Below are 72,089 nucleotides of genomic sequence, written 5' to 3'. Positions count from 1 at the left end.
AGGTATTATTAGAACAATGGGGGAAGGGCAATGGTCAGATTATCAAGATGGTTGCATGCAGTGGCATAAGAACATGGGTGTTGAACTCAAATGACACTGCTGTTCAGTCCTGGTTCTGCCATGGAACCAACTATGGGAACCAGGACAAGTTGCTTAATGTCTCTGAGGCTCCATTTTTACTTCTATAACATGAGGGTGAGAATGGGGCCTATTTCATAGTGTTGTTAAGAGGACTGAATGAGCTAATGCCTGTAAAGTACTTAGCACATTGCCTGGCACAAATGTGCTCAATAAACATTATAAATAGCATTTTATTATTATAGAGGCTAAGTTATTATCATTATCTGTAAACTTTATTTATGGCTGTCTTATGATACTTATTACTGTCTATCTTATATCAGAGTTATTTACATAAAGGCTAAACTACTGAACTAAACCCTTGGGGGAAAATTGCTTGTCTGATTCATACACTGAACACTATACGGCCTAGCACGCTGAGGCAACACTAAATCACAGTAGCTGTCAAACATTTTTAACCATGACCCAAGGCAAGATATATATTTTACATCATAACCAAATACATACAGACATGATTGAATTTAGAAAGTTTTACAAGACACACCTTACTATGTGCAATGCACTCTGATATTTATTTTTCCATTCTGTTTCATTCCATTAAAAAATAGTCTCATCTTGACCCAGTAAATTCACTACTGGGTCTCATTCTATGGTTTGAAAATCCCTGGACTGGACCATGAAGCAGCCCTGGACCTTCCCACCAAAGGTGGTGATGTGGTTAGTGAGAAGCTAACAGAATTGCTGGGCAAGGGCCAAATGGCAGCTGCTTTCAGGACACTTAGGGACCAAATCTAACTAGCATAGATGAGGCAGATCAAGAACACTAGGGATGGGGAGGAGAGTGCTTTGACTTGGATGTGCAGAATTGTGAAGGTAAATCTTCCAGTACAGAGCTGGGTCATTCTAGCAGTTTTATTGAAAAACAAAGAAAGGTTTTAAATTTATTTATTTATGTTTGGCTGTGTTGGGTCTTCGTTTCTGTGCGAGGGATTTCTTCCGTTGCGGCGACCGGGGGCCACTTTTCATCGCGGTGCGCGGGCCTCACACTGTCGCGGCCTCTCCCGCTGCGGAGCACAGGCTCCAGACGCGCAGGCTCAGTAATTGTGGCTCACGGGCTTAGTTGCTCCGAGGCCTGTGGGATCTTCCCAGACCAGGGCTCGAACCCATGTCCCCTGCATTGGCAGGCAGATTCCCAACCACTGCACCACCAGGGAAGCCCCAAAGAAAGGTTTTTAAAAAAAAAAAAAAAAAAAAAAAGAAAGGGGGGCTTCCCTGGTGGCGCAGTGGTTGAGAGTCCGCCTGCCGATGCAGGAAACGTGGGTTCATGCCCCGGTTCGGGAAAATCCCACATGCCGCGGAAGCGGCTGGGCCCGTGAGGCATGGCCGCTGAGCCTGCGCGTCCGGAGCCTGTGCTCCGCAACGGGAGAGGCCACAACAGTGAGAGGCCCGCGTATAGCAAAAAAAAAAAAAAAAAAAGAAAGGGAAAATGTAGGAAGAGGCATCAAGTCCCTGGAAATGAGGCTGGCAGTACAGAAAGCCAGGTGGGCATTGCTCTCTCTCCTGCTCCAGGAACTCTCCTTTTTTTTAAACTTTTTATTTTATTTTGGAGCATAGTTGATTAACAATGTTGTGATAGATTCAGGTGTACAGCAAAGTGATTCAGTTTATATATATATATATATTCTTTTTCAGGTTCTTTTCATTATAGGTTATTACAAGATATTGGATATAGTTCCCTATACTGTACAGTAGGTCCTTGTTGGTTATCCATTTTAAATGTAGCAGTGTGTACATGTCAATCCCAAACTCAGGAACTCTCTTTTTTTCCCCAGATTTTTCTTTTCCTATCAAAAATAATTTGGGAGTGTTTTTTTAAAACCTGGAAAGTGAGAAGACTATAAAGTGTGCATGTGTACACACATAGCCTCCCAACTTTAAAAAGTCCTGTTTAATTGTCTTGATCCAGTGGATTCAACGTCCTCCCCCTTCCTTCCTGCTTTTTCCATTAGCCTAAACTCCATCTTTTTCTGTCTTATTTTCCTTTAAACATGATTTTGGTCTAAGAGCTTTTGCTTCCACAGCCTCATAACTGTTTCAAGGCCCAGACCATTTTACAATGTGATCTTCAATCTTATGGTTTCAACTTTCAATTTCTTTTTCCTTCCATTTGATCCTTCTACACAGTAAGTTAGGTTTAGTCATTCTTTCATTCATTGAGTCTAGCAATTTCTTGAGTACTTATTATGTGCCAGATACATACTACCTGCTGCTCAGGTAGCAGTGATCAAAAACAAGTTCCTTAATGTTACAGAGCTCATAGTCAGGTAGGGGATGCAGACACTAAGCCTATAATCACACAAAGAAATAAGAACAGAAACTGTGATATATGCAATACAGGAGGGGTATGTGACAATTTGAGAGCATTCATAAATCTTTGACCAGTCAGGAAAATGTTCTTTGGGGAAGTATGGTTTGAGCTGAGAACTGAAGGATGGGGAGCAGTTAGGAAAAAGGATTGGGGGGCTTCCCTGGTGGCGCAGTGGTTGAGAGTCTGCCTGCCAATGCAGGGGACATGGGTTCGAGCCCTGGTCCGGGAAGATCCCACATGCCGTGGAACAACTAGGCCCGTGAGCCATGGCCGCTGAGCCTGTGCGTCTGGAGCATGTGCTCCACAACAAGAGAGGCCGCGATAGTGAGAGGCCCGCACACGGCGATGAGGATTGGCCCCCGCTCGCCACAACTAGAGAAAGCCCTCGCACAGAAACGAAGACCCAACACAGCCAAAAATAAATAAATTAATTAATGAACTCCTACCCCCAACATCTCAAAAAAAAAAAAAAAAAAAAAAGGATTAGGAGCATCCAGGCAGGTAGAACATGGCCCTGGGGTGGGAGGGAGCAGGTTGAGTGAAAGGGACTAAGAGAAGGCCAGTGAGGTAGCAGGAAGTTTCTAGAGAGTATAGTGGGAAACAGTTCTGGCTTCATGCTGCAGAAATTCATGCACTACTTTTTCTAATCTATGTTAGGGAGTTTTGACATTATCCTAAGGGCAATGGCAATCCATTAGAAAGTTCTGTGGGTCCTTGTGTACGGTGGTGGTGGGGAGGATGTGACCATATTTATTTTGGAAAATGCCGCTTTGGCTACAGTGCGGAGAATGAATCAGTAGCTGGGTGAATGTGAATACAGATAAAATTTTAAAAGCTGTCATTTACGTTGCGCTTATTGTGTGTTAAGCACTTGTTGTAAAGGGTTTTTCTACATGCTGTCATTGAATCTTCACAACAACCCCATGTGAATGTGGTAGCTACTGTTATTATCCCCACTTAACCTGTGAAAAAAACTGAAGCTCAGAGAAGTGAAGATACTTGCCCAAGATGGCACAGCTGGAATGTGGCAGAGCTGAGATTCGATACCTTGAGGCTGTTCAACAGTACCTCTTAATCTCGCTCACCTATTTCTTTCCTCCTCCTGCACCCTCCCCTCTGGCAGTCACCTGTTTCTTCTCTGTATCTATAATTCTGTTTCTGTCTTGTTATGTTTGTTCACTTGTTTTGCTTTTTGGATTCCACATATAAGCAAGATCATATGGTATTTGTCTTTCTCTGTCTGACTTATTTCACTTAGCATATTACCCGCTAGGTCCATCCATGTTGTCGCAAATGGTAAGATTTCATTGTTTCATATGACTGAGTAATATTCCATTGCATATGTACCACATATTCTTTATCCATCCATCTATTGATGGGCACTTAGGTTGCTTCCATATCTTGGCAATTGTAAATAATGCTGCTATGAACATAGGGGTGCGTGTATCTTTTCTAATTAGTGTTTTTGTTTTCTTTGGATAGAGCTGCCTGATAGTTTTGAATGAAATCGCCATCAGGTGCTGCGTATTTGATAGCCTTGTTGCTTTTCTTCCTGCAAGTCAAGGGTTACTTGGCCTCCCACCTGCAGATTCAATCCCGCCTGAGTCCCTGGACCAATTCTGATTTTAGACAGGAGGAAGCCAGGCAGTTCCAGCCTAGCCATATAGTTTTCAGTATGAGGTTATCATTGTTGCCCTAACTTGTTTCCCATTTCTGAAATCTGGCTTTCTTCCATGTATCTGAGTCCTTGCCTTGGCCAGATGAAACAAGGACTATGAAAATGCTTTGGAAATGATAATGCTTAATATATGTATCTAGCATAGGGTGTGAGTACAGAGTAAATTTTCAGCAAATAGTAGTCATTGCTACCTGGATCATGGTTTGGTTACTGCAAGTCACAAAGTCACAAGGAGTAGAGTTAAATTGCAGTATCTTTTCAAGAAGTGACAATCCCTCTCCTCCAGAGATCCTTCTTGTTCTTCTCTTGACAGGGTGCTGCTCTCTCAGATTTTCCATTGACTAGTCTGTGCTCCTTCCCAACCTGGTTCATAAGGTGGAGGGCGGAATATTCAAAAAGAGCATGGATACTGGAATCAGATCTGCATTTGAATTCTGTCTGCATGACCTTAGGAAAGCTACTTAACCTTCCTCCAGATTCCTCATCTGTAAAATCGCGAATACCTCATTAGCCCTTGGGCAATTGAAGTAAGCAAAGTACACAAGGGCATTGGTATTCAATATGTACGAGCTTCTCTTTCTTTCCTTCTTCCATGTACCTCTTCAAATCTGGTCTTAGGCTGTCAGACTCTGAAGCAGTTCTTTTTACTGTCGTAAAAAAAAGTCCCATGGCTTACCAATGGTGTGCTTTAAACTTTGGTCTATTTTATTCTTGCGCATGCTAATATGCCACATTAACTTTCTGACCACCAGGATTGTGTGTACCTAATTATTGCTTGACTAGCTCAGTTAATATTAACTGAGAATTTACTTTGTGAAAGGTACCATAGGAAATATTAATCCACCTCATTCCTGACTCTTTACATTGGGCTGACTTACCTGCCCTTCTTTTCAACACACCTTTGTGGGCCTCTCTGAAGCCATCCCCAATAGCTAGAGGGCAATTCTAGTCAATTGATGTGGCTTCTCTTGCCCCTAATTATTCCTGATTTGATCTTGTCTCCCTGTTTCTCTCCTTTGGCTCTGTACTCTGATTTTGATCATTCCCATCTCTGACCCCTTCAGGATTTGATCTTTTCCCTAGGTTTTCCTTTGGCATTTGGTCTATGGCTGACTGACATCCTTTCTGGCTCAGCTCACCATTTTAGGCCTGGAGTTTCCTATTGCCTCTGGTGAGAGTATGTACTTCTTGATCCCATTTTCCTGCCCAGTGGGTTCTTAATGCTTGCTCAAATCTGAATTCTGTCTAGATAAGTCAATCATGGTAGCCCAGGGTGGGGGAGTGCTAACTAATAAAAATTATGTGACATGTCTTGCTGCCCTGAGGGAACACACACACACACACACATACACACACAGACACACAAAGCAAGGAATGACTGGTAGGTATCTAGTAACATAAATACAAGTTAATGTTAAAACTGTCTTCTAGTATTTTTAAAAATATACATCAGTGGAGAAAATAAGGTATCTTTCAGAGGTGTTTGATTTACAGGCGAGACGCGCTTAGACAACCTGGTTTAATATGCTTTACAGATATTTAAAAAATAATTTCATGATCAATTTTTCTTAAAACTTAAAAATATTTTTTAGCTCATTTTGCTATTAAGATCATAATTTTAGAATATGTGATTCTCATGCAAAGAAAGTCCCTTTGCAGTAGGGTCAAAATAACTGCGACTTATTAGCAGAAATATTATGATTGTATTCTTGTTTATAGTGCATACTTTTCATACTTTTGTTCTACAAGATGTAGCTGAATCCATACTCAAATCTGATATATACTCAGTTCTGTGAAAATATGATATTCAGGAATTTGATCTTGCAGAATAAATAGGATTCACTTTTACTTTTTTTCCTTTTCTTCTACTGCCATAAACTGTGCAAGCAGGCACAGGCTAGTGGGGAAGCGGTGGAACCTGAGGAAGGACAGGAGAATTTAACAGTCTGTATAATGGCTCCCAAGGATATGGAAATTGAAACGGAATGAGTTCTGGGGGAGAAAGCATTCCAAATAGTGTTGTGATACTGTGATTTCTAACAAGAAATATATATTTGGTCTTCATTCCAGTTTCTGGAACTGAGCTGCTAAAACCCTTGGAATTTTCTGGGAGGAGAGCAATAAAGGTGTCTTTTGTTATGTCAATGAAGTGACTTTTCGACCCTGTCTGAGAATGGGAGTAGGTTGCCAGGAGAGCCAACCATGTGATTAAAGGGTTGGAACTTTCAGCCCCACCCCTTGATGTCCAGCGGGGCGGGGGAGAGGTCCTGGAGGTTGAATCAGTGGTCATTGGCCAATGATTTAATCATTCATGCACGTGTAATGAAGCATCCAGAAAAACCTAGAAGGTCAGAGTTCAGAAAGCTTCTGGGTTGGTAAACATGGGAGATTTGGGGAGAGTGGCAGCCTGGAGAGGGCATGGAAGCTCCTTGCCCTTTCCCCATACCTTTCCCCGTGCATCTCTTCCATCTGGCTGTTCCTGAGTTATAGTCTTTTATCATAAACTGGTAATCCAGTAAAATCTAGTAACGTGTTTCTCCCAAGTTCTGTGAGCCGCTCTATTAAATTAACTGATCCCAAGGAGAAGGTTGTTGGAACCTACAATCTACAGCTGGTTAGTCAGAAGCACAGGTGATAACCTGAAGTTGGGGGAGGGGGCAGTTTTGTGGGACTGAGCCCTTAACTTACAGAATCTGATGCTATCTCTGGGTGGTTAGTGTCAGAATTGAGTTGAATTGTAGGACAGCCAGCTGGTGTCTGGAGAATTGCTTGCTGCTTTGAGGGATAACCTCCCCCCCCCACCACTGCCACACAAACACAGAAACACACATTGGAATTGGGTTCAGAACCCAAATTAAGTGTTCAAAGGGACACAGCAAACCCGAGCGCTGAAGAACATCCATGTGCTGCTGTTTGGAATCAGGCAGATAGTTGCTCTTGGTTTGCTGAAACAGCCCCAGTTCATGGGGTACTGAGAACATTTGGTCTCTGGTCAAGTAAGTTGAGGTCAGGGCAGGCATTGAGCCTCAAATTGAGGAACTGGAGTGCAAAGCAAGAATCCAAGGCAGGGGACTTCCCTGGTGGTCCAGTGGCTAAGACTCTGCACTCCCACTGCAGGGGGCCCAGGTTCCATCCCTGGTCAGGGAATGAGATCCCACATGCCACAACTAGGAGTTCACAAGACGCAACTAAAGATCCTGCATGCCGCAATGAAAGATCCCGCATGCCACAGCTAAGACCCGGTGCAGCCAAATAAATAAATAAAAATAAAAAACAAAAACCTTGACTTAACATTAAAAAAAAAAAAGAATCCAAGGCAAGAGGCCACTTTTCTAGACTGAGCAAACCCACTGGGGATTAGAAGGAGAACTAATGTGAACATGTGCAGGCTTCACTTCTGGTCTGCCGGTTTAAGAAGAGCAAGACTTCTCTCAACTACCAGTCCTCTAGGTCTTGAGCCTTTGCTGGCTGAGTGTGACTGTTTATTGGGTTATTGCCCTTTTGGAATGCCTCAGGGACTAGCAGGGCCGAGCTGCAGATTAAAAGTAGCGTTAGTTTGAGAAGTCTCATGGGGCTTCTATCTACAAAAATTCATTTTATGTACCGTTTTCCAGGAACATCTGTACTGCTTAAGAAATATTTGTTGAGGATTCATTGTTGTGATAGTCAATTTTATGTATCTTCTTGGCTAGGCCTAGATACCCAGATATTTGGTCAAGTATTATTCTAGATATTGCTCACGAGACATTTTGGAGATGAGATTAATATTTAAATGAGTAGACTTTGAGTAAAGCGTGTTACTCTCAGTAATGTGGGTGGGCCTCATCCAGTCATTTGAAGGCCTTAATAGGACAAATTTTGACCTCCTTCCAGGAAGGAGGAATTCTGCCAGGAGATTGACTTGAACTTCAACATCAACTCTTCCTTGGGTCTCTAGCCTGTGCACCTCCACAACTGTGTGAATCAATTCCTTAAATCAATCAATCAACCTCTCTCTCTCTCTCTCTTACATATATAATATATCTAATTTATATAGATAACATATAATCTTGTATATAATATGTATATATAAACGTATATGTTGTATGTGTGTGTGTGTGTGTATATATATATATATATATATATATATATATATATCTTATTGGTTCTGTCTCTCGGGAGAACCCTAGCACAGTTGTCCAATATGAAGTTGCATGAATTTCACTCCATTGAAGGGCATCATTTACTTATGTCATGTTTTCTTTCAAACTAATCCATTAATAGCATCTCTACCCTTTCCTCCCACCTAGTTCTTTTTTAAATATTTATTTATTTATTTATTTTTGGCTGCATTGGGTCTTTGTTGCTGCGCGTGGGCTTTCTCTAGTTGTGGCGAGCGGGGGCTACTCTTGATTGCGGCGCGTGGGCTTCTCATTGCGGTGGCTTCTCTTGTTGCGGAGCACGGGCTCTAGGCGCATGGGCTTCAGTAGTTGTGGCATGCGGGGTCAGTAGTTGTGGCTCAAGGGCTCTAGAGCGCAGACTCAGTAGTTGTGGCGCACGGGCTTAATTGCTCCGCGGCATGTGGGATTTTCCTGGACCAGGGCTTGAACCTGTGTCCCCTGCATTGGCAGGCAGATTCTTAACCACTGAGCCACCAGGGAAGTCCCCCAACTAGTTCTATTATAAGGATAATAGAAAAAAAGTTGCAGAGCTGAGAAACTTTATATATTAACTACATTTTGAAAACATCTGCTTTCAAGACCTGTTTGCTTTCAACATCAAAACTGACTGTAATCATAATGATGTGTGGAAAAGTATTCACTTGAGAATAAAATGTTAAACCCTGAAGGCTATTAAAGGACGTTGTGGACATATTTGTTTGAACTGATTTCAGTTGTGAAAGTTCTTTCAAATACTGGGAGAGGGATACATAAAAATGCAAGTGGTGATCTCATGGTTGACCAAGCCTGCCTTCTGGCTTTTTATGCAGCATTATGCTGTGTTGTAGCTTTGGGTTGTGACTTCTCATGGGACATACATTATTTAGTTTTTAGTTAGTTAGTTTGTTATCTCAGTACAAGTTAATATTAAAGTTCCGTGTGTGGTCTTTGTTTTAAAATGCTTTCGAGTCCATCACATCACCAATATATTTATAAGCTTGAGAAATAGATTACTATGAGGTAACTTAAAATATGAGTGGTTCTCCTGTGAATTTAGGTCAGGTACTTTCTTAGTAATGAAGCTGCTAAGTGTTGAAACTCCTTTTTCCCTGAAGGCATTTAAATCTTAGTTTTGGTTGGACATGTTCCTGGTGGTTGAAAACTAGTAACTATGGACATTCCTAAAGCTGTTTTCTCAAGTTTCTTGTATTTTTCTTTTCTTTGACTTCATGTTTGCTCTTTCCAGCTGTTTATGTTTTGATCAGTTGCTTTCTAAATATTCAATTTCCTTTAACATGTTCAGTAGAAAAATTTGGATTTCTTGGTTAGAGACTACTACATTTATAAAAATTATTGTTTTATTGAGAAATTAGAGCCATCCATTAAAACCTACTTTTGGTTTCACCATAGTATATTGATGATGTTCTTACCTGGGCTACATATAGAGCCAGCACCTAGAATTGTGCTTGAGAGGAGACTCAACAAATACTTCTTCAATTAACTTAGTTGATAAAACCCAAGCAAAAATTGATGGCAAAGAGAATGGCAACCAACCTGTGCAGAAAGAGTTCTCTTTTAACAAATACCATTATATCCTCCCCTTTTTTTTTGCCATTTATTACTTTAAAACACATACAAATATGGTTTTGCTGTTTTAGTTCTTGAATAAAAAAATCATGAACTCTGGAAGGATATATAAGAAATGAATAATAATGGTTATGTGGGAAGGGGGTACTAGGTGGATAGGACAGAAATGGGAAGAAGTTTTAACTGGATATCATTTTATGATTCTTTTGGTTTTGAACCAAATAAAAATTATTTGTTATTCAAAAATTAAATTAAAGAAAAAAGCTAATTGCATGAATGAGGTGGATTTACAAGTCCCTTCCCTAGAAATAGCCACTAAACTAATAAAGATGTATCCCTTTGGATTGATGTTTATGTATAGTAACTGCATTTGAATATCTGCACAGGAGTAACTATAATATTAATAAATCTGGAATGGTTTTTTAAATATTGTATCATTGATATTTTGTGAATTTATCATTTTAAACTGCCTTAAGCAGCTTGAAACTGATTGAATCATTTTACAAAGTGTAACTTAAAAGTAGTTTGGATATGGTAATGCACAAATTTTGGTTGCCTTTAAGCTTATTAAAATGGGATTCTATTTATATAGCTGCCTCAGTTACTCATTTCTGCACAATAAATTACCCCAAAATTTAGTGGCTTAAAATGTTTGACTTGCTCACTAGCCTGTGATGTGACAGTTTGGGCTGGCTGTAGCTGGGCTGGGTGCCAGCAGGGTCTGTGTTTGTGGTTGGGTTCATTCATTCGTCTGGTGGCAGTTGGCTGGCTGTCAGCAGGGGTGATGGAAGAATCTGGGCCAAGTGTCACTCACATTCCAGCAGGCTACCCTGAACTTCTTCACATGGTTGCTGGGTTCCACCAGCAACAAGGGAGAGCAAGTTCCAATGCCTAAGTGCTTTTCAAACCTCTGCTTGTGACGTCTTGCTCATGTCCCATTGGTCAAAGCAAGTCACAGAGTCAATGTGGGAGGCCAAGCTCAGAGTCAATGTGTTAAAGAAGTATAGGAAGGCAATGGGTCCAGGGAGGTGTAATTCAATGGGGGCCATTACTATAACTGTAGTTGCTATCATTTCTAAAAATTTCCATTATTTTCTCAAAGCATTGATATTAAACTCAACTCATGGTCAGGCAATTCTGTATACAACTGAGAGCTAATGATGAGTTATAGCTATTGGACTCTGATTTAAGGCTTTAGCACCACTTAATATTATAATGTAAAAAACTAAGACATCATATCACTGCCTTGTTCCAACATTTCCCATGGCTTCTTATTACATTTAGAATAATATTAAAATTCCTTGACACAGACCACAGGCCCTCAGCGATTTTGTTTTTATCCACGTTTTCACGATATCATACTTTACCGCTCAACCCCTAGTTTACTGTTTTTCACCTATAATGGCTATTTTTCTATTCCTTTAATCCATCAAATTCATTCCCACCTCAGGGCTTTTCACTTGCCATTTCCTCTTTGCAATGACTTTCCTTCAGATCTTTGCTTGGGTGGCTTCTTCTCTTCATTCAAGGCTCAGTGCAAATTTTACTTCTTAAGAGCAGTATTTCCTGACCATCCCTCAGAAATAGCTCTTCCCATCTCAGATCACTCACTATCCCATTTCTTCATTTTATTTTCTTCAAAACACTTCTTATTACCTGGAATTATCTTACTTATTCAATTGTTTGCTTGCTTATTATCTTATTCCCCCTACTAGTATATAAGCTCTTAAAGGGATAATTGTCTCTTCTGTACCATGTAGAATACATAGTAGGTACTCAATAAATATTTGCAGAATTAATGAATTAATGAACTAAAGGCCTGGCATATTCAGTCTTGACCGAGGGATCTTTGCCTTTAAGATGAGGAGGTTGGATCCTTTCTAAGATCTTTTCCAACTCAAAAATTGTATACCTCCCATTCATATAGCTCAATTTTTAGATGAAGCTTGAGCAGAGGAAAAAAAGCTGTCTGTAACAAGGATCATGGTAATAAATATCCTATAAACTGTTTCATGTTGGAAAAAAGTCTGTTGTAGTGATTTTCAAATACATAAAAAAGGTAGGTAGAATTTAGGAAGAGGAATGAGAGTACAACTTAAAATGAAAAAAACCTAATAGACATTCTTTTTACTATATCTATACCCAAAGTATCTTTAAAAAAATTTTTTAGCTTTATTGATATCTAATTGACATATAACATTATGTAAGTTTAAGGTGTATAACATGATGATTTGATATATACCCAAGTATCTTGAGTAAAAGTAATATAGTTTTTTTTATTTTCCAATGAGAAGGCCAGAGCAAGGCAGAGGGGAGCTCTCCCTTGGGTGGCACCAGAATACCAACATTTTCATCAAAATAATGTAGCCTAGATTCTGGAGCCAGCCTGCTCAGGATCAAAATCCAGCTCTGCCTCTTAATACCTGTGAATCCTTATGGGAGTTATTTAACCTTGTGTGCTTCAGATAGCACCTCTGTGAAATAAGAACACTGATGGCACTTACCTCATAGGATTGCTGTGAGCATTAAGTGAGATAATGTTTCTAAAGGGCTTACCACAGTACCTGGTCCACCATAGCACTCAACAAATATTAACTCTAGTCTTTAAGAGTAATAAGCAAAACAGTAGTGTATGTCAAACCAAAGAATGGCAAGCAAAAATGTCCTTGAGTAGGTTGGGGTGAGGAGAGAGATGGGAGACTTGGAAGAGTTCAGAAACTTTGTAACATTCCTGAGGCTACACTGCTAATTATTAGCATCGTGTGAGAGTTGGGCAAGACGGGTGTGGCTGCTTAATGGAGTAGCTCCTGGCTGTACATATTTCATGCTGTAGGGAAATAGATGTTAAAAAAATTTTTTCCAAGAATGCCAGGAAAATTAAAATTCAGTTGAAATGCAATTTCCTATACTGTGAATGTATTAAACAATTTGGGGTTTATATCCAAACTCTGTATTTCGGTAAAGTACTTAGGGCCTGAATTAAAAAGAGACACCTCCTTAAAATCAGTTATGTCAGGTAGATAAATCACATTCTGAAACTTTAATCCCCGAGATGAAGTGGCTGGTATGAAGTTCCAAGGATAATCTAATCATATACAGGATAGCCTCATTAATGTGCACTCCACTGGTTGAGAATCTGAGAATATTTAGACCAAAACTGAGATTTTGCCCTTTCTATGGAAAAATAAGAACATTGCCAAGAACATTAGTATTATAAGTAAGATTGTATTAGAAGAGTGTAAAGTACTTTGAAGAATAAACACTGTTGATGCACTCTTTTAGGTACAATTCATATGCTAATATAGTTAGTCCATAACAAAACATATTTACTAGTGACTTGAGTTAATAACTTAAATCAATAATATTTGTGTGCCAGGCTTCATTTGAGACACTGGAGTTCACTAACAAGCAAGACACACCTAGTTCATCCCTGCACGGGGCTTACATTCTAGCATGAAAAGCAAATAATGGTTTACATTAATGGGGTGATATTATTTGAGTACGGGATGCTTTGGGAATTTTACGGAAACACCCATTCTAGTCTAGGATATGAGAAAAGGTCTTCTGAAGAAAAACGTTAAACAGAGACCTGAAGAGCAGTAGAAGCTGTCTGGGAGAAAAGGAAATAGCACGTAGGAATTATTGGATGACTGTTGGCTGACTGTCTTCCTGATCAATAGAGGGGGTCTATCAAGGGTTTCTAGCAACTCTTTGACAATCTAATTTGCATTTCTCTATATTCTTGAAAGTAATACCATTGTTTTTCTTAAAAATATTCATGTGAGGGCTTCCCTGGTGGCGCAGTGGTTGAGAGTCCGCCTGCCGATGCAGGGGACACAGGTTCGTGCCCCCGTCTGGGAAGATCCCACATGCCGCGGAGTGGCTGGGTCCGTGAGCCATGGCCGCTGAGCCTGCGCGTCCAGAGCCTGTGCTCCGCAACGGGAGAGGCCACAACAGTGAGAGGCCCGCGTACCACAAAAAAAAAAAAAAAAAAAAAAAAAATTCATGTGATTCCAAATCATCACAAATTCAGACAAAACATTGCTGTTATTTTTTAAATGTCTCCAGTTCTAAACTTGATACACTCAATGCAATGGGTAATTCCTGCTGCCTATTTCTCATCTGATTGGACAGAAGTGTAATAGCTGGTCTTTTATGTGCAGTTAAATCCTTTAGAATTTTCATATTTTTCTGTACTATCGTATTTGCTATTGTATCATCTTACTACATGATGCCTTTGTAGTTTATTAGTGGTACTTAGCAAAACCTTTAATGTGTAGACAATAAAAAATTACACTTTCCATGTCATTTCTTGCACTCATAGGGTATTGTGTGAGGGGAGTGCTGCTGAAGACCATTCTCTGGTATATATAGGTCTATAATTTTAGGTTACTTCACGTCAATAAACCAAATCTCTAGACCTACCATGTCCAGTACAGTAGCCACTAGCCACATGTGGCTACTGAGCAGTTAGAATGTGGCCAGTCCAAATTAAGATGTGTTGAAGTGTAAAAACACACTGGATTTCAAAGACTTAGTACAAAAAAAGAGTAATATAAAATATCTCATTGATTCTTTTTTGTAATGATTACATGTTGAAAATATTTTGGCTTTATTGAATTCGATAAAATATATTATTAAATTAATTTCACTTTTTTTTACTTTTTAAAATGTGGCTATTTGATAATTTAAAATTGCATATGTAGGTAACGTTTGTGGCTCACATTATATTTCTGTTGGCGAGTGCTGCTCTTGAGTTCTTTATTTTGTGGGTGTTAGCAGCGGCCGAGGCTAGTCTGAAGTCATGCTGTGGCTGTTAGCGGCCATGAGGAGTCATCACTGCTGATTAGGGAAGGTTTGGCTTTTGGATAGAATCAGTTACTGAAACAGATCAACAACTGCCGGTGCGATGGAGACTTTGTTGGGATGAAGGACTGGAGAAAGAAACTTGATCAGATGCTGTTCAGGTCCCACCTAATGATAAGAGGCAGAGACCCCTAACAATATCATGTTTACAAAACAGGGACCATTGTTCCCAAGGAGTTCCTGCTATTTACATTGCCATTGAAATTTCTAGGCAAGCCCTCCAGAAGGATATATAATGTTACATCAGAAGAAAGTCAACCTGAAAAACTAGAAGCTGAGCCTCCCTGTAAACAAAGTTCCTATAGTCACATTTGCTATCTCCAGGAATAAAGAAGGCAAACCCTGTTAAAAACACTGTGCAGGGCTTCCCTGGTGGCGTGGTGGTTGGGGGTCCGCCTGCCAATGCAGGGGACACGGGTTCGTGCCCCGGTCTGGGAAGATCCCACATGCCGCGGAGCGGCTGGGCCCGTGAGCCATGGCCACTGAGCCTGCGCGTCCGGAGCCTGTGCTCCGCAACGGGAGAGGCCACAACAGTGAGAGGCCCGCGTACTGCAAAACAAACAAACAAACAAAAAAAACACTGTGCAGTTCTTTAGTGCTTTTCATCTTGAAGTACCTTAGTAACATTAATTCACTCTTCATCACAATTTGTGACATGTTGAATAGTGAGTGTTACTATCCCATTTATAGATTGGAGAAGAGTCAGTGAATGTAAAAGACTTACCCAAGTTACATAGTATTTAGGGGAGCTCACCTGCCAGCCTGGAAGAAGTGACATGGAAGTCCTTTCAAAAGTAGTTTTGACATCATATTTCACATGTAATTATGTTATGTATCACTTAACTGCTTATAGTCTAGTAGAGAGAGGCAGGCATGTACAAAATACCAGAGAGTATTTCAGGTGCTCTGGTGAGAGGCGTGGGTTCAAGATAATGATAGTACCTAAGAGTTCTGTAGAGTTTCCTGTGTGCCAAGCACGGTTCTAAGTGCTTTCATGTATAGTAACTTATTAAGCCTTCAGGAAAATCCAATAGATAAGGAATTATTAGGATCCTCATGTTACAAAATACTACAAGTGGGCAAAAAGAGATTCCGTAATTTGCCCAAGGTCACAGTGAGTGGCAGAACTTGAATTCAAACCCAGACAAACTTTGCTCTTTACCACTGCACTGAGGTGTGTGCATTACCGCCTGGGTGGACAGAAAATGCTTCTTAGGGAAAGTGACACTTGAGCTGAGTCTGGTAAAAGGAGAAGCTATTTGCTAGCATGGCAAGAAGAGGGCATTCTTATTATGATGATCCTATGGGCAAAGTCCTGGCAAAATAAAGCAGTTACTGCAGAAGAGACAGGTTTAGGAGAAAGGAAGGGGGAAGGTGGAAAGAAGGGGGATAGAGCAGGCCAACCAGAGTTACAGGAAAGGAAAAGGTTGTGAAAGGAGGACCTTGAAACTGTTGACAAAGTGAGATTAGTGGAATATCTAAGGATTCATTTACCAAGCCTCCTGCATTCCCCTTTAGCACAAACAGCTGAAACATTTTAACTATATTTAAGTCACTGGTTGTGTGACCCTGGGCAAATCAGTTTAATTCTCTGGGCCTCAATTTTCTCATCAGTGAAATCAAGTGCCAAGACAAAATGGTCTTTGTGTTCCTTTCCAGCCCCAGTCTCCTGATTTCTGTGAGATCCAATGTGCAAAGAAGCAGCAGTTTGAAACTAAGTGACATATTTAGATTTGCATTTGAGAAAGATGACACTATTTTTATATGGTAATATTGTGGTAAATTTTTTAAAAGGCATCATAAGTTTTAAAATTCTACACTTGCTCTGGAAACTTCTACTTGGAGAGTGTTACCATGCTCTCTGTGAGAGTAAGTGCCCCTCACTGTCTTATGTTTAGCACAGCTACCTCTCCATTGGTTCTGATGTTTTCTTGTTTCTCACTTGGAGGCCATCTCTTTTTCTCCCCATTCTTTTGGTGTCTCCTCTGGTAACTAAGTCTTCCGTGAGTCTAAGCTCCCCTGAGTTTTCTTAATTATTTCCATTGTTTTAACTACCATCTCTCTAGAAATGTATTCTAACTACCTGCTCTAGTTCTGTATCTCTAGTGGATATAGTCCCATCTAGAAATGACATGCCTGGAGGGGGGTGGGGGGGCAAAGTGGGTGAAGGGGGTCAAAAGGTACAAACTTTGAGTTATAAACTAAATAAGTCGTGGGGATGTAATGCACAGCATGGGGACTATAGTTAATAATATTGTACTGCATATTTGAAAATTGCTAAGAGAGTAGATCTTAAAAGTCCTCATCACAAGAAAAAAAAGAAAAATAATTTTTGTAACTATGTATGGTGACTGATGTTAACTAGACTTATTGTGGTGACCATTTCCCAATGTATGCAAATATCAACTCATTTTATGTTGTATCCTTGAAACTAATATAATGTTATGTGTCAATTAAACCTCAATAAAAAATTTTTAAAAATGACTTGGCTAAAACATGACTCTGCATCAGAATTTCTCTAAGGCCTTTCCTCTTTATTAGAAAAAATTACATTATTTTATTCTTCCAGTCTCAGTACAGAAAAATCAGAAAGTACATACAAGGAAAAGAATATAATAACCTCCATAATCTTATACATGAAAGGATAATCACTGTTACTATCTTATTGTATAGTTTCCTAATTGTTTCTCTGTATGCATATATATGTGTTTATTGTGGGTGGAGAATCATAATACTGTTTTGTAGCCTATCATAAACATCTTTCCATTTCAACACATGAAATCATGTATTGTTTTTGAAAGAGTGTGGAGTATTCAATTATATACTCATATAATATATTTAACCAAATTTCTGATGTCGGGACTTTATTTCCAATTTACTGATATGACAAAGAGTGATTATATGAATTCCCATTGCTTGTATCACACATATGACACTTATCACATGTGCTTGGTATAGTGGTGACCTGAGCTTTGACATATCTCCTCAAAACGATTTTATAAATTTTGAGACCAGATCTTATATTTCTTTGTGTCTCTCATAGAGTGTAGCATGGCCTTGCATATGGGAAACATTCAATAAATATTTGTTGAATGAATGGACAGTTGAGGTTCTCATCCCCAGGCAATCACTGATCTGCTTTCTATTGCTATAGATTCATTTTCATTTTCTAGAATTTTATATAAATTGAATCATAAGGTATGCACCCATTTTGTGTGGCATCTTTCACTTAGAATAATTATTTTGAGATACATCCAGGTTGTTATGTATATCATGTTTTAGCAAGTTGGTGGGGAGACAGACAACAGTTGTGTACCATTTCCTATAGAAGCCTGCCAGTGAAGCCTCTTCATCACAGAGAATCTATTCTGAGCCTTTGATGCATGCATTCCTGCCTGCTTGATCTCTCCTCTTGAATATCTCACTGACAAAGGTAAACATGTCTCAAATGGAACTCTTTATGCAATGCAATCCACCCCCCGCCCCAGAAAAAAACCCTCCTCCAAAACCTAAATGCTTCCGTCTTTCCCAGGATAATAAATGACATCATCTTTCATCTAGTTGAATGGGTCTTCCTAGTTGCTGGGTCATCCTCTTGAATATATCTCTGTTCCATCTGCCTTTTTTTCTGTCTCTACTGCCACCACCCTATTCTAGGCTGCATCATCACTTGTCTGCCTACTGCAGCCTTCTTACCAGTCCCCCTGCTTTTGCCTTTGCCCCTGTCCAACTCAGAGAAGTCATGGTGACTCTCAAACATACATTGCCTCTTATCACTCTTACGCTTAAAACCCCTCAATGGTATCCTTTGCACTCATCCTATAGTTCTATTTTTAGAACGCTTTGATTCCAGAGTACCCAGGACATTTTTGATTTCTAACCCTCCAAATTTGAGCTCCTGTAAGAATGAAGTGCATAGGAGTTGTGTTGAGAAGTTAGCTCTGAAATTTTGACAGAAGAGAGCAGGGTTAGAATCTTCCCAGAGTCCTGCACACAAAATCTGGTTAGTGTAGTTTATGGCTAGTTTCATCCTTGATGTTAAGAAAATCTGTACAGATCCTTTAGATCCTTTCCTGGCTTCAAGCTCAATCTTGACCTCTCCTTGAAGCCCAATTAAGAGTTCACTTATCTGACTAAGAGGATAGTACATGTTGGTTTCTCTTCACTTAGAGAGTGTGTGTTTATTTCTGTATTTAAACACACACCCCACCCCACCATATATATATGTTTTGGTGACTTGTCTAGACTATTTTGTGAGCCACAGGGGAATAGAAACTTTTCTCCTTATTCTGTTCCTTATTTCACTCTATGGAGTGAGTAAGGGGCTAAGCAGACCCTCTGTGGGCTCTCTATAAATACCGGTTCCATTCAATAATGGACCAGCTGAGTGTTTCAAAGAAATGCAAATTGAGCAGAGAGGTCAAAAAAGGTGTCCTAATACTTTTCAATTTGTTCTTTAATCAGAGTTAATGCAATCGAAACCCTTTGGTTTCATATCTATTAGGCACACAGCAGGCTGGCAAATGCTTCCTGAGGGACTAGGCCTCAGCTGTGGCTGGGTGCTCTTTGGTGTGTGTACGTGCGTGTCCACATCTGCCTGCATGATCTCTGTCTTGTTGAATTTCTATAAACATATAATTAAATTGGTCTTGTCAAACTGTTGGGGGACATGGTGGACAGAATTCTAAGATGACCTCCAAGATTCTTGCCCTCCAGTGTACACGCCCTGTACATTCCCTTCTCCTTTAAGTGTAGTCGAGACCTGTGGATATGCTTGGTGACCAGTCTGATGATTAGGTTACTTTACATGACAACAGTGAAGAGATTCCGAAGATGTAATTAAAGTCCCTTCTGGGGGAGAGAGTTCTGCTGACCATGATGAAACGAACAGCCCTGTTGTAAGCTGACTATGGAAGGGGGCAGTCTCTAGAGCCTGTAGATGCCCAGGGTGTCAGTCCTACAACTCTGAGGAATTGAATCCACAACGACCTGAATGAGCTTGAAAGAAGACTGAGCTCCACATGTGAACGCAGCCTGGCCAACACCTTGATTGTAGTTTTGTGAGACTCTGAGCATCGCACCCAGCTAAGCTATGCCTGGACTCCTGACCCCCAGAAACTGAGGTAATACATGTGTGTAGTTTTAGGCCAGTACCAGGTTTCAGCAATTTGTTAGGCAGCAATTAACAGTAACTAATACGGAGGATATCCAGCTGGCATTTAAATTTTTTACTGTTATATTAGTTTGCTAGAGCAGGCACAACAAAGTACCATGGACTGGATGGCTTAAACAACAATAAACAGTAAACAGAAATTTATTTTCTCACAGCTCTCACAGAGGCTATGTGTCCAAGATCGAGGTGTCAACAGGTTTGGTTTCCTCTGAGGCCTCTTTCCTTGGCTTGCAGATGGCCGCCTTCCCACTATGTCCTTACATGGTAGTGTGTAGGCCCATGTGTGTCCAAATCTCCTCTTCTTATGAGGACAACAGTCATGTGTGATTAGGGCCCACTCTAAAGACCTCAATTTAATTACCTGTTTAAATAATGTATCTCCAAATAACATTACATTCTGAGATACTAGGGGTTAAGATTTCAACATATGAATTTTTAGGGGAGGGTAAAATTCAGCCCATAATAGCCATCATCATTTTATGTATTCTCTTCACCACTAATATTTTGTTTTGACTTGTTTTCTTATTCCTTGAACCTCTGTTACATCTCCCCATTCTTTAGATTTTTATTGTACTATTGTATTCCAAATGCTTTTTCTAATTCTTCACATTTTGGGCTCCAGGTTAACTTGTAACATCCTTCACGATTAAATCCCTAGCTTCTAGTGGCCAATCAGTCTGATATTAATGAAAACATTGCATTACATTTATATATATGTTTTACAGGTTTACAAGGTAGTTTCACATGACGTTTTTTGTTTTGAAACCTAGAACAATGCTGTGACGCAGATCAGGCCGATATCATTATTACCCCACTCTAAATTCAGGAAGAACACACTCAAGAGAGGTGATGGGGTTAACTTAATGTGACATAGCTCATAAGTGTCTTCGGACTCCAAGTCACAGTGCTCTGTCCACTAGATTAACTTTTCAAAGCATCCTAACCCAAATAGCAACTAATTCCTACCGAATAAGTCTATTTGTAATGTATCTTATTCCTATCCCATTGTTCAGATGCAGATTCTGTAACCGCCCCCATCCTTGATATGTATCCGAAGGGTGAATAGTGTGAATTGGGGCTGCTAGGGCCACACCTGATTATCCCATTTTCCTGTTATTTCTGTTTGAGAACTTACTGTAAAACTACCCCACTTAAACCTTTTTATGGCAGGGATGAAGCAATGACTTGGATGTATATCAACTCAGTTGTATTTACTTATTTATTTTTAACTTAACGTGCTAGATTTTTCATACACGCTGAAATCAATTGCTTTAAACACATCTCAACGAGACTGTAAACTCCTGTAACAGGTGCTTTCCACCTAATAGGCATTTTGTGTGTAACACAGGTATATGATGACAATTATTGAATAAGCATAGTGGAGAAGCCAATGAATGCACGCCTGTTAACAAAGATGAATCGTGTTGAATCCACTGACAGGTAAAAGATAATAATGTAAATTACATGTGCACTTGGAGTTCTTTCTTACCTTACTACCAGTTTGGTAAAGCCCAACAATGTGGTGATAGCTTTAGTTCTTGCAAGTTTTTGAGTAACTGATTAATTTCAAAGTTACTTAAAATGCACTACTAGAATTTCAGTGTATGGAATTTGAAATACGAAGTCAACAATGTTGAGATCTCAGATGCCTGATCAGTTTACTGGTAGGCAAAGGGAGAAATATTAGGAAACATAAAGAACTACAGTCCCCACACTCACCCCATCACTTCCTTAAAAAAGAACAAAAAACAAAACAAAACAAAAAAACAGTGAGTAAACTGGTTGCTAACAGCATGCTCCCATTATTTTTCCTAGGAGGAGTCTGGAATTATAAGCAGAAAAGGCAAAGGAAGAGGTGTAAAAAGGTGGCCCCAGGCTGTAACCGTCAAGAAGGCAAAGAATGAATAGGAGACCTGCAAAGGGGAAAAACAGGTTTGACTGGGGTTTTTGCTGGGGGCTTGGCTGACAGAACCGGGAGGAGAGAGTCAAGATTCTGACTCAGAATAGCAGTTCCACCAGTTTGGAAGCCGCGTTGCACAGCGGTTAAGAGCTTGGGCGCTGGAATCACACTGCTTGGGATCCTAGGTCCTGCTTGCCCCTTACCAGTTGTGTAACCTTGGGCAACTAGTTTGACCTTTACGGCTCAGTTTTGTCACTTGTGAAATGGAGATAATACTACTGTGGACCTTGTGGAGTAGCTGTGAGAGTTAAGTGAGTGAATAATTCAGCGCTGGGTTCTAAGCAGACGCTCGGTAAAATGCTGTCGTGCCGTATTTGTTATTCTTCCACTTTCTTAATTGTCTGCACCTCTCGTAGGGAGGGCAGAGATGAAGCGCTCTTCGCATCCGAAGTGATGAACAGTTGTGTGACAGACCGGGTCAGGCTGATTTCGAGGTGCGCGCCCCACCGAGGGGAAGAGGCTTGAGGGCACACCTTGTGCCCGGGCCCCCTGTGACTAAGAGGGGCCGCGACAACTGCAGGCAGGAGCACCGGGGGGCCTCCTCTTGGCGGGCGCACTGTGTCCCTGGATACTTGACAGTTTTCACCTCTTCTGTCCCCTGGGCACTAGAAGCCAAGTGTGCTCAAAGCCGAGCGTCCCGGTTTCGGAGGCGTGAGGGCCACTGCGCGGTCACCCCGCCTCCGGGCCCCTCCTCGCCGCGCATCGGCTGCAGCGGAGTTGTGCTCGGACCCTACACACGGTCCTAGCCCCAGCTCCCCCGCCTCCCGCGCAGGCGCCGCCGGGGCCACCCCCGCCGCCATGTTTCCCCCGCCCGCGCGCTCCCTCCCCCTCCCCTCCTCAACTGGGCTCCCGCCCCCCCACCCCCCGGTGAGGTCAGGCGAAGGCTCTGCCGCTGCGGCCGCAGCAGCTCCGCTCCTATTCCGGGGAAGCGTGGGACGGGGGCGTTTGAAGTAAGTGGAGCGGCGTTCGGGTTACGGTCCGTGCTCTCCGCCTGCGGGAGAGCGAGGCGAAGTGACCGGGGCGAGCAGGGGGTGCGGAGGATTGGGGGCCGGTGCCTCACAGCCGGACAGAGCCCCAGCTGCGCCGCGCGACTACCTCTTTGGCCCTCGGAGCGCAGCAGCCGGCAAACGGGCAGCGGGACGCCGGGACGCGGCAAACAAGGTGAGGCAGGGTCCTGAAGTCGCAGCGGCTCCATCAGCCGCCTCCGAGCCCCTGGGACCCGGCGGGGCCAGGCGGCGCGCGGTAAGGAGTTGCGATCTGCACCAGGGGCAGAGGGACAGGGAACTACCTTCGCTCTTTGCACGTCCCCTCACCCCCCCAACCCATTTTCTCTCGCTTGCCGCTGTGCGCCCTCATCCCTGCACCTTCTCATCCCTACCTCCCGGACTCGCTGGCTCCGCCAGTCGCCTGGGTTCTTTGAGGACCACTGTACCTAGCTTTCCTTTGCTTCTTTGTTATCCCTCTAAGATCTTCTCCTCCGGGCTGTCGCTGCCCTTGACGGTCTGGGGTCCCTCTGCCCGCCTCGGGCCCCACTGTCTCTTGCCTTCTAAGAGTTTCTGCTTTGTGCCTCCCAACCGTCCCTCCTCTATAATCTTCTAACTTGGTAGGCTCCGCTGCTGGCTCCCGAGTCAGGAGCACACTCCTCTCTTCCTCGAAGCTGTTAACTCTGCTTTGAACGTCTTCATCTCTAAAAGTCTTGGCTTCTTTGGATTAATCACAGTTGTCTAATGATTTTCTTGGAAGCTTACAGTCTATTACGGTGTACTGCAAGTGATGGGAATGATCCTCTAGCAAATACCAGCTGAGGAACTTGAAAGTTTCTTTCTAGTTTTCAGTAACTTAGTTCAAGAACCACAACCACTTAGAATGTATGTATGTATGTTTGTGTTTAATCCTAGCACATGGTCCTGAATCAGATTCTTCCCACGCTGCCAAGCAGGCCGGGGAGAGAAAGAGAGAGAGAGAGAGAGAGGGAGAGGGAGAGAGAGGGAGGGAGGGAGGGAGGCAGAGAGAGAGAGGGAGAGAGAGAGACTGATGCCTGGCTCCGTTTCTCCTGCAGATTGGGGTGTTCATCGTTTTAATGTAGTCAGAGGACTAGTGGTTTGGGATAAAGTCACTCAAGTTAGCTTAGGCTGGTTACTAAGCACACTGAATGGGAACAACAAGAACATGGTAAGAAAAGTACGGATAAATACAATAGATTTTCTTTCCTTCCTTCTCTTGAGTTGTTCCCTTCTCTTGAGTTGTCTAATTTATGTTTGTGGTGATGGAATAGTTCTATATCTTGATGTAGAGGTGGTTACACTGAATCTGGAGTTTAAAACTGTCTCTGTTGGGAGGGCCCCTGCCTTTGTTTTTGTTTTTTCTTTTAAAGTAGCCACAATTTCTTACTTCAGATCTCATATCTGTATATACCCTCAAGAAGCAGAATTTAAAAACCATGTCAAAGAGACGACTTTTCTGTGGATTGGGGATTAGTGCGCTGAAGCTGATTTCACACAGCACTAGCAATATCGCCTTCTCCCCATGCAGTTGCCCTGTTAGCTCCCATACTGAGGTTCGTTTACTCACTTCCATGCGCTAATTAGTGCGTGAAGAAAATTGAATGAAGAAGCTGAAAGTGGAGGCAGATACAGTGAACTAGCACATGCTGACCTTGGCGGCTGTGTTCTTGGAAATAGGCTATATCCAGTGTTCAAGTTTGAAAACTGAGAAAAATGAAATCATCCATTAAGCAGTTATGACATCATTTTACGTTTAAAAATACTAGCTCCCTTATCTGCAAGTTTTTATTAATATCCTTATACTTAACAGTGATAGAATTGTTTGCTTGATGTGTGACCAGGTGTTGCCATTGACATACTTTGTACTAATTGGCAATCATCTCAGAAGAAACCAAGTTGTGAATGAAGATGATGGCTAAATTTCACTGTCCTGGGAGCACTTTTTTGGCGGTGAGACAAAGCATGTAGCTTCTGCTGCAACATCAAATGATGTGTTTTTAAAATAGATAAATAAGAGCCTCAAATTCCCAAGGCTTTTAATCTGCCATTTTTATAAGCACACTTTAAAAAAGGGCGGTATGAAAGTATCGAATTTAAGGTGATGTTCTCAGGAAAGTGGTTTTCACAAGAATATTAAAGTCTGTTGATCGTCAGTTTAGTTATATGGCTTATATGGCTTACAGGTGATTTGTAGTTTCCCTCATTCATTTGGTAAATTTCTGACTTCACTTTAGTTCTTTTAAAAAATGGGATATAGTAGGGAAAGGGGGTTTATACCAATAGGCCCACCCTTCTAAATCTGTAATTTTCTTGCCAGCCCTTTCTGGAAAGATGTACAAACTTGCCAACCGTTTCAAAGAAAAGAGTTTATGTTACTATGCCATTTTTTCCCTTGGTAATTGTTACTGATACCAAGTCTAAGGTAACATTGCCCTAGTATGAACTACTTATGTTTGCCAGAAAAAAAGATAAAGGTGGATATGAGTTTGTCTTAAGCATTTTGCTCTGAATCTTAGAATGTTACTCAAAATGTACTTGATAATCCACCTAGTACACCTAGAAGTTATCAAACTGGATATTTCTGATGTTAGTAAACATAATTGCAGTTTGCTGTCGAATTCTCTTCTTTTTCATTTCTTTACATTTTAAATTACTTTTCTTCATGTAATTTGACTTACATTAGTGGAATGAGACTAACCAATTTTCAAATTGTTTGATTTTACTGATGTTTAATAAACTACAACCTCCTCAAAGTATTTTTTCTTAAATCCATTGGTTGAGTGATATATTTTTATTGCCATGAACTAGCACAACAATTTGTCAGGTGTCACCAGATTTCAGAAAATGTAGAAAGAATTTTGAAAAATGAACAGCTGTAGAGAAACATCTCAAAATTAGAAAAAAAGACTTTCTCAAGTTTCTGACATTCATAGTTATCAGCCTTTAAATATATTCTTCATTCATTTAGTAATTTATTTTACGAAATCTGTTGAGCACCTTCTATTTGCCAGGCCCTGTGTTACGCACAATGATAAACCTTAAGAGGCATGATCCTTGTTCTTCTAGAGTCTCACAGAGGTTATATTCCACCAGAGGATATAGACAATAAACAAGGAAACAAATGAAGAAGATCCTTATAGATGGTAGTGACAACAATGATGGAAATACTGTGAGATGGAGAACTGGGACCGGCCTATTTAGTAAGGGTGCTCTGGAAAGGCCTCCCAGCAAAGGTGACCTTTTTTTTTTTTTTTTTTTTTTGCGGTAGGCGGGCCTCTCACTGTTGTGGCCTCTCCCCTTGCGGAGCTGTGCTCCGGAGCACAGGCTCAGTGGCCATGGCTCACGGGCCTAGCCGCTCTGCGGCATGTGGGATCTTCCCAGACCGGGGCACGAACCCGTGTCCCCTGCATCTGCAGGCGGACTCTCAACCACTGCGCCACCAGGGAAGCCCCAAAGGTGACCTTTGAACAGAGACGTGAAAGAAGAGAGATTGAGCTTACCTTGTCAGCTTACCTTGTCAAGAGCCGAGAGAAGAGTAAGAGTCAAGGCCTTGAGGCAGAAAAACAAACTTGAGGTGTTTGAGGAACAGAAAACAAGCCAACGTGGATGGAGTCTAGTGAGCTATGTGGGGGAGTGGTTACAGGAGTTAAGGAGCCTGGAAAGAGGCAGATAATAGGTGATGCAGGGCCTGGAGATTCTGAGAAATAATTTGAGTTTCGTTCTCAGAACAGTGGGAAAGCCACTGAAGAGTCTTTGTTACCTACTTCTCTGTGGAAGGTCAGTGACTGAAAAAAAAATTAATGGGCGTAAAGAGAATTTGTTTTGCAGAGGACAAATAGAATACCTCGCTACTCAGTTGTTTACATTAAGACCTGAGAATGAAAATCTTTGATATGAGATGTATGCTGAATAAATATGTAATTCACTTCTTCCACTCTGCTTAGATAAGGGGATAGGGGAGTGGGAACTCTGAGGTATGTTAAAAAGCAGTTGAGTTTCCACTGTCACATTGTCACCTGTGCCCTGAGGTAAGTTGTCACCAGCCTCATTAAAGATCAGATCATCGTTCAACTTAAGAATTTGTTTTTCAAAGAATGATGTTTTATTTTCTCATAGAAATGTACTTTGGAAGGTTGGAAATCTCATTTGCGTATGAAGGAATAACTTAGGTTTTAGAAACGGCCTTTGGGATTTTAAGAGGAGTTGGGGGACTTCCCTGGTGGCACAGTGGTTAAGAATCCGCCTGCCAATGCCAGGGACATGGGTTCGAGCCCTGGTCCGGGAAGATCCCACATGCCGCAGAGCAACTAAGTCCGTGCACCACAACTACTGAGCCTGCACTCTAGAGCCCGCGAGCCACAACTACTGAAGCCTGTGTGCCACAACTACCGAAGCCTGTGCACCTAGAGCCCATGCCCCGCAACAAGAGAAGCCACCGCAATGAGAAGCCCGTGCACCGCAATCAAGAGTAGCCCCCGCTCGCCGCAACTAGAAAAAGACCGCGCGCAGCGATGAAGACCCAACGCAGCCATAAATAAATAAATAAATAAATAAATTGAATAATTGAAAAAAGAAAAGAGGAGTTGGGCATTGCCTTCTCCAGCATTTTCAAATTGCCATACCTTTAGTTTTTGAGAGATTAGAGTTTTCTCTATTCCTTGAGGATTAAGTGAATTTAGACTTGGCATTTATTTTGTTGCCCTGAGCCCTTGCTTGAAAGCAATCCAGCTTTGAGGTCTAATTGGCCCCAAATAGGAATGCAGACAGTCATTGACATTCCATAGGGATAAATCCTAATATTGTGAGGCAGAAACCTGCAAAATAACTTTCAGGGTCTCCTGCAGGGTCTAATCCCAGCTCCTCAACACTCAAGGGTACTCCATGATGTGACCCAGGCCTACTATCCCACTTGTCCTTATTATTCTCTTACACAAATCCTCTGTTGGTTTAAATGGATTTTTACCTAGTTTGGAACTTTTGTGCTTAGCATTATTCTTGGCATAGAGTAGGCGCACAGTAACGGCGTTTTGAATGGATGCCATGCCATCATCTGTTTCAAAAGCCCTCCCTTTTTCTTTTTGTCCTTGCAAATCCCAGTCAAGGAACAGTTCCAATCTTATGTCCTATTACACCGCCCCCCACTGACCTGATCTCCTCCTCTGGATGTGAACAGCAGTCACACAAACTTGCCATGCCATGTCATAATTATGTTTATTTGATGCCAGGCCATTTCCCCCCCGGTCTCTGGCTGCATGAAGGCAACCTGGACCTTGTCTGGTTCGCTCATCTTTGTCTCCTGAGCACCTGGCACATGGTATGTCCTCTATAAATAGTTTGTTGAATAAGGAATAAATGCTGCCTTGTGCTGTTTCCTCTATTGTTTTGGATACTTAAATTGTTAGTACTGTTTTACTTTTCACATGCTTGTCTGGTGTCATCAAGCAGTTTCTGAGAGAAGTCATAGAGCATAGTTGTTAAGAGCACAGTAGTGGAGCTAGGCTGCCTGGGTTGCAGTTCAGGCCAGGAGACTTACTAGCTGGGGTGTACTGGGTGAGTTAGTTAATCTCTCTGTACCTCATAGTTCTCATCTGTAAAATGGGAATAAGAGAACTTCGATATTAGAGTACTTAGAAGGACTGAATGAGTTAGGTACATCTAAAATTTGTTGTTTGCAATTTTTAATTTAAAAAGGTGTGATATGGGCTTCCCTGGTGGTGCAGTGGTTGAGAGTCCGCCTGCCGATGCAGGGGACATGGGTTCATGCCCCGGTCCAGGAGGATCCCACATGCCGCAGAGCGGCTAGGCCCGTGAGCCATGGCCACTGAGCCTGCACGTCCGGAGCCTGTGCTCCGCAACGGGAGAGGCCACAACAGTGAGAGGCCCGCGTACTGCAAAATAAATAAATAAATAAATAAATAAATAAAAAGGTGTGATAAAACTTTTATTTGGTAAGTTAGGTGCCAAAACTCAGATGCTGACAAAATTTGACTTGAACTGATGCAAATGTATTTTATAGCCTTTATTCTACTTAATGTTAATATTTATTTGGTTTTGTTGTAAAATTAGTAATGTGTTTATGGGGCAGTGCCTCAGACCATACTGGGGTATTACATAATGTATAGTACATGCAGGTTACTGCCTACCTAAAAGTCTGGACGTTTTTGGATTTGGAAACATGTCTGGCACCAAGGTTTTCAGATAAGGGATTGTATACCTTACATAAAAGTGCTTAAATCAGGGCCTTGCACATAGTAAGTCGTTGCTGTTGGTAGTGATTAGGGAGGTAAATATGCTATATTATCCTTCCCACTACCTCGCTTGTAATAGTTACCATGTAAATACATGCTGATTTATTCATGCAACAACTCTGGATAGAGGGCCGGTCATATGAGCCTCATTTTATCATAGGAAAACAGATACGGCTGGGTCACATGATTGAAATGAGCTGAGACCCCAGCCTTTCAATACTCTTTCATCTAGGACCAGTAAAAGTATTTATTTTTTGTTTTTCTTTTGTTATTTAAAACAAAGCATGCTTTTTTTAGGGCAAGTCATTTTGGGGGAGGGGCTCAAGGAGAGGATGTAGTTACGAATTTAATATGATTAGACACTTATTTTTGGCAGTTGTTATACATTTCTTGAACTCCTCATGTATATAGAAATCTGTATTAAAAGCCAGAGAAAGGTATAAAACAAATGAGGCATGGTTCCTGGACTTCAGTAGTTTCAGCATCATGCATTGGGTACACAGGAACATGGGTATCCATTACAATTCCTTATTTTCCTCCGTAAGTTTGAAATCATTAATATTAAAAATGTACAAAGGAAAGCACAAGAGTCAGTTGAAAACTCGTCCTAGTGTTCGCTAACTAGAATTGGTTTTTAATCACCCTAACCACCCCTACCCCCTGCCATATTATCTCTGTATGACATCCTGGCAGCCTTTTCCTTCTAACTAAACTAAGCAAAGTATGGTTTTTATTGTTCTCCCTTATCAATATTTGTAAATCATAATTGGTGTATTTTCTTTATCCTTGTTCTTTTGTGGTTTTTTTTTGTAATTATGTGTCTCAAAAGGTTTTTCTGGAATGTTCTTGGAGTTGAAAACTAGTCCTTGAAGCCATTCTGCCAATTCATTCCACAAATACTTATGAAGTACCTATTATATTCCTGGCATTGCACTAGTTCAAACAAATAGAATCTCTGTCCAGTGCTCTTTCTCTCAAACTGGAGCACACTGGGTATACTGGATGAGTGGGATGGTGACATGCTAAGCTGTACTAGCAGTTACAAAATAAAGCAGCTTGTGTTTTTTGAAGCATTTATTTTACACAAACATTGAGAAGAACATTCAGTGGTAGCTAATTTTAAATAATTAACAATATTTAAATTCAAATACATTGTGCTTCAGATTTCAGTATTCATAATGAAAATGTGAGTTAAAACCCAGTACTTCAGAGAAAGTCTGCCTGCAAGGGCAGCTGTGGTAACCCTGGGGTGACCCTTCGAAAAACACTGAGGCCACACTCTGTTGTTTGAGTCTGTTCCTTTAGTCAAATGCTCATATATTTTCATAGCCTTAAAACCCCTAATGGCCTACAGCAAAGGCAATAGACATCCATTTTTCCCCCTATGTTGCATAATTTCTTTTAGTTCAAGCGAGCACTCCGGTTGTTTGATAATGATCTGAATCTTAAAATGTGTTGCGTGCTAGCTGAGGTCTTCATGTTGCGGGGTGGTAGCTAAGACTGACAGTGAAGGGCCTGCCAAGGGACTGCTGTCTTCAGAAGAGAGGTTGTTAGAACATAATGACCATGAACTTAAAGCAGCACAATTGATGGGATCAAAGCTTTGCCCCGTTCTATGCACACTTGCTTGTGTCACTGACTGAAGTTAACTTTTGCTAACTTTGAAGCTGCTTTCCTTTATAACGCATTCACTATGCAAACTGCTTTGTCAGTTGCTGGCTACTGAAATATTTAATAGTAAAGGAAAGTTATCAAGCCTCATGTGCTCGGAGGTTGATAAAAGCTTTCTAGAGTTTGAGGTGGTTTTGAAAAGGGGCAAGCAGCACGTCAGAGGTATGCCTGTTGCAAAGCAGTGAATTGCTTTCCTCCAAATGAGAAAGATGAAGAGAAAGGCAAGTGAAGAAAGGGGGTGAAAGTAAATGGAGTAAGTCAAACAGGAAATCTTTCAACTGGTTTTTATTATTGCTGTCCCACTCCAGACACGGTTCCCAGGGCCTGACCTTGTTGTAACATTTTACTGCCCAAAGATCATAGGGACATGGGTATAGAGGGGTGACTAAGGAATGGTTTTTATATTCTATGTGTGACGTGCTTTTATAGTCTATTCAGTAAAAAGGGAGAAGAGAGTTGTAGAGTTTTGCTTCGTGGTCCCACTTATTTCTAAAGAATGCTTCATTTCAACGAAGTTTTCTGTTCCACTCTTGCATGTTTCTCAGTGCGAAGGCTGTATAGAGTTCAGTGGCTAAGATCTTCCGCCCTGGAATCTCAGGCTGGGGTTCAAATCCCAACTCTGCCTCTTGTTGGCAGTGTAATTTTGGGCAACTCCCTTCACCTCTCTGAGCCTTGTTGCCCCCTCTGTAAAGAACCTCGTCTGTTGGTTTTAAGGATTAAATGAAATAATGCATATAAAGTGCTAAGCACAGTTCAAGCCACATAGTAGGTATAGTTATTATTGACTCTTTTAGTAGATTTATGGCCTAACTGGTTAAAACTTTTGGAGCTTTGCCATTTATATATGAACCAGAAATCTTAGGGAAAAATGCATCTTTCCTTTATACTGCCTTAATCCTAGCTGGGATGCTATTTTCTGAACATGTATCTTTTAAATGGTGAGTAGACCATTTAGAAGTAGCACTAGTTTTCTGGCAGACAAGAAAGTTTGTGGTAAGTGCTTGGCTTATTACTTATTCAAAGATGGCATTACATTGAATGTGAGGAAAATGTCAATTTTTAAATATGATTGACCCAGTATATACTTAAATACAATACTGTTTAGCTTAATAGGATTTAAAATTTAATCTCCATTTTGAAGGGAAAGGGAGATGTAGGAAAATGTGCACAGAAAACGGTGTTGTCTTTTAAACATGAAAACGTCTGGTGTTCTGATACTTCAAGAGGTAATACATTTTCCTGATTTATCTCTATTACAGATTTCAAGCCCTCAAAGTGGAAAATATTGGAAGACTCGTAGTAGTCAAGCCACTTAGAGATGATAAAAGTTCAAGAGCAGTTTTGATAAATGAATATCTAAGTCTAAATAGATTACTGAGAGCTGCTGTAGTTGCAGAGCTGGTCTAACCTTTTGAGTCGGAAGTATATGAAGGTAGCATGCCTGCTTTTCCACCTTCCAGTGTTCTCCTTTGGTTGCCATGTCAGACACGTGATGAGACAGATACCCCGTGGGTAGTGGACTTGGATTTGGAATGCCATAGGTCCACAGAAGGGAAAGAACCAGGCAACTCATTGCTGTCTGTTCACAGGGTTTTGTGATGATTATTATGATAATGTATGTTCAAGTACTGAAAAGCCTAGCTCACCACACTAATGAGATATATTATGTATTAGCAGCTTTACCTGCGTTTATAATCAGCAGCAGCAGCATCATATTTGAACAGGAAAAGAAAATGTTTAAAAGTTTTTTTCAAAGATTAGACTTACTCTACCCTCAAGAAATGAGCTCAATATGAAAGATAATGCCCTTTATTTAGAGCATCTTGCTTTTGAAGAATGGTTAATTATCCTTCCAGTGGCAGATGCACAGTGAGGTTAAGTGGCTTGCAGAAGGTTGCATTGTCTGAGGTGGATCTAGGAGCAGAATGTAGGGAGGGCCCTTGGTTCTAACCTAGTGCTTTTCCACTAATGATATAGAAGACTAAGGATCCTTTCGTATCTCTAGTCTTTCAGTTGATGGGATTAACCAAAACTTCAGCAGTGGAGATGCCAACCATTATTCTAGGTCTGCATATGTACTTGCACAATTTGACATTTATCAAAATGAGTTTTGGATTTATTACAGAATTTTCTAAGTGCTTTTGGCATCATATAGCTGTGGTGTTTAAACATTCTGAGGAAGCATTTGTGGAGTAATTGTATGTAAAGCATTTGGTTAGGAGGGAGAAAAGGTATTCACTGCCCTGAAATAATCCTACAGTCTAGCAAAGGCAACAGAGAACATGAAGCAACTTGATATCAGCCAATACTAATACTAATGCCAATCAGTAATAATTTACTACAGTACCCACCACGAGTATGGCACCATTGTAAGTGCTGTATATGCATTAATACATTTAAACCACATAACAGTGCTGTGAGGGAGGGGGCCATTGTTATCCCCATTTTACATATGAGAAAACTGAGGCATAGAGAAGTCAGATAACAACCCCCAGGTTACACACCTAATAAGTAAAAGATCTAGCATCCATGCAGTCTAGTTGTAGAGTCTGTGCTTTTGAACCACAACCCTTCCTTTTATTCTGTCTCTCACAGGGGACATTATATAGGAGCATGATAGCTAACTAAGTCATGTTAGAAAACATTCTGGAGAAATGTAGGGGAACCATCAGAGTAGGGCGTTAAAGTTGGCAAGGTATTTTTAATAAGGCACTTTTGAAGAGCAAGGGTCTTATTGAAAAACAAGGAAAGAATTCTGACATTTTAATGCCCAAAGCTTTGTGCCTGTATGTTGCCTGTGTGTGTGCAGATGTGCATGCATGTGTGTACATGTTTATTTTGAACTGGGAAAAGAATTTGAGGGTAAATCATATTTAGAATCCTTTATATTGGCAACCAATCAGAGCTGTTTTTGTGTGCAATATTTTGCTCCACAAACATGTTTTTAAAAATAGGGAGCAACTTTATTGAGCTATAATTCAGCTACCATACGGTTCGCCCATTAAAAGTGTACAATTCAGTGGTTTTTAGTATATTCACGGAGTTATGCAACCACCACCACAGTCAATTTTAGAACACTTTCATCACCCCAAAAAGAGAAATATGTTTTGAAACAAATGTGGCCATGAAGGGGCTGGAAGTAGTGTGGCTGTTGGTACTACTGCTTCCCCATCAAAATGTCCATAGAGCTCTGCTCAGTGTAACGCACATTTGAGGCTGTTTTGTGCCATCTAGCTCCAAATTGCTATAGAACGCCTTCTTTTAATTTCATTTTGATTCACGACTGGTCTTTCAAAGGATTATGTATTTATCTGATTTTGAATTCTCAGTCCAAATTGTTTATATAAATCTGCTCATTATGTATTTATCACAAGTGTATTGATATTAGTACTACATAATTAAGCCAGACTTGTATTTACAAACAAAAACTGCTACACCCGCTTATGTGAGTGGCTACCGCCTTGTCTGTGCGTGTTTCTATAATGGACTAGAGCCAGGGATGCCTGAGAAATTTTATGTGTATACACTGGCTTTTTTTTTTTTAATATTTCTGAAGGTTACGCCTGACATAGAGTACTAGTGGATAGGTGGTTGAGATAAAAGCAACAGGGATATAGTTTGCTGGGATTTAGTACTGGGGTGACGTGTTACAGAAAGGGTCTTATAAAATGAATTGCATGGGCTTCCCTGGTGGCGCAGTGGTTAAGAATCCGCCTGACCATGCAGGGGACACGGGTTCAATCCCTGGTCTGGGAAGATCCCACATGCTGCGGAGCAACTAAGCCCGTGCGCCACAACTACTGAGCCTGCCCTCTAGAGCCCCCGAGTCACAGCTACTGAGCCCACGTGCCACAACTACTACGGAAACCCACGTGCCTAGAGCCCGTGCTCCACAACAAGAGAAGCCACCGCAATGAGAAGCCCGCGCACTGCAACGAAGAGTAGCCCCAGCTCTCTGCGGCTAGAGAAAGCCCTCGCACAGCAATAAAGACCCAACACAGCCAAAAATAAAAATAAATAAATAAATTTATTTAAAAAAATGTATTGCATGATATTATATACAGATATTGTGAAATAGTCGGATTTTTTTTTTTTTTTTTTTGCGGTACGCGGGCCTCTCACTGCTGTGGCCTCTCCCGTTGCAGAGCACAGGCTCCGGACGCGCAGGCTCAGCGGCCATGGCTCACGGGCCTAGCCGCTCCGCGGCATGTGGGATCCTCCTGGACCGGGGCACGAACCCGCGCCCCCTGCATCAGCAGGCGGACTCTCAAGCACTGCGCCACCAGGGAAGCCCTTAAGTATTTTTTTAAATTTCCTTCTGTACATGGATTCTCTGCTCTTTATGTGTGGCAGTGGTGTGGTGATGTCACAGCTGATGGGTAGGATAGAACCAAACAAGATGACACTGCTGTCACTAGAAGAACACCTAAGTGCACCTTTATGATAATTAGGTGGAAGCATATCTTTATCACAGAGATTAATAGGGATCAAGGAGTCAGGTGCTGTGGAATTAAAAAAAGATGCTTGATTTGGGAATTTCGATTTAGGAAATTTGGTGTCTTTTTCCATTGCTAATTTTGTTATTAAGCTATTATGATACTGGGCTATGTGGAAGGGGGTTAGAAACCTGCTTATTTAAGGCAAGCCAAGTTGGTTTGCTTTAAGAGGGCCATTCCGAATGAGAAAGTATCACACCATTTAGAAAAGAGGATCTAGAGTAATGTGCAAATTGAGTTTTCTATGACTTGAGATATCATTCATTGATTTTAAGAAATGAACCCATTACAGTATATGCATAAACTATTACTTGACAATAGTTTGATTTTCTGCTTAACTTAGTGCCAAAAATGGTTTAGACCCTTAAATGGTTTAGAATGGCTCTAAGTTACTCTGTGTGTGGGTTAGGTCCATCTACCATTTTTGTTTGTTTGTTTGTTTTGTTTTGTTTTGCGGTACGCGGGCCTCTCACTGTTGCGGCCTCTCCTGTTGCGGAACACAGGCTCCGGACGCGCAGGCTCACCGGCCATGGCTCACGGGCCCAGCCGCTCCGCGGCACGTGGGATCTTCCCGGACTGGGGTACGAACCCATGTCCCCTGCATTGGCAGGCGGACTCTCAACCACTGCGCCACCAGGGAAGCCCCCGTCTACCATTTTTAAAGATGAATCTGCTTTATTTGCAGATAGAGGAGACTCAATGGCTCTAATTAGCCTTACTATATAGGGCAGCACCGTGTCTCTGATGAGAGGAAATGAGGCATTTCACATCAATTCATTCAAGAAAAATTAGTGAAGTACCTTCTGACCCAGGTCTTGGGGATGCAGTGGTGAACAAGGCCAAGTCCTGTCTTCATTCTGAGAGGCAGTCACAGTATCCGGTTCACTCTTTTTGTTCTCCTAAAGAGCTGTGGAAATGCCTGGTAAAGCCTAGTGTGTCTCTCTTGGTGCTCTTTGGTCACAGTCCATCATCACTACAATGAGGAAGAGGAAAATTAGTCTCTGGCTCCATCAAGCTGAAGTGCTGCCCTTAGTTATAAAACCCTCATTCTTTCTTCGTGTGCCCAAAGTACCTTCTGTGTTGTTACCTCTATCCCTTTCCAGTGACTTAAATGGGGATTATAAAATCACAGTTGTGACCATCATCATTTAACATTCAATTGGAAAAATGTAGTTAGTGGAAAAACAAGCTGCCAAGGGACTTGTGTAGGAATAGATAGCTTCCATGACATGATTTGAAGGGCACCTAGTGTTTCTGTCTGTTTTTAAAATGTTACTTCTTTCTTTTAAATTAAATTAAATTAAATTAATTTGGCTACGTCAGGTCTTAGTTGCAGCACGTGGGATCTTCGTTGCAGGATGTGGGATCCTTTGTTGTGGCGCACGGGCTCTTTGTTGCAGTGCGCAGGCTTCTCTCTAGTTGTGGTGTGCGGGTTTTCTCTCTCTAGTTGTGGCACGCGAGCTCCAGAGTGCATGGGCTCAGTAGTTGCGGCACGCGGGCTCTCTAGCTGTGGTGTGTGCTCAGCAGTTGTGGCGCTTGGGCTTAGTTGCCCCACGGCATGTGGGATCTTAGTTCCCAGACCAGGGATTGAACCCGTGTCCGCTGCATTGGAAGGCGGACTTTTAACCACTGGACCACCAGGGAAGTCCCTAAAATGTTACTTCTTTGCCAAAAGTACTGCAGTCTTATAATTTGCCTAACATTTCCACTATTTGGTTAGACCTGTGGCTTCTAAAGAATTTCTGTTTGTTCATTTTAGTAGTTAACAAAACCACTTTTTTTTTTGGATCCAACCAAATGAAGGTTAGGTACTTTGCTCTAGCAGGTTAAAATGGGTTTACAGAAAGCCTTGGCAATGTCTCCTCCAAACTTGCTTTATTAACATGGAATAGTTTACTTGATATGTAATTATCACCTTGAAAGATACTAAGAGCCTGACCATGAAGGTAAATTTCAATATGGTGGGGAAAGTGGGGGATGGATATCAACCCTGGAAGGCAGCATGGGATAGGATAAGCCTTGTTGGGGTATCCCCAAAGGGCTTTTTGGGCTCCTGTGTATAGCTTGCTGTGTTAGGAATAGTATGCACAGGGCAACCTGAGACTCTTGAAGACCTATTATAGTCACTTTTACCTGATAGTTTGAGAACCTTAGAAATCAGTCTTCTTAGGTTGGGGAGCATGGATACTGCTAAATCTGGGTGTGGATGTTGCTCCTGCCTTTCCTGTGTCATCTTTGCTAATTAAAACTTTTCTATCAGTTAAAAAAAATACTGGAATAGTAATTTTAGGACCACAAATTAACATGAGCCCATGGCTACACTATTGTAACCACATTATTTAGGTGATTTATGTTGATAACTCATTTTTGCCTTCTATTCATATGTACTACTTTAAGTTGTTTTAGTACAACTACATTCTGATAGCCTATACACTCTCACTTAAACTTGAAAGATGTGAATTATAGAACTCCCTTTTAAATTCAGTCTGGTGTTATTGGTAAGTGTGTACAGTTCTTGAGTCTATTAGATCCAATTTTAGTTTATTTTATTTTTTTAAATTTATTTTTTATTGAAGTCTAGTTGATTTACGATGTATTAGTTTCTGGTATACAGCAAAGTGATTCAGTTATACACACACACACACACACAGACACACACATATATTATTAGATCCAATTTTAAATTCCACTGTATATTCATGTGGATACAAGTTAAGCTGCTGTAACAGAGACCCCCAAATCCAGTGCCTTAAACAAGATATTTCTTACTCACATAACAGTCCAAGTAGGCAGTTCAGGGTCGGATGGCAGCTGCTCAATTATCAGGTACCCAGGCTCCTTCTGTCTTGTTGCTCTGCCACCTTAACAAGCAGCTTCCATCTTGTAATCCTAGATGGCTGCTTTAACTCAGTATTACATTCTCATTCGAACAGAAAGGCAGGGAAAAGGGGCGGGAGAAAAGACACTCCTTCTATGTAAGGGTATATCTTGGCAATTTCCTACATCACTTCTGCACATGTCCCGTTGGCCAGCCCTTAGTCATATGGTGTCACCTAGCTACAAGGGAGACTGGAAAATGTGGTCCTTAGCTATGTGGCCATGTGCCCAGCTAAAATTATTATTACTGTATAAGAAGGGAAGCACAGATATTGGGGGACAACTAACAGTCTCTGCTGTACACTGTTTCTAACATAAAACTTGAATCTTCGGTCAATTTCATGACTTATCTGGAGATGTTTCCATAACATCAACTACCCATTTGCTTAAGGACAAAAATCCAAACTTGTCAGCATTACATACAAGCCCATCTTAATTTTGACTCCTGCCTGTCCCTCTAGCTTCTCTTTCACCCTTCCTAACCTAAAGTTGCATTCTAAATTGCACTTCCTCCAGCTTGCCATGTTCTCTTATCCCCACACTTTTGTGCTTGGTACTCTCCCTGAAATGCTGACTGTTTGGTTCCATCAGGGTTCACTTTAGTTGTTGCCTGTCCTGGGAACACTTCCTTGAGCTTCCTCTACCTCACAGCCACTGCTAGCTGTTTCTTCCATATATTTCTATAGTATTGTTTGTGACTCTCTTTAGCAATCTTTATTGTAAATAGTGCTTTGACTTCTCTGTGTCTCCCACTGGATTGCGAGTTCCTTGAGGGCAGGGGCCAGGTCTGTCATCTCCACCTCAGAGCATGATACCTGTCCCTGATGTTTAATTAATATTGGTTGAATGAGAAAATGACTGAATGAATATTTAGCTTACTAATTATGGCTGCTTGATTAAGCTGGAAGCTCTTTGTAATTGCCATCTGGAAATTGCAATACTTAGAATATTTTCCAATAGCCATAACTGGGTAATTTTATAATAGGCACTGATAAAGTCAGATAGACAGATCAAAATATTTATCAGATGGCTACGATATACATGTTATAGGATGAGCAAGAAATAGATGTATAAAATTTTAGACCAAGAAGGACCCCTAGGGATCATTTAATCCAACCCTTCTAATTTTAAAAAGATATATAATCTAATGGAGAGGGAGAAGTTAAATTACTTCATCAAGAGCCTCTGTATTCAAGGAACTTGCAATATCTTTGGATAGATGATATGTACAGACATGTAAAAGGGAATTGGGAAAAAAAGTGCCAAAGGAATAGACACAGTGGGACTAATCAAAGTAGGTTCAATCAAGGACTTAAGCTTTGAGGTGAGCCTTGACGGCTGGTAAAGTTTTGCTATGAGAGGGCATTCCAGGTGAAAGGAATGTATAAGTAAGAGTTCAAAGATAACAATGTACAGATGACTGTTGGGATCTGTTCAGCTGATTGATATTTAGTAGTAAGAGAGAAGGCAGAAAAATGGAGCCAGAAAATGGAGAGACTTAAATACTAGGCTGCAGAGGGAAACCACTGGCAGTTTTTCAGTAGGTGAGCGATATCATGAAAATGATTTTTCCATGTTTTATTTCACTGATAGGTGGACTGGGTTGAAGGCCAAAGTGGGTCATGAAACTGGCACGTTGTCTAGTATGCCAATTAAAAAATACGAACTTAATGGATTCTAATGTTTTTGCTCAAAGGTGAAAACATGATACACCATAGATTTCCATGATAATTAACATAACAATGTCAGTGTTTTTCTTAATGGAAAAAGTAAGCCCAAGCAGCAAGCTTGTAATATTAGTAATGTGTATGTATTAGTCATGACATACTGTAGATAATTGTATAAACTCTCACGTTACGCCAATAAACTGTAAAAATTCCTGAAGTAACTGAGAACATGGTAGCAGCTGCTGCATCAGGCCTTGCTATTTTGCCAGTCAGGCAAAAAACATGAGGTGGCATTAACCCTCTCAATGCATTTGGGAGCCATTTTGTTCAAAAATGGCTTTTTATGAAGCTAAAATAGAATGTTGTATTTTGGTATAAAACATGGGCAAAGAGAGAACAGTAAGCAGAGATCTACACTAAATTAAACTTTATCTAAAAATGAGAAGCATTTGTATCATCAGGGATGAATGTATTTCTTTAAAGGCAATAAAGAATATGGAAGGATATGGAAGGGATCTGTGAATGGCTTTAATTTACGGTTTTTAAAGTCTCCAAATGTACAGCTTCAGAAACATATATTGAATACTTGTTTTTAAAGGACCATTACAAGAATAGTTTGCACTATGATCATTTATCTTTCTCTTAAGAGTTCCAGGAAAATTTCCAGTTAAATGAAGGTTCACTTAAGTTGTGTTGATTGAAGCCTGGTATATTTGTGAAACATTTAAGGAAGCCTACCCCAAAAATATTTGTTTCAGATGGTGTACAATTAAAGGTGTCAATGCCTTCTCTGTAATATTTCTGTACTTCAACATAATTTAAAGTTAACTTTATGTTGGCTTTTGAAAATTAAGAGCATTTTTTTTACAATGGTGTGTTAGTTTCTGCTTTATAACAAAATTAATCAGTTATACATATACATATGTTCCCATATCCCCTCCCTCTTGCGTCTCCCTTCCACCCTCCCTATCCCACCCCTCCAGGCGGTCACAAAGCACCGAGCTGATCTCCCTGTGCTATGCGGCTGCTTCCCACTAGCTATCTATTTTACGTTTGGTAGTGTATATATGTCCATGCCTCTCTTTCGCTTTGTCACAGCTTACCCTTCCCCCTCCCCATATCCTCAAGTCCATTCTCAAGTAGGTCTGTGTCTTTATTCCTGTCTTAACCCTATGTTCTTCATGACATTTTTTTTCTTAAATTCCATAAATATGTGTCAGCATACAGTATTTGTCTTTCTCTTTCTGAGTTACTTCACTCTGTATGACAGACTCTATGTCCATCCACCTCATTACAAATAGCTCAATTTCGTTTCTTTTTATAGCTGAGTAATATTCCATTGTATATATGTGCCATATCTTCTTTATCCTTTCACACGATGATGGACAGTTAGGTTGTTTCCATCTCCGGGCTATTGTAAATAGGGCTGTTATGAACATTTTGGTACATGACTCTTTTTGAATTATGGTTTTCTCAGGGTTTATGCCCAGTAGTGGGATTGCTGGGTCATATGGTAGTTCTATTTTTTGTTTTTTAAGGAACCTCCATACTGTTCTCCATAGTGGCTGTACCAGTTCACATTCCCACCAGCAGTGCAAGAGTGTTCCCTTTTTTCCACACCCTCTCCAGCATTTATTGTTTCTAGATTTTTTGATGATGGCCATTCTGACTGGTGTGAGATGATATCTCATTGTAGTTTTCATTTACATTTCTCTAATGAGTAAAGATGTTGAGCATCCTTTCATGTGTTTGTTGGCAGTCTATATCTTCTGTGGAGAAATGTCTGTTTAGGTCTTCTGCCCATTTTTGGATTGGGTTGTTTTTTTGTTATTGAGCTGCATGAGCTGCTTATAAATTTTGGAGATTAATCCTTTGTCAGTTGCTTCATTTGCAAATATTTTCTCCCATTCTAAGGGTTGTCTTTTGGTCTTGTTTATGGTTTCCTTTGCTTTGCAAAAGCTTTTAAGTTTCATTAGGTCCCATGTGTTTATTTTTGTCTTTATTTCCATTTCTCTAGGAGGTGGGTCAAAAAGGATCTTGCTGTGATTTATGTCATAGAGTGTTCTGCCTATGTTTTCCTCTAAGAGTTTGATAGTGTCTGGCCTTACATTTAGGTCTTTAATCCATTTTGAGCTTATTTTTGTGTATGGTGTTAGGGAGTGATCTAATCTCATACTTTTACATGTCCCTGTCCAGTTTTCCCAGCACCACTTATTGAAGAGACTGTCCTTTCTCCACTGTACATTCCTGCCTCCTTTATCAAAGACAAGGTGACCATATGTGCGTGGGGTCATCTCTGGGCTTTCTATCCTGTTCCATTTATCTTTCTGTTTTTGTGCCAGTACCATACTGTCTTGATTACTGTAGCTTTGTAGTATAGTCTGAAGTCAGGGAGACTGATTCCTCCAGCTCCATTTTTCGTTCTCAAGATTGCTTTGGCTATTCGGGGTCTTTTGTGTTTCCATACAAATTGTGAAATTTTTTGTTCTAGTTCTGTGAAAAATGCCAGTGGTAGTTTGATAGGGATTGCATTGAATCTGTAGATTGCTTTGGGCAGTAGAGTCATTTTCACAATGTTGATTCTTCCAATCCAAGAACATGGTATATCTCTCCATCTATTTGTATCATCTTTAATTTCTTTCATCAGTGTCTTATAATTTTCTGCATACAGGTCTTTTGTCTCCTTAGGTAGGTTTATTCCTAGATATTTTATTCTTTTTGTTGCAATGGTAAATGGGAGTGTTTTCTTGATTTCACTTTCAGATTTTCATCATTAGTATATAGGAATGCCAGAGATTTCTGTGCATTAATTTTGTATCCTGGTACTTTACCAAATTCATTGATTACCTCTAGTAGTTTTCTGGTAGCATCTTTAGGATTCTCTATGTATAGTATCATGTCATCTGCAAACAGTGACAGCTTTACTTCTTTTCTGATTTGGATTCCTTTTATTTCCTTTTCTTCTCTGATTGCTGTGGCTAAAACTTCCAAAACTATGTTGAATAAGAGTGGTGAGAGTGGGCAACCTTGTCTTGTTCCTGATCTTAGTGGAAATGGTTTCAGTTTTTCACCATTGAGGATGATGTTGGCTGTGGGTTTGTCATATATGGCCTTTATTATGTTGAGGAAAGTTCCCTCTATGCCTACTGTCTGCAGGGTTTTTATCATAAAAGGGTGTTGAATTTTGTCGAAAGCTTTCTCTGCATCTATTGAGATGATCATATGGTTTTTCTCCTTCAACTTGTTAATATGGTGTATCACGTTGATTGATTTGCGTATATTGAAGTATCCTTGCATTCCTGGAATAAACCCCACTTGATCATGGTGTATGATCCTTTTAATGTGCTGTTGGATTCTGTTTGCTAGTATTTTGTTGAGGATTTTTGCATCTATGTTCATCAGTGATATTGGCCTGTAGTTTTCTTTCTTTGTGACATCCTTGTCTGGTTTTGGTATCAAGGTGATGGTGGCCTCGTAGAATGAGTTTGGGAGTGTACCTCCCTCTGCTGTATTTTGGAAGAGTTTGAGAAGGATAGGTGTTAGCTCTTCTCTAAATGTTTGATAGAATTCGCCTGTGAAGCCATCTGGTCCTGGGCTTTTGTTTGTTGGAAGATTTTTTGTTGTTGTTGTTGTTGTACGCGGGCCTCTCACTGTTGTGGCCTCTCCCGTTGTGGAGCACAGGCTCCAGACGCGCAGGCTCAGCGGCCATGGCTCACGGACCCAGCCGCTCCGCGGCATGTGGGATCTTCCCGGACCGGGGCACGAGCCCGTGTCCCCTGCATCGGCAGGCGGACTCTCAACCACTGCGCCACCAGGGAAGCCCTGTTGGAAGATTTTTAATCACAGTCTCTTTGATTTCTTCAGTGATCACTTCATTATTAAGTAGTGTATTGTTTAGCCTCCATGTGTTTGTATTTTTTACAGATCTTTTCCTGTAATTGATATCTAGTCTCATAGCATTGTGGTCGGAAAAGATACTTGATACAATTTCAATTTTCTTAAATTTACCAAGGCTTGATTTGTGACCCAAGATATGATCTATCCTGGAGAATGTTCCATGAGCACTTGAGAAAAATGTATATTCTGTTGTTTTTGGATGGAATGTCCTATAAATATCAATTAAGTCCATCTTGTTTAATGTATCATTTAAAGCTTGTGTTTCCTTATTTATTTTCATTTTGGATGATCTGTCCATTGGTGAAAGTGGGGTGTTAAAGTCCCCTAGTATGAATGTGTTACTGTCGATTTCCCCTTTTATGGCTGTTAGTGTTTGCCTTATGTATTGAGGTGCTCCTATGTTGGGTGCATAAATATTTACAATTGTTATATCTTCTTCTTGGATCGATCCCTTGATCATTATGTAGTGTCCTTCTTTGTCTCTTCTAGTAGTCTTTATTTTAAAGTCTATTTTGTCTGATATGAGAATTGTTGCTCCAGCTTTCTTTTGATTTCCATTTGCATGGAATATCTTTTTCCATCCCCTTACTTTCAATCTGTATGTGTCTCTAGGTCTGAAGTGGGTCTCTTGTAGACAGCATATATATGGGTCTTGTTTTTGTATCCATTCAGCCACTCTGTATCTTTTGGTGGGAGCATTTAGTCCATTTACATTTAAGGTAATTATCGATATGTATGTTCCTATTCCCATTTCCTTAATTGTTTTGGGTTCGTTATTGTATGTATTTTCCTTCTGTTGTGTTTCTTGCCTAGAGAAGTTCCTTTAGCATTTGTTGTAAAGCTGGTTTGGTGGTGCTGAACTCTCTTAGCTTTTGCTTGTCTGTAAACGTTTTAATTTCTCCATCAAATCTGAATGAGATCCTTGCTGGGTAGAGTCATCTTGGTTGCAGGTTTTTCTCCTTCATCACTTTAATTATGTCCTGCCACTCCCTTCTGGCTTGTAGAGTTTCTGCTGAGAGATCAGCTGTTATCCTGATGGGGATTCCCTTGTGTGTTATTTGTTGTTTTTCCCTTGCTGCTTTTTATATGATTTATTTGTGTTTAATTTTTGACAGTTTGATTAATATGTGTCTTGGCATATTTCTCCTTGGATTTATTCTGTATGGGAGACTCTGTGCCTCCTGGACTTGATTAACTGTTTCCTTGCAAATATTAGGGAAGTTTTCAACTATAATCTCTTCAAATATTTTCTCAGTCCCTTTCTTTTTCTCTTCTTCTTCTGGAACCCCTATAATTCGAATGTTGTTGTGTTTAATGTTGTCCCAGATGTCTCTGAGACTGTCCTCAGTTGTTTTCATTCTTTTTTCTTTCTTCTGCTCTGCAGTAGTTATTTCCACTATTTTATCTTCCACGTCACTTATCCGTTCTGCTTCAGTTATTCTGCTATTGATTCCTTCTAGAGTATTTTTAATTTCATTTATTGTGTTTTTAATCGTTGCTTTATTCATCTTTAGTTCTTCTAAGTCCTTGTTAACCGTTTCTTGCATTTTGTCTATTCTATTTCCAAGATTTTGAATCTTCTTTACTATAATTATTCTGAATTCTTTTTCAGGTAGACTGCCTATTTCCTCTTCATTTGTTAGGTCTGGTGGGTTTTTATCTTGCTCCTTCTCCTGCTGTGTGTTTTTCTGTCTTCTCATTTTGCTTATGTTACTGTTTATAGGGTCTCCTTTTTGCAGGCTGCAAGTTCATAGTTCCCGTTGTTTTTGGTGTCTGTCCCCAGTGGCTAAGGTTGGTTCAGTGGGTTGTGTAGGCTTCCTGGTGGAGGGGACTAGTGCCTGTGTTCTGGTGGATTAGGCTGGATCTTGTCTTTCTGGTGGGCAGGTCCACGTCTGGTGGTGTGTTTTGGGGTGTCTGTGGACTTATTATGATTTTAGGCCCCCTCTCTGCTAACGGGTGGCGTTGTGTTCCTGTCTTGCTAGTTGTTTGGCATAGGGTGTCCAGCACTGTAGCTTGCTGGTCGTTGAGTGAAGCTGGGTGCTGGTGTTGAGATGGAGATCTCTGGAAGATTTTCGCCGTTTGATATTATGTGGAGCTGGGAGGTCTCTTGTGGACCAGTGTCCTGAAGTTGGCTCTCCCACCTCAGAGGCACAGCACTGACTCCTGGCTCCTCAATTTGGGATGATTCGTTGTCTATTCATGTATTCCACAGATGCAGGGTACATCAAGTTGATTGTGGAGCTTTAATCCGCTGCTTCTGAGGCTGCTGGGAGAGATTTCCCTTTCTCTTTTTTATTCTAACAGCTCCCGGGTCTCAGCTTTGGATTTGGCCCCGCCTCTGCGTGTAGGTCGCCGGAGGGCGTCTGTTCTTCGCTCAGACAGGACAGGGTTAAAGGAGCAGCCGCTTTGGGGACTCTGACTCACTCAGGCTGGGGGGGAGGGACGGGCACGGAGAGCGGGGCGAGCCTGCAGTGTCAGAGGCCGGCGTGACGTTGCACCAGCACGAGGTGCGCTGTGCGTTCTCCCAGGGAAGCCGTCCCTGGATCCTGGGACCCCGGCAGCGACGGGCTGCACAGGCTCTCCGGAAGGGGGGCGTGGACAGTGACCTGCGCTCACACACAGACCTCGTGGCGGCGGCAGCGGCCCCAGTGTCCCACGCCTGTCTCTGGGGTCCGCGCTTTCAGCCGCGGCTCGCGCCCGTCTCTGGAGCTCCTTTAAGCAGCGCTCTTAATCCCCTCTCCTCGCACACCAGGAAACAAAGAGGGAAGAAAAAGTCTCTTGCCTCTTCGGCAGGTTCAGACTTTTTCCCGGACTCCTTCCCGGCTAGCTGTGGCGCATTAGCCCCTTCAGGCTGTATTCACGCTGCCAGCCCCAGTCCTCTCCCTGTGCTCCGACTGAAGCCCGAGCCTCAGCTCCCAGCGCCGCCCGTCCTGGCGGGCGAGCAGACAAGCCTCTTGGGCTGGTGAGTGCTGGTCGGCACCGATCCTCTGTGCCGGAATCTCTCTGCTTTGCCCTCCGCACCCCTGTTGCTGAGCTCTCCTCCGGGGCTCCGAAGCTCCCCCCTCTGCCATCCGCAGTCTCCGCCCGTGAAGGGCCTTCCTAGTGTGTGGAAACCTTTCCTCCTTCACAGCTCCCTCCCTCTGGTGCAGGTCCCGTCCCTATCCTTTTGTCTCTGTTTATTCTTTTTTCTTTTGCCCTACCCAGGTACGTGGGGAGTTTCTTGCCTTTTGGGATGTGTGAGGTCTTCTGCCAGTGTTCCGTAGGTGTTCTGTAGGAGCTGTTCCACGTGTAGCTGTATTTCTGGTGTATCTGTGGGGAGGAAGGTGATCTCCGCATCTTACTCTTCCGCCATCTTCCCTGGAAGTCCAATCTCCTTTTTTTCAAGAGCATTTTAACAAATAAAAAAGTGTAATTTTTCTGTGGATTTTTTCCCTTACTCTCTTAGAAAATCTGGTAATCTTTAGCCTATCAGAAACTTCTTATGCCTGTATAACATGAAAATCTATAACAACTAGTTTTCAGCATCTTACACCATTGTAAGACTTATTGTCATAATCTTGTAGGGAAGCCATGCTATTGAACATTACCTTTAAGACATAAAATCAGTTCTTATGATTTCCTACCTATAATCTATTGAAAAACATTTATTTCTTTTAGTTTCTGATTGAAATCCTAATTGAAATACTTAAAATCATTAGCAACGTGTGATTTAATAGGAATCATTCACTAGACATCAGCACACATCCCTTCTGTCTATTACATAACATAGTACTTGAACATTGTGGACTTAATAGTATAGTAGTGGTTAACAGTGTGTAGCAGGGTAACTGAGGACATGGGAAAAGACGTGACCCAAGAATCGGCTCACCTAACAAGCTGGGTGTGTGAGAATGTTTCAGGACTGCAAGCAGTACTGATTGCTCTGGGCACTGATCCACGCATGTCCTTGATATAATTGGGAACATAAGAAAATAAGGAGGTGCATTGCTTAGATGTTCAAGGACGACACAGCCTGTGCTAAAAAGAACCTTTTTCTATTAGATAAAGCTGAAGTAAATACGCCATAGTGGACTGAGGGCTTTGCTGTTTTGCCTGAGCGAGCAGCAGCCCTCTACCACTGTGCTTTAACGCACACATCTCGTGTGTTGCACTCATTTTTGTCCCTGACTGAACAACTGCAACACAGTGTTAAGGCTCTAAGCCTGCCTTAAAATCAGACTCTGCCACTTGCTATTTGTGTGTAATTAAGCAAGTTACTTAATTTCATTGAGTCATGGTTGCCTCATCTCAAATGGAAAAAGCAAGGGATTTTATAGGAATTAAATAAGATAACATATGTGAGTGTTTAGCACGGTATCTAGAATATCACAAGATTCAATGAATGCTGAGTGTTGTTATTTTATATAGTGTCATTTGATTTTCAAAAGAATTTTGGCTATTAGTTTCAATTTATTTTTCCAGCTATTTTATTTAAAGCACACCTCTCCAGAAGAAGAAATATCAAAAGAATATGGTAAATGACAACATCAGCAGTTTAATAGTTATCAAGTAATAGGTGGTGTTTTTAGCAGGTAAATTACTTGTTATTGTCATCAATTATTTGGAAAAATAATTAAAGAAAATGACAAAAAATAACCATCAGACTATGAATGACTTTGCCTTTGACTCTCATTGCTAGGCTTTGTTTTAAATTACCTCAGTATTAGGAAATAGCTTGGTTTTGATGAGACTTTTAAAAAACTTTGAAATAATTACAGATCTGAAGGAACTTGCAACGATATAGTACAGAGAGGTATCATGTACCCTTCACTCAGTTTTCCCCAGTGTAACTGTAGTACATTATCAAAGCCCAGCAAGTGACATTGGTACAATGTATGCATATAGGTCTACACCATTTATCACATTATAGATTCATGTAACCACCTCTACATCAAGATATAGAACTATTCCATCACCACAAACATAAATTAGACAACTCAAGAGAAGGAAGGAAAGAAAATCTATTGTATTTATCCATACTTTTCTTACCGTATTCTTTTCTTCTTTCTCATGTTACAAGATTCCTTCTTTTATCATTTCCTGTCAGTTTAGAGGCCTTCCTTTTGCCATTCTTTTAGAGTAGGTCTGCTGGCAACCAATTCTTATTTTTCCTCATCTGAGAATGTCTTGATTTCCCCTTCATTCCTGAAGGATATTTTCACTGGACATAGGATTCTGGGTTGACAGTTCTTTCTTTCAGCACTTGGAAAATCTTGTGTGCCCCTGCCTTATGGCCTAAATGGTTTCTGATGAAAAATCTGCTGTCCTGTGAATTGTTTTCCCCTATAGGTAAGGTGTCATTTCTCTGTCTCTGATTTCTTCCTTTGTCAAAATTTGACTATGACGTATGTTAGATTAGATTTCTTCAGATTTATCCTGTTTGGGGTTCACACAGGCTCTTGAAGCCGTAGCTTTATTTCTTTTGCCAAATTTGGGAAGTTCTTGACCATTATTTCTTTGAGTATGTTTTTAGTCACACCCCCTTTTCCTCTCCTCCTGGGACCCTGAGGACATGAATGTGAGGTCTCCTGTTATAGTCCCTCAAGTCCCTGATTGCTCTGTTCATTTTTTGCTTGTTTTTCTCTCCCTGTTGTTCAGGTTGGACATTTTTCTATCTTTGAGTTCACTGATTGTTTCCTCTGTCCCTTCTATTCTGCTGATAAGCCTATCTGTGGAGTGAGTATTTTATTTTGGTTATTGTATTTTTCAGTTTTAAAAGTTCCATTTGGGGCTTCCCTGGTGGCGCAGTGGTTGAGAATCCACCTGCCAATGCAGGGGACATGGGTTCGTGCCCTGGTCCAGGAAGATCCCACATGCCGTGGAGTGGCTAGGCCCGTGAGCCAAGGCCGCTGAGCCTGCGTGTCCGGAGCCTGTGCTCTGCAACGGGAGAAGCCACAACAGTGAGAGGCCCGCGTACTGCAAAAAAAAAAAAAAAAAAAAAAGTTCTATTTGGTTCTTTATATCTTCTATTTCTTTACTGAGTCTTTTTATTTCTTTGCTGAGGCTGTCTAGTTTTTCATTTGTTTCAAGCATGTTCATAATTGCTCCTTTCAGCGTTTTTATGATGCCTGCTTTAAAATCTTTGTCAGCACTTCCCTGGTGGCGCAGTGGTTAAGAATCCGACTGCCAGTGCAGGGGACACACGTTCGAGCCCTGGTCTGGCAAGATCCCACATGCCGTGGAGCAACTAAGGCCATGAGCCACAACTACTGAGCCTGCGCTGTAGAGCCCGTGAGCCACAACTACTGAAGTGCGTGCACCTAGAGCCCGTGCTCTTCAAACTAGAGAAGCCACCGCAATGAGAAGCCCGTGCACTGCAACGAAGAGGAGCCCCCACTTGCCGCAATTAGAGAAAGGCCGCCCACCAAAAATAAGTAAATTAATTAATTCAAAAAATAAATTAAAAAAAATCTTTGTCAGATAATTTTAACATCTCTGTCATCTTGATGTTGACCTCTATCAATTCCTTTGTCATGCACCTTGAGCCTTTCTGATTGTTGGTATGACAAGTGATTCTTTTTTGATGGAGACCTGGACATTTTGGGCATTATGTCATGAGATTTTGGATCTTATTGAAACTTTTTATTTTAGCTGGCTTCTTCTGACTCCACTCTGTCAGGGGTTGAGAGGATGCTGCCTCATTACTGCCAGGTGGGTCTAGTTGACCAGGTTCCCCAGTTGATCTCTGTTGACACTTGAGGGGGTGGTTCCTCATTACTGATGGGTGAGGGTGGGAATACTGGTTCCCCACTAGACCTCCAGTGATACCTCCCTGACTGAGAGGGGTAGGAATGCCTTGGTATTGCTCCCTACATGGCTTCCACTGACACCATGAAGGGGGACGGCCATATTACCACTGGGCAGTGGTGAAAGTCCTCCTGTGACACCATCCCAGCCAGGAGGGAGAGGTGTGCCTCATTGCAACCGGGTGAGGGTGCAAGTTTAGGCTCCCTTAAGCCTTTGGTGATGTGGGTATAGTCACATTTTTTTCTGTGGTGTTTGGCTGAAGTAGAGTGGTTATTGGCTATAAATGTTCTGTACTGCTGAGCTGCCCCTTTCCTGGTCCCTTGGCTAGAGAGAGCAGGCCTTTCTTAGGGCTTCTTTATTCTCTGAGCTCATTCTCATTTTGAGGTTGCCAGTTTCTTCAGCTTCATGTCTGGAATATATGAGGTCAAAAGAAAACTCAGGGAACTCACTACTGTGTTGTTCCTTTAGTCTTGAGATCCCCAGCCAGTTTGCCTCTTCTCTCCACCTTTTAGAGCTTTCTTGTATTTGTTTTATATATAATGTCCATATATATAATGTTTTATATATAATGGTTTTTAGCTGTGCTTTGTAGGAGTAATAGGGAAAAGCAGATGTACTTTATCGTTCCAGCAGCAGAAGTTTGACTTATTTTTGGCCTTTCTGAATTCTTGTTAGTTATTAAGATTTAATTACATATCAAAACTTGAAATTGGAGACTTAGCATAACAGAGAATTTGGAGGGCTTTTTATGCCACCTTTGCTACTTTGGTAGTAATATTACATAAAGGTATCTTTATATAGGCAAAATCTCTTTAGTTTGTAAGGCAAAGTGCTAAGTCTAAGAAACATTTACCACACAGACAAAAGTCTGTTATACCTTTAAGAATTAACTTACCTTAAAAAATAAAAACAGTTTGAGAGAAGGGCAATAAAAGTGGAGGGATGTATAGATGACATAGATTTCACAGAGAATAAAATCTTGGAGTCAGGATGCAGGACTCAGTGTTATACTGAATTAAGTAATGTGATCATAATGCTTAAGTAGTGATTAAACTTGCATGTTATTACAGCATCAGTTGAGTAGCAAGCACATAGTTCTTGTTAAAATCCTTTGGAGACATATAATATCGGCACACATTATTGTTTTACATGCCTTAATACCATAAATATAGATTTGATTGATTCAAAGGCTTTCTGCTTTAACAGTAAATTTCCTCAGTACTTTAGTGTCTTACTGTGATTTTACTTTATCTTTTCTGTTGTATTCCTCTTAAGGGAGCTAGAGAGCATGGCTTGAAAATAATAGAAGGGGCAAAGCTTCCCTTCCTGCTCAGTTGAGGTCCACTGATAAAGGTGTAGAAAGGTCCATTGATGGCCACATAGATAAAATTTAACTTCAGATACTAAAGTATTCAGAGTTGAATGTGACCATATATATCAACCCTTTCAGTTTGGAGAAGAAACTGAAGCCTAGAGATGTTGAGAGACCCAAGAAAGGAAACAAATTACTTAGAATGAACTGGGGCTTGAACTTGGATTCCCTGATCCTGGGGCCACTGTGTTTTCCATCAGACCTGGAGGCTGCCCTTGCAGAGTCTAGTGGGGGAGATGGCAAGGGCATCTGATGGCAGGTTGAGTTCCCCAGGGTCTGGATTTATGAAAATATGCATCAGTTTAATACTGTCTTGAAATTCATGAGATGGAAGCATAGGTCAAAACTGTTTGGAGAAAATTAGAAGTACAGTTTTATCTAGCCACATCTCTGAGCCGTGTAGCTGATGGGGTCTTGGTGCTCTGGCTGGGTGGCAGGCCTGTGCCTCTAAGGTGGGAGAGCTGAGTTCAGGACATTGGTCCGCCAGAGACCTCCCAACTCCACGTAATATCAAATGGCGAAAGCTCTCCCAGAGATCTCCATCTCAAGGCCAAGACCCAGCTCCACTCAATGACCAGCAAGCTACAGTGCTGGACACCCTATGCCAAACAACTAGCAAGACAGGAACACAACCACACCCATGAGCAGAGAGGCTGCCTAAAATCATAATAAGTCCACCCCAAAACACACCACCAGACGTGGACCTGCCCACCAGAAAGACAAGATCCAGCCTTACCCACCAGAACACAGGCACTAGTCCCCTCCACCAGGAAGCCTACACACCCCACTGAACCAACCTTAGCCACTGGGGACAGACACCAAAAACAACGGGAACTACGAACCTGCAGCCTGCAAAGAGGAGACCCCAAATACAGTAAGTTAAGCAAAATGAGAAGACAGAGAAACACACAGCAGTTGAAGGAGCAAGGTAAAAACCCACCAGACCAGACAAATGAAGACAAAATATGCAGTCTACCTGAAAAAGAATTCAGAATAATGATACTAAAGATGATCCAAAATCTTGGAAATAGAATGGAGAAAATACAAGAAACATTTAACAAGGATGTAGAAGAGCTAAAGAGCAAACAAACAATGATGAACAACACAATAAATTAAATTAAAAATTCTCTAGAAGGAATCAATAGCAGAATAACTGAGGCAGAAGAACGGATAAGTGACCTGGAAGATAAAATAGTGGAAATAACTACCACAGAGCAGAATAAAGGAAAAAGAATGAAAAGAATTGAGGACAGTCTCAGAGACCTCTGGGACAACATTAAATGCACCAACATTCAAATTATAGGGGTCCCAGAAGAAGAAGAGAAAAAGAAAGGGACTGAGAAAATATTTGAAGAGATTATAGTTGAAAACTTCCCTAATATGGGAAAGGAAATAGTCAATCAAGCCCAGGAAGTGCAGAGAGTCCCATCCAGGATAAAACCAAGGAGAAACACGCAAAGACACATACTAATCAAACTATCAAAAATTAAATACAAAGAAAACATATTAAAAGCAGCAAGGTAAAAGCAACAAATAACATACAAAGAAATCCCCATAAGGTTAACAGCTGATCTTTCAGCAGAAACTCTCCAAGCCAGAAGGGAGTGGCAAGATATATTTAAAGTGATGAAGGAGAAAAACCTACAACCAAGATTACTCTACCCAGCAAGGATCTCATTCAGACTTGACGGAGAAATTAAAACCTTTACAGACAAGAAAAGCTAAGAGAATTCAGCACCACCAAACCAGCTTTACAACAAATGCTAAAGGAATTTCTCTAGGCAGGAAACATAAGAGAAGGAAAAGACCTACAATAACAAACCCAAAGCAATTAAGAAAATGGTAATAGGAACATACATATCAATAATTACCTTAAAAGTAAATGGATTAAATGCTCCCACCAAAAGACATAGACTGGCTGAATGGATACAAAAACAAGACCCGTATATATGCTGTCCACAAGAGACCCACTTCAGACCTAGGGATGCATACAGACTGAAAGTGAGGGGATGGAAAAAGATATTCCATGCAAATGGAAATCAAAAGAAAGCTGGAGCAACAATTCTCATATCAGACAAAATAGACTTTTAAATAACGACTGTTATAAGAGACAAAGGAGGACACTACATAATGATCAAGGGATCGATCCAAGAAGAAGATATAACAATTATAAATATTTATGCACCAAACATAGGAGCACCTCAATACATAAGGCAAATACTAACAGCCATAAAAGGGGAAATCGACAGTAACACACTCATAGTAGGGGACTTTAACACCCCACTTTCACCAATGGACAGATCATCCAAAATGAAAATAAATAAGGAAACACAAGCTTTACATGATACATTAAACAAGATGGACTTAATTGATATTTATAGGACATTCCATCCAAAAACAACAGAATACACATTTTTCTCAAGTGCTCATGGAACATTCTCCAGGATAGATCGTATCTTGGGTCACAAATCAAGCCTTGGTAAATTTAAGAAAATTGAAATTGTTTCAAGTATCTTTTCCAACCACAATGCTATGAGACTAGATATCCATTACAGGAAAAAATCTGTAAAAAATATAAACACGTGGAGGCTAAACACTACAGTACTTAAGAACCAAGAGGTCACTGAAGAAATCAAAGAGGAAATCAAAAATTACCTAGAAAAAAATGACAATGAAAACACGATGACCCAAGACCTATGGGATACAACAAAAGCAGTTCTAAGAGGGAAGTTTATAGCAATACAATCCTGCTTCAAGAAACAAGAAACATCTCAAATAAACAACTTAACCTTACACCTAAAGCAATTAGAGAAAGACGAACAAAAAAAACCCCCAAAGTTAACAGAAGGAAAAAAATCATAAATATCAGATCAGAAATAAATGAAAAAGAAATGAAGGAAAGAATAGGAAAGACCAATAAAACTAAAAGCTGGTTCTTTGAGAAGATAAACAAAATTGATAAACCATTAGCCAGACTCATCAAGACAAAAAGGGAGAAGACTCAAATCAGTACAATTAGAAATGAAAAGGAGAAGTAACAACTGACACTGCAGAAATATAAAGGATTATGAGAGATTACTACAAGCAACTATATGCCAATAAAAGGGACAACCTGTAAGAAATGGACAAATTCTTAGAAAAGCACAAACTTGCAAGACTGAACCAGGAAGAAATAGAAAATATGAACAGACCAATCACAAGCACTGAAATTGAGACTGTGATTAAAAATCTTTCAACAAACAAAAGCCCAGGACCAGATGGCTTCACAGGCGAATTCTATCAAACATTTAGAGAAGAGCTAACACCTATCCTTCTCAAACTCTTCCAAAATATAGCAGAGGGAGGAACACTCCCAAACTCATTCTATGAGGCCACCATCACCCTGATATGAAAACCAGACAAAGATGTCACAAAGAAAGGAAACTACAGGCCAATATCACTGATGAACATAGATGCAAAAATCCTTAGCAAAATACTAGCAAACAGAATCCAACAGCACATTTAAAGGATCATACACCATGATCAAGTGGGGTTTATCCCAGGAATGCAAGGTTTCTTCAATATACTTAAATCAGTCAATGTGATAAAACATATTAACAAATTGAGGGAGAAAACCATATGATCATCTCAATAGATGCAGAAAAAGCTTTCAGCAAAATTAAACACCCATTTATGATAAAACACTCCAGAAAGTAGAAATAGTGGGAACTTTCCTCAACATAATAAAGGCCATATATGACAAACCCATAGCCCACATCGTTCTCAATGGTGAAAAACTGAAACCATTTTCTCTAAGATCAGGAACAAGACAAGGTTGTCCACTCTCACCACTATTATTCAACATAGTTTTGGAAGTTTTAGCCACAGCAATCAGAGAAGAAAAGGAAATAAAAGGAATCCAAATCGGAAAAGAAGAAGTAAAGCTGTCAGTGTTTGCAGATGACATGATACTATATATAGAGAATCCTAAAGATGCTACCAGGAAACTACTAGAGCTAGTCAATGAATTTGGTAAAGTTTCAGGATACAAAATTAATGCACAGACATCTCTTGCCTTCCTATACTCTAATGATTAAAAATGTGAAAGAGAAATTAAGGAAACACGCCCATTTACCACTGCAACAAAATGAATAAAATACCTAGGAAAAAACCTACCTAAGGAGTCAAAAGACCTGTATGCAAAAAACTATAAGACACTGATGAAAGTAATTAAAGATGATATAAACAGATGGAGAGATACACCATTTTCTTGGATTGGAAGAATCAACATTGTGGAAATGACTATACTACCCAAAGCAATCTACAGATTCAGTGCAATCCCTATGAAACTACCAATGGCATTTTTCACAGAATTAGAGCAAAAAATTTCACCATTTGTATGGAAACACAAAAGACCCCGAATAACCAAAGCAATCTTGAGAACGAAAAATGGAGCTGGAGGAATCAGGCTCCCAGACTTCAGACTATACTACCAAGCTACAGTCATCAAGGCAGTATGGTTCTGGCACAAAAACCAAAGTATAGATCAATGGAACAGGGTAGAAAGCCCAGAGATAAACCGACGCACATATGGTCACCTTATTTTTGACAAAGGAGGTAAGAATATACAATGGAGAAAAGACAGCCTCTTCAATAAGTGGTGCTGGGAAAACTGGACAGCTACATGTAAAAGAATGAAATTAGAACACTCCCTAAAACCATACACAAAAATGAACTCAAAATGGATTAAAGATCTAAATGTAAGGCCAGACAATATAAAACTCTTAGAGGAAAACATAGGCAGAACACTGTATGACATAAATCACAGCAAGATTCTTTTTGACCCACCTCCTAGAGAAATGGAACTAAAAACAAAGATAAACAAATGGGACCTAATGAAACTTAGAAGCTTTTGCACAGCAAAGGAAACCATAAACAAGATGAAAAGACAACCCTTAGAATGGGTGAAAATATTTGCACATGAAGCAAAGGATTAATCTCCAAAATTACAAGCAGCTCATTTAGCTCAATATCAAAAAAACAAACAACCCAATCCCCAAATGGGCAGAAGTCATAAATAGACATTTCTCCAAAGAACATATTCAGATTGCCAACAAACACATGGAAGAATGCTCAACATTACTAATCATTAGAGAAATGCAAATCAAAACTACTGTGAGGTATCACCTCACATCAGGCAGAATGGCCATCATCAAAAAATCTACAAACAATAAATGCTGGAGAGGGTGTGGAGAAAAGGGAACCCTCTTGCACTGTTGGTGGGAATGTAAATTGATACAGCCACTATGGAGAACAATATGGACGTTCCTAAAAAAACTAAAAGTAGAACTACCATTTGACCCAGCAATCCCACTACTGGGCATATACCCTGAGAACACCATAATTCAAAAAGAGTCATGGACCACAATGTTCATTGCAGCTGTGTTTACAATAGCTAGGACATGGAAGCAACCTAAGTGTCCAACGACAGATGAATGGATAAAGAAGATGTGGTACATGTATAGAATGGAATAGTACTCAGCCATAAAAAGAAACGAAATTGAGTTATTTGTAGTGAGGTGGATGGATCTAGAGACTGTCATACAGAGTGAAGCAAGTCAGAAAGAGACGAATAAATACTGTATGCTAACACATATATATGGAATCTAAAAAAAGAAAAGGTTCTGAAGAACCTAGGAGCAGGACAGAAATAAAGACACAGATGTAAAGAATGGACTTGAGGACACGGGGAGGAGGACGGGTAAGCTGGGACGAAGTGAGAGAGTGGCATGGACTTATATATACTACCAAATGTAAATAGCTAGTGGGAAGCAGCTGCATAGCACAGGGAGATCAGCTCGGTGCTTTGTGTCCGCCTACAGGGGTGGGATAGGGAGGGTGGTAGGGAGACGCAAGAGGGATGAGATTTGGGGATATACGTATATGTATAGCTGATTCACTTTGTTATAAGGCAGAAACTAACACACCATTGTAAAGCAATTATACTCCAATAAACATGTTAAAAAAAAGTATGTGTAATTTTTCATTTTAATTTATATATTGCTTCATTGCCCCCAAAGAGATTTCATCAGTTTATGATTTCATCAGTATCTGTTTCTTCATAACCTTTCTTGTTATCTTTTTAATCTCTGCAACATTTGTAATGTTCGGTTTTATTCCTAACATGTTCATGTTATCTCACTCTTTGCCAGAAGTTTGTCACTATTATTTTTTATTTTTATTTATTTATTTATTTATTTTTGTGGTACGCTGGCCTCTCAGTGTTGTGGCCTCTCCCGTTGCGGAGCACAGGCTCCGGATGCACAGGCTTAGCGGCCATGGCTCACGGGCCCAGCCGCTCTGCGGCATGTGGGATCTTCCCGGACCGGGGCATGAACCCGTGTCCCCTGCATCGGCAGGCGGACTCTCAACCACTGCGCCACCAGGGAAGCCCTGTCACTATTTTTTGGCTAAAAAAACCCACAATCCAACAAATCAGCTTTCAATTTTCTTGATCTTCTGTTGTTTTGTGTTCCTTTGACCGTATGTGTTGTTTAGAAGTTTTTCTTAATATTCAAACATATTTTTGGTTATCACTTATTACTGATTTTTAGCATAATTGCATATTGATTAGAGAATATACTCTGATTTCAGTCCTTTGAATATTTGTTGAGACTTATTTTGTAGCCCAGTACGTCATCTAGTTTTACAAATGTTGTGTCTGTGATTGTGAAAAGGTGTTCTCGTCATTTGCTGAAATAATGTTCTATGTATGCCCAATAGATTAAACTTGATAATATTATTCAAATTATGTATAACCTTACTAGGTTATTTTTGTCTGCTTGTTCTGTCAGTTACTGAGAGAGATGGTTTAAAATATTCCATAGTAATAGGTGAATTTTTCAGTTTCCTACTGCTATTCAGTTAGTTTTGCTTTATATATTTTCAGGCTATGTATTAAGTGCATAAAAGTTTAGGATTGTTTTACCTTCCTGGTGAATTGAAACTTTTATCATGATGTGGTCAGAAGGAGAAGAAGTCTCTATTTACTCTGCTTCTTCTTTCTCTTTTTTCCCGCAATAGCATCCTCCCTTCACACACCTGGCTGTGGAAATGACAGTAGATTGAGTGGAAGTTTAACACCATCTGTTGAGGGTAGCAACCACAGTATTTGCAATTCCCCAAATGCCTCTAACCATAAGAAAGTCTTAAAAGAATGGAGGAAGTAATTCTGAAAGTTGGGGGAAGGGGTGTTTGGAAAACAATGGTCATGGCTTCCTAACTAACAATATTAAGTTGGCTGCTCAGACAGTGTATCCACCTTCCCTATATAATTTTTACTCCCTTCTACCAGCCATCACTGCCTGTTCCTCATCCTTGCTGATAATTTTCATATTTGCCTGTTTCTGTGCCACCCCATTGTGTATCTGTCAGGGAGATCACTGTAGATCAAATCATATAGTTTCAAAGTCACAAGGGAACTTACAAGATGTTTTAAGTTGTCCCTTCCCACCCTCAGTACACTTTATAGATAAGGAAATGGAGTTCCTGATAGGTGAAGTAACTTTTTCAGCATTATACCTTTTAGCAGAGTGAAGATTAGAAACAAAGCCACTTTTCTGGCCTCCTGGTCCTGTATTTCCTGATTTTTTCCACTTGAGGTTTTTATTAAAGTCACAGACCTGGTAATCTGCTGAATTACTGGAATGTTCTACCTATATAAACTGCTACAAGCTGTTTCTTCTTTGGACTGTCTTTGATGCAAAAGGACACTATGACCTTAGCTGAAAGGTTGGTTCTACCTAAAGGTTTGTTTGTGGAGTGAAACCTCAACCATAAATCTGTCAGCTCTTTTCAGTTTAGCCACCCTTGTAGGTTGAGAAAAAACTGGTTCTCAAAGGATCCAGAAAGAACCTCTTCAAATGCATATTTATGAGTCTGACCTGGCAGCAGGTGTTCATATGTATTTCACCTAGTGAAATAAATTTGCTGGCATCGTTCTGCTGTAACAGTTCCACTGTATTGTTCTTAATAAACTGCTTTTTCTTCACTTATCATGCAGACTGCCAGGATATTTTCCATGGATGTTCTGCTCCTTTGGATTATGCTAGTGCTTGGTATATGAACTCATTGGGGCTGATGGCCTTACCATTATGGTAAGTGTACTTCAAGCAGGCCATTGAATTTACGACCATGACAAACATTTTCCACTGGTGATTTTTTAAGAACTTCTCATCAATTTGTAAACTCCATGTAAAAGCTTTGTGCCCATAATTATTATATATGTATGAAGACTGGGTTCTAGTAAATTCTTTTTTATTCACCCCCTTGCCTCCGCCAACTCTCAGCATAAAAGTTTGGTAAGATATACTTGGGTTTGTGTGGCTGGTTCTCTTTCTTTTCTTTCTGCTCCCCTGCCCTACCACGTATACTTTTAATTTTCTCTATCTAAGCTTCCCCTTCCCTTCTAGCCTCTCCATGTATTGAGAGTTATTGATGGAATGCACTACACATACGAACAGTATGGGAGAAGATAATGCTTTGAGGACTACTGGTCCCTCCCGTTGGATTGGTGAGCTGTTTAGATGGTGTATGTAGTTTATTGTTTCAGTGTCTCAGATCCTTGCTTTTCTCCCAAGCACAGTACACTCTAGTTGATGTGCTTGTGTCCTTAAAGCTTCTCAGAGGCGATAAAGACAGATTTTAGACTTTATTAGACAATGTGTAGGAGTTAACTAGGCAAAGTGGGGGAAGAAGGGGTCATTCTGGGCTGAGGGAGCCATATAAGGGAGATAAAACATGAACTAGGGCAAGGAACTCAGTTTGTGTGCTGGGGGTGAAGAGTGATGAGAATTCGCAAGTGACCAGGTCCTCACTGAAAGGCTTATACATAACTCCAAAGAGTTTAGATTTTGTACTTGAAGACAGTGGAGAGCCACTGCAGTATTGTTTAGCAGAAAAATGCCTTCAGAATGGCCTTTTAGCAATATTACTGAGGCTACCATTTGTGGAAAGAATTGAAGGAAGGAAAGTCCAGAGATTAGATTAGTTAGAAAGCCGATACTGTAATCTAAGCTATAGATAAGTGTCAAATCTGATGTCTAATAGAATAAAGATGGAGGAGGAGGGATGGATTTAAAAGCCAGCTGAAGGGGCTTCCCTGGTGGCGCAGTGGTCGAGAGTCTGCCTGCCGATGCAGGGGACACAGGTTCGTTCCCCGGTCCGGGAAGATCCCACATGCTGCGGAGCGGCTGGACCCGTGAGCCATGGCCGCTGAGCCTGCGCGTCCGGAGCCTGTTCTCCGCAGCGGGAGAGGCCACAGCAGTGAGAGGCCGGCGTACCGCAAAAAAAAAAAAAAAGCCAGCTGAAGGCTTCACAACTTGAATGCATGAAGGAGTGAGAAAGTAGGAAGGAATAAAGGCTGCAGCCCAGATTTCTGGCTTGTACTTGCTTGGCAGAAGATATGCCATCCCTAGTGCCAGAGAATACAATGGGGGGGGGGCGCGGATCAAATCATGTCGATAGGATGAGGAGTTAAATTCTAAACATGTTAAAATCAAGGCACTTTTGTGCCATCTAAGTTACCTAGTAGACAGTTGGGTATGTGGCTCTGGCTCTCAGAAGAGGTCTTGGATTAAAAAAAATACAATAATTTTACATTATGTGTTTTATACCATAATAAAAAATAATTTAAAAATAAAACCAATGTTTAAAAAAACTTATTTTAGAAGTTGTCAGCAAACAGGTGCTTCTTGAAGCCAAGGGGATGCATGAGATTGATTGCCTAAGGAGGGTATATAAAGGGAGAAGGGCAGAAATATGAGACCAGATTAACGGAACCACCAACATTGTAGATAGAACTGGGCAGAGGAAGTGGAGATCTAAAATAGTGGCGTGAGGAAAACCAGAAGGTGAAGAGTGAGTGGATTTAGGAAGAAAGAGTTGTTTAGAGTGGTCTTCAGTGTCAAGCTGCAGAGATGCCAGGTCAAAAAGGAGTGAACATGCTCACTGACTTGAATGTACCTACTAGAACTTCTTAGTGACCTTGGTTGATGAGAGCAGTTTCATGCACTTCACTATTTTTTTTTTCTTTTGGCTGTGTTGGGTCTTCGTTTCTGTGCGAGGGCTTTCTTCAGTTGCTGCGAGCGGTGGCCACTCTTCATCGCGGTGCACGTGCCTCTCACTATCGCGGCCTCTCCCGTTGTGGAGCACTGGCTCCAGACACGCAGGCTCAGTAGTTGTGGCTCACGGGCTTAGTTGCTCCGCGGCATGTGGGATCTTCCCAGACCAGGGCTCGAACCCCTGCCCCCTGCATTGGCAGGCAGATTCCCAACCACTGTGCCACCAGGGAAGCCCCACTGCACTATTTTGAAATGATGCTTTTGCCAGTCTTCTCCACTGGAGACATCTTTGCATTGTCCATAGTACCTCACACATAGTAAGCACTCAATGAATATATGTTGAATTAATAAATTTGAATGTGATCTTCCTTACTATTAGGAGAAATACTAACTGAAGACTGGACGTGCTTTGCTAAGCGTTCAGAATTTGGTGGAGAGAGTAAGAGTCTGCTAGGTGCTGCCTCTGTGTCATAAGATATTTGTGGAAAAAGGCATAAAACTTCTTAGTTGAAATAGTTGACAGTTTCTAATTTTCTGTTTTATTGGAGCATTAGAATATTTTAGCATTTAAGATTATTAATACAGTTCATTTTGTAACAGTTTTTCTCTCTTCTGTTTCTTCTTGATATGTGGAAACCTCAGTTTCAGTTGAGGTCACTCAACTCACTTATTTAGAAAGAGCAGCATAGGAAGAGAATGTTGTGGTGTGTTCTAGGAGTAAGGTTATTTTGAAACGAACTCTTCTGTATTTGTTTTTTTTTTTAATGTGCTGCAATGTAGCAAAATTAACATATATTGCGATCTAAGTTGTTACATACAATTTGGGTTTATCAGCAACCTTTAAAAGAGCTTTTGAACATTTTCATCATTGGATAATTTGTTTGGTTTATATGGTGTCACTTGGGCTTCTGGAACGTTATCATTTAGTTAGAACTTAGCCTGAGCTTGTATAGCTTGCCTTAGATAAAACTTTCTCTTTAAAGTACGTGGCTCATACTATAGTGGTAGCACTGGGGAGAAGGGCTGGCAGGAGAGAGGTGTGGAGTAGTGTGTAGAGAAAAGGAGATGCTATGGTTAATTTTATGTGTCAGTTTGGCCGTTTGGTCAAACATTATATTCTAGGTGTTTCTTTGGAGGTATTATTTAGACGAGATTAACATGTAAATCAGTAGACTCTGAGTAAAGCGGATTACATGTGGGTGGCTCTTATCAAATCATTTGAAGGTCTTAATAGAAAAAGATTGATCTACCCCTAAAACCAACAAGGACCTACTGTATAGCACAGGGAACTCTGCTGTATGTCATGTGCCAGCCTGGATGGGAGGGGAGTTTGGGGGGAAGAATGGATACATGTATCTGTATGGCTGAGTTCCTTTGCTGTGCACCTGAAACTATCACAACATTGTTAATCGGCTATATGCCAATATAAAATAAAAAGTTAAAAAAGAAAAAAAAAGATTGTTCTACTCCTAAGAAAGGAGAATTCTGCTCCCCCCCACCCCGAGACTACCTTCCAGCCCAAGCTTCAATATCATCTCTTCTCTGGGTCTCCAGCCTGCCAGCCTTCACAATTGTGAGCCAGTTCCTTAAAATGTGTGTGTGTGTGTGTGTGTGTGTGTATGTGTGTGTATGTGTGTGTATTAAAAAATAATAAAATATATTTAAAAAGTATAGATATGTTATATATTTATATATAATATGAAATGTATATTTTATAATATATAGCATATCTTTATAATGTATAGATTATATGACATACTATTTTACTTCTCTCTATATTATACTATGTATTTTATATATACTATATCTTATAAAGGTATATGTATCAATATACCTATAGATATATATATATTATTGCTTCTTTTCTCTGGAGACCTCCGACTAATACAGGAAAAAATATTTGTGCTGGGGCTTCCCTGGTGGCACAGTGGTTGAGAGTACGCCTGCCGATGCAGGGGACACAGGTTCGTGCCCCAGTCCGGGAAGATCCCACACGCCGCGGAGCAGCTGGGCCCGTGAGCCATGGCCGCTGAGCCTGCGCGTCCGGAGCCTGTGCTTCGCAGCGGGAGAGGCCACAACAGTGAGAGGCCCGTGTACCGCATAAAAAAAAAAAAAAAAAAGTGCTTTATTATTTTGAGTATTTTGCTTTTCAGGTCTACCTCTGTGTTTCCTTTTTATCTGGCGCTTTTTGGAATCATGTGACACACTCGTACACAGATGCAGTTCCGCGAAAGTGCTGAGAGCTTACTGTGTGTACGGTCGTCCCTCAGATCTGCAAGGGATTGGTTCCAGGGCCCCCCACAGATACCCAAATCCTTGGATGCTCAAGCCCCTTATACAAAATGGCCTAGTGCAGTGAATACAGTCTCTCCTCTGTTTCCGTGGGGTTCACATCAGAGGATACCAAGGGCCAACTGAAGAACAAGGTAAACTGCTAGCTATTGTGGCGGCTCCCAGGTGAACAAGGCTACGCCTTTGCTCTTGAGGTGTTTAAGACTGGAAATGCTCAGACATCTATGAGATAAGGCAGATTGAGAGCAATTCTGTAAGAGAAAGCTAAGCAGCATGCAGTGGAAATCAGCAGGGAGTGATGACTTATGCTTGGGCAATTGGGGAAGTTTGGGCCTGGTCCTTAAGGATGGGTGGGGCTTAAATTTCTGCCTTGTGGTGGAGGAAGTGGCGTTGTATTAATCAAAGCATATCCCAGAAAGAGGGGATGCGAGGAACAAAGGCCCAGTACTAAGGAAGAAGGGGCCGCACTGGGAATAGTAGAAAAAGGTTACTGTTATTTTGTGAGGCACACTCTCTATGGAGACATCTTCAGAATCAAATGGACCTTAGAAAAGAGACAGCCTGCTGTTTCCTCTCAGCAGCTGTGGGTTGGAATGAATGTGAATGTGTGCAAATGCTTGTATACACCTCTCCGTTTCCGTTTCCTTCCTCCAGAGGTGCTTCTGCTTGGGGACACCACAGCCTTATCGTTGAATCTGGTCTGTTGTACTATCTGGGACTGACTTAATTTTACCTTTGGGTTAAGTGTCACTCAGGGGAAGGAAAGAAAATGTAGTTTGGGGTTTGACAATCTCTACTTCTTAATTGTGCTCAGGGCTTATCTCATGGTGGTCATTAGGGTTTGCAGCTTCCTGTGAACATGGCTGCTGGAACGCTGTGAGGGTATTTTTTCTTTGCTCGTGAGGTATTTTGTAATAACTCAAGTGAGATGACATTTATGAAAATGCTTTATAAACTCTAAAGTACTGAACGGATAGATGCAGGCATTATCATAAGGTGGTGGTTGTTTTTTCTAGAAACAGTGAATGCTGTTAGTGTCATATTTAAGTTTTTGAGTGAGGGCCTTACTCTAACTTTCTGCAATGGAATATTGGTATAATAGCTTTTTGTGTGTGTGTGTGTGGTACGCGGGCCTCTCACTGTTGTGGCCTCTCCCGTTGTGGAGCACAGGCTCCGGACGCGCAGGCTCAGCGGCCATGGCTCACGGGCCCAGCCGCTCTGCGGCATGTGGGATCTTCGCGGACCACACGAACCTGCGTCCCCTGCGTCGGCAGGCGGACTCTCAACCACTGCACCACCAGGGAAGCCCTATAATAGCTTTTATAACAGGTTTTGTTCACCTTTTCCAGAATGTCATAGAAATGTAATCAGACACTATTTAGTCTTATGAGTCTGGCTCTTTTACTTAGATAGCATAATACCTTTGAGATTCATCCAAATTGTTGCATGTATCAATAATATTTTCCTTTTTATTGCTGAGTAATATTTTTTGGTGTGAATGTACCGCCATTTGTTTGTTGAAGAACACTTGGGCTGTTTTCAGTTTGGGGTGACTATAAATAAAGCTGCCAAAAATATTTGTTTACAGATTTTCACTTGAAGATAAGTTTTCATTTCTTAGGGTAAATATCTTGGGGTAGGATTGATGGATCATATGGTAAATGTATGTTTAACTTTTTATAAGAAAATGCGAAGCTGTTTTCCAGCGTGGGTACCATTTTCTATTTCTACCCGCAATTTATGAGAATTTCAGTTGCTCAGCATCTTTGCCAGCATCCTGGTGTTGTCTTTTTTTTTTTTTTTTTTTAATTTTAGCCATTCTAGTAGGTATGTGTTGGTATCTCATTGTGCTTATTTTTTTAAGTGAATGAGTCTTATTGTATGTAAATTATTCCCTGCTAGCACCTTGGTGTTAGGTTTTTTTTAATGTTATCTCATTATATTTTTTAATGAATTAATTTTTAATATGTAAATCATACCCCAATAATTGATCATTTTTAAAAAGTACCAGTAACAAAGTAGGAGAAAACGATAGTTACATATAAAAGTGACTAAGGATGCGTATCTAAAGTAGAAAAATAATTCATAAATTTAAAAAGAAAAGCCCGAATCAACTATACTTCAATAAAATACATTTTTAAGAAAAGAAAGCAAAACACAAACAGGGCAAGTGATTGAAATGGTAAATTCACAGAAAAAGACATGTGAATAACTAGTAAGTATAAGACTCAGCCTCACTAGTGAAATATCAGGAAATTCAATGAGGCTTTTTAAAAAAATGTACATCAGATAAGTCCAGGGGGTGGGCAGGTAATTAAACTCAATCTTCCTGGGAGTGTCAGTTAGTATGGCCTTTGGAACAGTTTCTATTATCTATAAAAACAATACAAATACCCTTCATTCCAGTGATTCTGCTTTGAAGAGTGGATCCAATAGAAAGTCTTTCACATGTGTGCACAGGTGTATGTCTCAACTGAAGAAAAATGCACAACCTAAAGTTAAATTTTCTTTGGGGACCTTACTGAGGACTGTGGTCTGGGACAGCCTCTCAGATAGCTCTGAGGAACTGCTCTGAAGAGGTAGAGGAGTAGCCAGGATATATATGAATTTTAGGGGTTGGAGAATACATGTAGTCAATCTTGGTAAAAGATTACTGCTAATCACAAAAAACAGACATCTCAAGTTAATGATTTTACTGCTTTTCTATGGGATGATGCAAGAATCTGGGGTCACTGAAATTATTTCATAGGTATGCATCCTAACTATCTAGGGCCAATATCCAGAGCACAGAATGTTTTCTGGTTTTTTTTTTCTTTCTTCCTGGATTCCTCTCAGGGCACACCTTCGGGTGACTGGCTACAGTGGCTGATGGCTTGATGGTAGGCAATGTTCTTTGTTTATTGGAATGACAGGCAACATTTCCTTTCCACATATGACTCAGAATGTTTATATAATATTACTTGTGTTCTAAAAAATATTTTACTTATTTATTTGGCTGCTTAGTTGTGGCGTGTGGGCTTCTCTCTCGTTGTGGCATGCAGGCTCCAGAGCGCACGGGCTCAGGAGTTGTGGCGCACAGGCTTAGTTGCCTCAAGGCATATGGGATCTTAGTTCCCCGACCAGGGATCTAACCCATGTACCCTGCATTGGAAGGTGGATTCTCAACCACTGGACCCCCAGGGAGGTCCCTATAATATTACTTGTAATGAGGAACTATTGGAAACTTCCGAAGTATGTGCCAGTGGGAGAATGGGTAAAGAATTATTTTATTGCATTCATTTGCATGTACCTAATGACTAATGATTTTGAGCATCTTTTCATGTGCTTCTTGGTTTTTCTTATATCTTTTGGTTAACTATCTGTTCAGATTTTTTGCTCATTGAAGATTGGATTGTCTTTATTCTTGAATTGTAATTGTTCTTTATAGATTCTGGATGCAAATGCTTTATCAGATATGTGGTCTGCAAATATCTTTTTCTTAGATTATTTAGTTTTTTTCTTAGTTTCTTCTTGTTTTCATTCTCTTGATGGTAGCTTTCTCAGAACAAGAGATTGTAATTTTAATAAAGACCAATTTATCAATTTTTTTCTCTCTTGGATTATGCTTTTCATGGCATAGGTATAAAATCTTTGCCTAACCCAAGATCCTGAAGATTTTCTCCCATCCTTTCTTCCAGAAGTTTTATAGATTTGCCTTTTATATTTAGTTCTGTGATCCATTTTGAGTTGACTTAAAGTTTTATTTCCTAGGAGTAATTTCATTTGTTTTAACTCAGAGAATAAATATGCTATAGGAGTACAATTGTAGGAGCTATTGTCTCTGGTTGGTATTTTGGAAACATGGCTTTGTCAATGACTTTTAAGCTCTTTTGACCTTGCCCAGCCAGAAGAAATATAGGAGACTTTGTGACTTAGTTACTCAAAAGTGAGTACACCTAAAACAAGTTTCACGAAAACATATTTATCCTAAATACCAGTATTTATCCTTACTACTTTTCCCCCAGCAGTTCTGTTTCATTAAAAACAAATGCTTGTCCTGACCCATTAAACAGATTTCATGTCCCACTAATGGGTCCAGGTCAGTTGAAAAACACTGACTTAACTACCTTAGTTGGAACTCACAGCCATCACTATCTCCACTTATAAACATAACTTGTTGCCCTTTTCTTCTGTTAAGTAATAATCCTCCTCATTTTTTTCTCTAATCACAATTTAATTTTTGGTATAACTTAGACATTTTTTACATAATACTGCCAGCCATGTTGTCAGAAAATAACAGTAAGTAGAGCATTTTTTCTAGCTTTATTAGGGTATGATTGACACATAATATTGTGTAAGTCTAAGGTGTTGATTTGATACCCTTACATATTGCAAAATGATTACCACCACAGAGTTAGTTAATACTTCCATCATGTTACATAATTACCAGTTCTTTTTGTGTTGAGAACATTTAAGATCTACTGTCTTAGCAACTTTCAAGTATACAGTAAGTATTATTAATTGTAATCACAATGCTGTACATTAGATTCCCAAACCTTATTTATCTTATAACTGGCAGTTTGTACCCTTTGACCAACATCTCCCCATTTCTCCCACCTCCAAGTTTCTTTTACTTGTAACGGAAACACAGCACTGGCGAGGGATGAGTATGAGGGAAAGGGGCAAGGGCTCAGTAACCTTGACAGCTATTCTCATGTTCTGGTAGCATTTGTGTTTTGGGCTACATTGGCTTCATTTTTGCTGCTTTCTATGAGAGTCATTCATTCCTCTCTCTCTCTCTCTCTCTCTCTCTCTCTCTCTGAAGATTGGCTTTCTCTGATTCTCTTTGCACATGGCTGCCCCAAGACCTTGAGTTTAATTCTGGCCAGACTAGGATTAAACAGGATAATTAGTTTAGTTTAGGACAAGTTCCACTCCTGCTGCAATCAGCTTTGCCCAAAGAGGGTGGGACCAGAAAATAGAACCCATGTCTATTGTTGTGCATCAAAGATATACAGTTCTCACAGACTGAGAAGGGTGTTGGGTCTCTTAAAAGTTCACTAAGTGCTGGTTGACATACATTTATCTTTTCAAATGTATTTAAAATAATTTAGCTTTCAGAATATAGAAGTTCATAAAAAGTTTGTAGGATATTAAAAAAACAAAACTAAAATTAGGGATTGCAAAACCAGAAAAAGTCACACTATCATCCAGGAATAACTTTTCTTTTTATTTCCTTCATTTTTTATATAATTACATAACACATAGAAATTTAGTTAAATGTATTGACCACAGAGTGCTCCGTATTTTAAAAAGTGGCAGTCATTTACATACAGAATATCTGTGGATCCAACAAATGGGGGAGTTGGAGGTTAAAGAAAATAGATATTTAAAGTATTAAACATGTAATACAGATTTAAATTGCAGTAAATTTTTCCTCATGGTTTGAATGAAAGCACTTTATTTGTCGAGTTTTCATTTAAATATATTAAAATTCACAATTATCATCAAATAGGGAAGGGAAGATAGGAAAGTAACATTTATTACAACTCTGCTTAGTTAGGCACTTATTATGTTATTCCATTCAGTCCTTATAACTGCCCTTTGAGAAGTAGGTATCCTTATCCCATGGCCAATGAAGAAATTAAAACCTGGGGGAAATAGCTTGCCAATATGTGGCTGGGCTAAGATTTAAGCTCAGGTCTGCATGACTTGCAAGTCTCTTCTCTCCCCACCCTACCCTTCAGGAGCATGAAAAATTTATGTACACAACCTTTCTAGAGGAGGCTATAGGTAGGACTATATAGGAGCCACCCAGCTCCTTTTCTTGTCTATGTACTTAAATCTCAGTTTCAACATCAAACGTGTGGCAGCCATTTCTCCAATATCTGGAGTGAAGAGAGAGTCCTATCAGTTATGTAACGTTAGTCACTTGAGCACCTGGATTTTTCAGAGGTCATTCAACTGATAAATCAATGTTTAAAAATAGCTGTAGCTTCTTCAGTTTGCAAAAAAAAATGTTTTTTAACCTTATATTCTAAAGATTAATGCATGCTAAATTGGGAATTGGGGGTGAAAAAGGGAAAGCTGACCCTTCTTTGTTAGTCTGAGTAAACAGGAAGAGGAAAGCAAAGACTGGCTAAGCAGTACAAGACAGTATTTTAAGCTTTCCCCTTTTAATGTGAAAAATCAGAAGAAATATATATTTTAGAAATTTTGTTGAAGACAAATATTTATGACTTAAATTCTTCACATTTTAGTTAGGTGAAACAAATTTAAATTGTTTCTTCTTGATGATGTTGACTGCATAGAGGCAAATATTCATGATTTTTACCGAAGGGTTAATGATAGTTTACCTTCTAATTTATCAGTCTGTAATTTCAGACTTAGTCTGAAAAACTTTAAAGCCACGGCTAGGGTATAATTCCTAAAATAACTAGTTTTTGTGTTTGGATGTGAAGAATATTCATTAAAGTTCTAGCAAAAGATAAGAATGTGCTCTCTTGTAGGTAATCTGATCACATGTGGTCTCCCTGGTTTATCACTTAAGATTAAGTTGATATGAATTAAATCTAGCTTAATACTATATTTATTAGGAATTCACAATGACCTTTTTAAAATAGAGGGACAGGAGATGCCGATGAGTTTGATGTTCCAGAATTTATATTGCTGCTATCTTTCAGGACATGAAAGGAGGAATTCAAATCATTGTTTTAGTTCTTGTTTGTTCCTTTAGAAGCAATCTTTTCTAGTTAAGTGACAAACTAATAAACCATGACATGCTTTAACCATCAGAGTCTTGACCAAACTGATTTCAGCATTTCTCTTCTAGACATACCTAATTAAAAGTGACCGTGAGTTACTGACTCAGATGTTGGCCCAGGTTTAGGGAAAATGAAGCCCACTTAGAGTTAATTGGTTGAACCAATTGTCCCCCATTGTTCTTTTCAATGCCACTAATGTTTTTTCTCATTGTCATGCCTAGAAGCAGGGATGCGAGCTTATTAGTGACAGAATTTTCTTCTCCTGAAGTTAAACCCTTGGTATTGTGGCCTCTTGACCTGTTCTTCTTTCTGACTTCTTGAGCCCATTTTCTTATTCCTCTGAAGTCCAGCCCATAATACCACACAACAGGCCAGTTGTAGTACAACTAAGCTTTTACTCTAGTGGTGAACATGTTATGTGGGCCATAGACTTTATTTAAAGAATTGATCTATTTAGAGAAGTTCAGCTTCTTGCTACTCTTTCAGGATTGAAGTTCTACTTTTTCTTCACATCTTCTATCTTAGCTTCCTTAATCAACCCTGATGATATGGCTGCTGCTGGAATTGGTCTAAGCACCATTACCAAGGGTCAGTTTTGCATATTCACACTTAATTATTGGGTTTAACCCCTTTACTCTTTCTTCAACTTTGTTGCTTCCAATTTCTGGGCTACTGTTTCTTAATTCTGTTTGTGGAGCTATGAAAGCACCAGTAATGTAGAACATTTTCCTTTTCATCTTGACTAGATTCAGGTCCTGTTTTCATGTTCTCCTGCTTCAGGTCTCTGTAAGTCACTCTATGTGGCCCTCAACCCTATCTTCCCTGAACTCCCCCTTTTAAATAAAATTTTTGTAGTGTAAGAAATAAAGTCCATAGGTAATATAACCTGCCTATACATATTATAAAACATATAACACCAGGATATTAATATAAAGGATAAATGAGTATAACACCTAACACAGTCTGTGTTTGGGGGTGTAATTGTGAGGGTACTTGTACTAGAGGATGGAATGAAGTAACTGATGCTTGTACCTTCTTCTACAGAGTAAGTTTGTGTTTGTGAGAAGTAAGACAATAATTCTGTATA

This window comes from Hyperoodon ampullatus (assembly GCF_949752795.1).
Source record: "Hyperoodon ampullatus genome assembly, chromosome: X".
NCBI classification, from domain to species: domain Eukaryota; kingdom Metazoa; phylum Chordata; class Mammalia; order Artiodactyla; family Ziphiidae; genus Hyperoodon; species Hyperoodon ampullatus.
Note: the sequence above shows the minus strand (reverse complement) of the source record.